This window comes from Plodia interpunctella, chromosome 1 (assembly GCF_027563975.2).
Source record: "Plodia interpunctella isolate USDA-ARS_2022_Savannah chromosome 1, ilPloInte3.2, whole genome shotgun sequence".
Classification (NCBI taxonomy): Eukaryota; Metazoa; Arthropoda; class Insecta; order Lepidoptera; family Pyralidae; genus Plodia; species Plodia interpunctella.
The window spans coordinates 3,066,458-3,138,546 of record NC_071294.1 but is presented as its reverse complement, the minus strand read 5'-3'; the positions used below and the strand labels follow the sequence as shown (position 1 = coordinate 3,138,546).

The following is a 72,089-nucleotide window of genomic DNA, read 5'->3' as shown; positions in this document are numbered from 1 at the left end:
AAGGAAATAGTATTATTTCCTTCTAACTTAGAAACTAACATGCTATTCGTATGGACAGAATGTTAGTTTATGTTTTAATTATTTAAACTTATGATTTATCTAATTCTTCATGATAAAAATAAATAAATAAATATATTTGGACAAATCACACAGATTGAGCTAGCCCCAAAGTAAGTTCGAGACTTGTGTTATGGGATACTGACTCAACGATACTATATTTTATTACAAATACACATATAGATAAACATCCAAGACCCGGGCCAATCAGAAAAAGATCATTTTCCATCATGACCCGAACGGGGATCGAACACGGGACCTCTCGGTTCAGTGGCAAGCACTTTACCACTGCGCCACCGAGGTCGTCAAAAAGACTTTATACAACATGTATAAGTAATATTTATTTTCATAATTTTATCAAATCAATTGGAAAAATTCATCCATCTCATATTTTAAATGGAAAGTATCTTACATTCGATGAAATTCGACATATGAATGAAATAAAATCTGGATTTTATTTCATTCGTATGTCGCTTTGTGCCATTCCAGAATAGCACATAGGGGCCTTTTTATCCCAAAATTCTTCGAGAGCAAGTGGTTAACCTATACCTATGATAGGACTATTATAGATCTATAATAATAGAACTAACATATTAATTAACAGGGAAGCTTTAGAGTGATGATCTGAAATTGTTGGATTTGGCATCAGATAGAACGGCTAGGAATTTTGTAAGTTCCTTTGCCCAGCATTGGTAATATACTTTTTCCAATCGGAGGCTTCAATCAATATCGTCACATTACCACTAAAACTTGGTAATGAAGTCACCAGTCGGCCTGACAAATGTCCGTTCACATAAATATGTAGTCGTAAAACGTCGGTGGCCACCGTGGAACTAACGGGCCGCGTTGTTTGTCCACAAATTAATGATAATCTTCACTTTTTAAGGGGCAGCTATTATAAATATTGTATTTTATTATCATATATAAAATGGGATGTAGAAGCAAGAAAATTTATCATATTGTTACAATATACATTTTTTTTGCATTACAAATTTAAATGTGAAATTTGAAACAATAATTTTCGATTGTAATCATAAAGAAAAATAATAGGTATATATGATCTAATTGCCTATTAAACTATTCTGGCCCTTTTCACTATAATCACTTGCACATATTGCAAAAAAGTGAAAGACAACTGAATACGTTTTATTTAGGCCACCGTACAGATTCATTTCTAAATAGCATGGCCTTAAATATGTACAAGTCAGATATGTGAATGCACGTTAATAACCTTAAAATAGTGACAATTAGTCACTTTTGTAGTTTTTAATTAAACGGACTTCGCTTTGTAGATTTGAAAGTAAATAAAATTTATATTCTGTACTACCTCTTCACTCCTTAGTATATGTGTATTTCATAGATACAGGAACATGTAAAATTTTACTATGTTTCTATATAGAAACTAAAAAACTAAATTTTTGTAAAATTTATTCAACGGTAGCGACACGCCTTCACGTGGCAATATTATACGTATCTTGTGTACACTTCCAACTAGCGATTTATTACTAATACTTCATATCGTCATATCTTCCATTTTGCTCATACATAAACAATGAGAAACGCGTTTTAGAAACACACGACGAGAAGCGAGACAGAGGCCAGACAGAATCTTTTATGTGATGTTTTAATATACCCAACCCAGTCTAACACGTTGTAATTATTGTATTAGGCGTATCATGACATAGAAATAGTTCATACAATTATGAAATATTTGTATCTCATGTGGCTACGTTCACCATTTGTTTATAGTCTTTTCAGTCTACGCTTGAGGTCCATACCATTTCTACGTCTTTTTAGATCTTTGCCACGTTAAAATTACGCGTAGAATACCAGTAATAATATTGCTAAAGAGGTCACTGTGATTTACCTCAAGTTGGCAATTTTCATGTATTTAATAATATATGAGGTGGCGGCTCGATTGTCGGCGAATTGACGACCATCGCCTGTCATTAAGACGTAAACACAAGTGTTTAAATAAATATCCGAGAAGATTATAGGTGGATAGGTTACCACATTTAATAGAAGTGTTGCTAGCTCTACTTTATTACCCTAGAATATCGAAATATCATGTTGTTATATAGAATGCTTACATTCTCAAAATTTGACATAGAAATTGATTACATATTGACAACTATTATACCCTCATAATGAACAGAATGAAATCAGAATGAACATCAAAATACAGTAATACTTCATTGCACAAATGAGTTACATAGTTTAAATAAGTACAAAATATGTTTACACGTAGCTAAGATAATGATTTTTATATGCTATTTAATAAAAATCACAATCACAGGTTAGCAGTTTCTTCCAGACAACCTTTTACAACCAAATTACAGTAATTATTAATTATATGTTTTTGTATTTACCCTAATTTATGACAAAATTCGAAAGCTGGCAACACCACCAACCACACAAATAGCTTTCACGAGTACATAGCATCCAGCACCTCGCTCGCAGCTACTGTCACGCATCATTTTGTGTTATTATCAATTACTTGGCGATACTCGCAGTGGGCTGGAGGCATTCTGCGCCGGTGTTGCCAGTATTGAGAAATTATCGAGTATAGATTTAATCGGTACTCAAAGGTTGTGGTCAGACGTCTTTTTTGCATTTATTTATTTTTTCGTATTGGTTATTATTTAACTATACCCAATAGTAAGTAGAGGCTTACGTGGCACTATACTTTTCCACCAAATAATGAATATAGAACTAATTTTTTAATTCGTTTTACTAATTTTGCCAGTAAATAACATCTAAATCATAGTAAGAAAACTCAGAAGAAAATATTAGAAAGTAACATTCTTATAGTCAATTATTATTCCAAATTCAGAAGTGGGATAATTATCCTCATACTAATTATTATTAAAGCACATCAAGTTTTAAACCAAATTGAGTGTGGTTCTCCCAATACGAAATTTTTATTATTATAATTTGATGTGGCCACAAACAATGTTACCATAAAGTTACGCTTAGTTCGGACACTCATAAACGCGTGTTAATTGTCCCAACGTTTGTTACTGCGCATGGGCACAATTAGAAAACTTTAGGGGACCATATAAAAGGGCTATAAATCAGCGGAGGGTCGAACGCGATATTTTCAGCCGGCTGCGCGCGCGCGTCTTGGTTGCGATTCTCCGGTTTAATATTCGACGATATAATTGGTTGACTTTTATGACATTATCCAAATTTGTAAATTTGGTCGACTTTCGAAGTACATAAAAACTAAAGACTGACGAATTTACAGCGAATTATTGATAGAATTGCTGTTGCCCGCAGGTCCGGCCTAGTTCATATTTGGCCTCATATTCCAAATTTAATCAAAATCGGTCCAGTGATTCAGCTATCAGCGTGAGAGACAGAGAGAAATCTGTTTTTGATTTGTCGTGCAAATACATAATATATAGTATTCTATGTCGTACTCATGTGGCTTTATGCTACATTTACCTAGGTAGGTGTCGGAGTATGATTTTAATAATTATTTGCCTAATAATTATCTAAGCTAAGAAGAATAAACTCGCCGCTTGAATAATCAGAAAAAAAATCCATCAAACATTTAAGATAATATAAAATGGTTCATAAATGGTTCATAAAATGGTTCATAAAATGATTCATAAAATGGTTCATAAAATGATTCATAAAATGGTTCATAAAATCGTCAATGTTTGGTCGGCCTAACGTCCATAGATAACCGTGGACGTGCGGTGTGCGGGCTGGCTTAGGGCCTCAAGCCCGAAGCTCGGGGCGATCTCGTTAGCATGCGCATGCGACATTTCACATCGGCTAATTGCGAGCATTTAGCCATCGCGATAAACTGCCTTTGCTTACACGCATCCTTGTAGATTAACATTGATTTGAGCAGAAGATTCCTTTGCGTAGAAAAGAAATGAGATTTTTATGATCGGTTGTCGTATAAAAAAGAAAACTAGACACTCCCATGTACAGGGACTAAGATTATCTGGCCGGGTGACGGTGTCACAAATGTTGGCAACAATGGCTTTTGAAAGTGTCAAAATTATCGGCGGCTGGGTCAAGTATCCTTATGATAGGGTGCTTCCAGTATCTTGTGTCTTGTCTCCTTTTGTGCGACATCCCTTGTACAGATAGAGAAGAAACATATTTCAACATGAACGGAAAATGTTATACATATGACAAAGGATGGACTAAAATATGTAGCTACTTAAATATCACAAATAGATTAATCTATTAGCAACTCTATGCAAAGGTAATCACGTATTCTTAGATTTCATTAGCATACTAAACACTCTCCAAGCGAAGCCGGGTAATTGAAACATAGCTATAAATATAAACTTCGCATCGAATAGGCCACCATATTTTATGTAGATATTTTTATCACTGTGTCCGTATATTGATTATTTGATAATTTAGTTGAGCTCCCATTGGAGTTTTTATTTGGACTTTGCAAAAATCATTATTTAGTAGACCCGTGTGTCTGTTAACGCTACGAAGAAGAAGAAGTAGTATTCCATTTAACTTTTACTTTAAACATCAATTTGTATGTACTCATGTATTTTTGCAAATAAATTTCTCTTTATTTTCAAACTTCATCAAAATCAATGGTTTAGTCGTAAAAAAGTGAAAAACATACTTTCGCAATTATAATATTAAGTACGATTAACAGAGTTAATTTGTACCATCTTTTTTGAAATGATTTATAGTTACTGAATCAGAAGACTAAACCTAATACTAATTGTCTTGAATAAATTAGAGATACTCTTAATGGACATTATATTGATATTACATTATAGAGATATTACATTGTTCACTTGGGATCGGACACTTGTACCAGAAAATGTAAAATTTACTGATATTTATAGATCTGTTGACCTGAACACAAACCTGTAACAATGTTGATATTTATAACAATATTTTAAAGTTGAAATTTGAGCGAATGTTACCTTTTATAGAAAGTTGATTACTGGTGCAAGTTCTTAGGTGTAATAAAATACTCCTAATGAAATCATTTTCACGTCTACATTTTTCTACAGCTCTCAACTTAATCATCCTTTTCAATCTGCAATACAATTGTTACTTACTTTCAAAATATCTCACGAATTTATCTCCCATAATATAAAACATTATCTTGGCATCGTCCAATAAGTTTTTCCAGTCAATTAGACGGAGTTATTCTCGAAGTCAGCGAGTGTCCACGATTCCCAGTCTACTGATTTATAGTCTGTGGACGCATGCCAGGCGTGCTCGCAGGCACAAAATATAATAGAGGACAGAAAAGGATATCTACACGAAAAAGGCGAGTGTTTCTGCATAAGAATTGGACCACTTCATCTATTAGTGGATGTCATTGCTTGGTACTACTGGACAGTAGCATATAGTCTCAGCAGTTAAAAGGCAACAATAGCATTCCCGAAGAGGGTTGTTGTTGTGAAATCACAGTCGAATCTTCAACGTTTTTTTTATTTAACCCGGGCTGCCTGGATTGGCTGGATCAATTGCAAACAGGAACACGCATAGAAGAAATATGATTCTGAGGTTCCGCTATAGTGCGCGCAAACCACTGCGCCTTTGAGCCCCTCTCCTCTCCCCCCATTAAATGAAATCTATGAAGAATATTACCCATGGGCAATATTTATTTCATTTAATGCCAAAATACCGTAGCTAAATATCGACTAAGTGGTGCTTTTCCGCAATCTTCTATAGTTTATTTATTCGTAGGTATTTAATTAAATACACTCTGATGCTTACGTTATTTGATCTATGATCTTTATATGTCAAAAATAATATATTGTTATGGTCGCTAATTGCATTTTAATTGGGTTTTAGGTTTAGTAAATCGATGTTTATGAATACGAATATAGTCATTAACTATGTCTAGGGTATTAAGGTATTTTATTAAAACTTTTATGTTTTTATTCAGAAAGAACAGCATACATTTTGGTATAATGTGTATAACTCAATTAATTTTGAATATATTATCATTTTAATGACAAAAATGTTCTTATTATTTAAGATACTGGAAACATTATATAAGCTGTGTAATTGACTTAATAGCGAATCTTAATTATGAAGCTAATGTTAATTAACCTATTATTAACAAAAAGAGCATTATAACAACGTAATTGATTAATGGAAAACATTACCAATTCATAATATAGTTTCATCATTCCAGAAATCAATCTTTCAGTCAGCATAAAAGAGTACTCACTCAATTGCGACTCATTTAACTTTGAATCAATCTTCAACCACAAATCTAGATCAAATCGATTGAGTGTAGACGGGACAGTCGGCGAGAGCCCGTAATTTGTCAGTGGTATCGATTCATCGATACAATCGATAGATTTATCATGTTAATCGATCTAATTTCATCAGTTCTCGGTGAGCGACGTGGATGCTGTGGGAACGCCACCGCGGGTGCGCTGTCATGCCACAGATTAAATATACAGAGGGCACGATCATATATCCGCTAAAATAAACTATAGTTTGAATTAATTACAAATTTAGAACACCATGCTTATTTTTTTTTTAATTCTATAAAAATGTATTTATATTTCAATTAAAATATGTAGCTGTACAAAACAAAAGGGACCTTATGTCGCCCGGCACTTACGCTATTATTGCGGTTTTTTGTATTCGAACAACGGCTATAAAGTGCCAGCTATCATGAGGTCCCTTTTGATTTGGACTACCACATATAAGTAGTTATTACATTAAAAGAATATTGTATTTATATTTAACTATTATAACACGAACGCATGCATTTAAGGATAATCTGAAAGGGGTTCACTTGTGATAAAGTTACTCTAAATATGTATTCAAGGGCTCAATTTAGTTTAACGATTCGCTTAAAATTAGTTATCAACATTTTTTTATTTAAATAATTAGGTTACAAAAAATAAAAAAGAGCATGAAAAATTATTGCTATCTTATGGTAACTGTATCTGCTTACGAACAAGAATGAGATAACTAAAAAAGTATTCAGCTTAAAAAGTCATGATGAAAATATAAATTTGTCTCTGAGAGTAATTCAAGGCGTAGGTATTAAACTCAATATAACATAAAATAATAATCTTTGCCAAGATTTTACTATTGCGACCACCGGGAAGATATCCGCCTAGACATAGAGTATTTGGTTTGTACTTTAATTACCTCTATTGTCCAGTGATTCGCCTATTGTACGATTAACAATCATTTGTCAAAACCGCACACTCAATTTTAAGTTCAATACGACTAATTATAAGAAGCAAATTAGCTTGTACGTTTTCATAGATGAAGTTGCTTTGTCTAAATAACTTTATGCCTAATGGTTTAGCCTTGATTAGGTGAATGACACGTGAAGTCTTTTTGTGGTCAATAGTTTCGATGTGATTCAATTATGAAAATCTTTTGAGAAGTTTTTTTAAATTTAATAATCACTGTAATAAGGTTTTGCGAAGTTGAATCAGACATTTTACTGTATGCTAACAGAGTTGAATTAGATGTTTGTAATATTTAGAAATAGGATGAAGTAAGTACTATCCAAAATTATTACAAATTCGCCGGTATACGTTTACTGATAGTTGATATGATATTGGCTGTATTTACATGTCTATTGGACGATTTAGATTAATGTAAATAAAATACACAACGTGAAATATAAATCTTCATTGTATATGATTGGCCACATACTAGTATCACATAATGGGTATATACAGCCGTAATAACTCGAAAAAAAGACCAAGATTTTTCAGTAAAAAAAATTAAAAGAAAGAAGAAATAATAACAATTTAAAAAAATATTAATTTAAAAAAATAATTTAAGAAAGAAGAAATATTAATTTAAAAGAAGAATAATTGTAAGAATTAATTGTAATTAAATTGCTAAGCAAAATACTTGAAGTGTACCTATTTACATTAAATATTATACAACAATAATCGCATAACTTCATACCAAGCATTCTTTATTTTCTGTTGTTACCTTTTGGAGCATTGTTCATTGGCGAGTTTGAAATTATGGAATTTCAAATTTTGAACTTAGGAATTCGAAATTGAAAAAGCGGGAAATTGGCAGGAGGGTGCGGTTGTGAGTTGCGGGGGCAGGGGCTGTGGGCGGGAGGGGGCGTGTCCTGGAACCCTAGCTGCGCGATACGACTAAAGGTTCTATTGAGTAAGATTAACCTTCTAATTAGGTAAAAGAGAAACATTTGTTGATAATAAAATCTTGGATGCGCCTGTCAAAAAATTGTTCCGTATAAAAGCTCGCTAGTTCAATCCATTTTTTATCGGATGACGGATCGAATGAGACTGATGCGTTTGATAAACGGCCAAAAGATATCTATATTGCACAAAATAAATTATAAACAAAAACCATGCAGTGTGTAGTAGCGTGTAGCGCATCCACCTACGAAGTACCTACGTCGTAGACTATTACTGTTTCTCGTAGACACAAGTTCGTAGACTATGTTGATAAAAATTGCATGCGCCGCTTTCCTAGATTCTAAGAACATAAATTGATCAAAAGGTTTTATTATTATTATTATCATTTATTAGTATAAATTATATATTTTTAAATTAGATACTTAATAATGTCCTTAAAAAAACGTTTATTATTATAAGAAGTTTGTTTGATTTGGAAAGCAACACATATGTGTTGCTTTCCAAATCAAAAGGGTCCTTATGGCGGCTGGCATTTAGGTCTCAATTGCTGTTGTTCGAATACAACGTTCGAATATAACGGCAATAATGATATGTTTATATGTCGTGTAGAATGACAAAGGGAGCCAGGAATATGAGAGACATAGAAATATTCTTTGCTGCGGGCGATGTCACGGGCACTAGTATGTTACGATAAATCTGAATATAAAATTCAGTCACAGAAATTTCAAAACTTTTTAATATGTGCTAATCAAAATATTTTCTCGTCCATTAAACTGGCTGGTTTGTGAAGAATGCGCCTTCGATGATACGCAAATAAATTGATCCGAAGCGTCAAGATCATTTTGTCTCAAACGTCAGAGTAACAAAAAAGGCATAGAGTGGTCTTTCGATAACCATCGGTTTACGCTCGCACAAACTTATACTTTGCACTCTCATTGTACATTAGCTCTATTGTAATAAGATTTAGTTTAGGTTGATTTGGGTTTATGTTTATTTATGTTTGTAGTGTATTAAAGTGTCAATCGCCCCTCCCTCTATAGTGGTTATTAATAATCATGTCAATCTTCTCGTGAGAAATATTTTAAAATGAGACGATAAGTATTAATTTGTGATATTATTAGTATTATTGGGTAATTGTCGGTGTTGGTTCGCTTGTGTTCTTAATTCAATTTTACGTCTGGGTGGGAGAACGCTGTGTCATGGACATTTGTGTGTTGTGTTTGTTAATGATGCTCCAGCTACGTGTAGATGTAGCTCTATTGTTTTTTTGTTCGCAAGTTTTGATTTATTTCATATAGTTACTGTTTTTTCAAATGTTTGTTAGGTACTCGATTATACATATTAAGTATATGTTATTACGCCTGTTAAATACTTTGAGGTCGTAGGTTCGATTTCCGCTCGAATCCTATATTTTTTCATGTCATTATTATTTTCGAGATTAAACTGGTGACGAATCCAGGATATCCCCCGCAAAAATGTGAGTAAAAACTGCTTCCTGCTTAATTAGCAAGTCATTTTCAAGAGTTCCAAGTAACCAGATTTATGTGAATGAATCAATTGCTAAAGGTCAGTAGTCATTCACTGAATGACTAATCCACGACAATCATAGTGTGCGTTGCACCAGTCACCTTTGAAGTTAACATGGACCTGCGCAGAATAAGGCAAAGTACACCAACGACATCAGCGCGCAAGTTAAAGTTAATGTCAAAGTTGACTGGTGCAATCCACCCATAGTCAATGACGGGTGACGGCCAGTGGATAATTTAATTTCACAGCGATGATAAAATGCTGCTTATTGGAAGCTTTTGCTTCAAAAATTTATTTATTTATTTAGTTTAGTGCATATCTTTACAGAATAAAAGGTTAAATTCCCTTCTCCATCCTTTTTTTAGATAACGTGTGTGGTCAAATGTTTGAAGAAGATTTTTTTTTATTCACCGTGAAACCCTTTAGAATTTACACACTAGTTTTGACCTTTCAAACAAGAGACACCTTTCTCTTCTTTTCCGAGTCCCAGTTTCATTCGGGTCAAAAAACTCACGTCGGATTCCGCGCGGATTTAGAAGTGAGTTTTTCTTACAGAATGCAAATTTGTACGTCATCTCATACATATTTGTTGAAATTCCGGAGTGAGTTTGGTTTATCTCGCCGGCGCACCCGCAAGTGTAGCGCTAGCGCTCGAGTGAGTTTTACTGAATACACAGTAACCATATCCGCGCAGAATGCGACATGAGATTTTTGACGTCTCTTACAGAATCGAAACCCTGGTATTGTAGGCGTTAATAGGCTGTGGTCGCCACTTACCACCAGGCGGGCCGCATGCCTGATTACCAGCGTGGTAACAAAAAAAAAATATAATTACTCATTGCGATACTGAATCTTGCTGATTCACAATTTAAACACATGCAAGTTTTCAGCAGTGTTTTAGTGTTCCGTGGGGTTGCCGGTCGGCTAATAGCTCGCATTAGGGCGGGAATTGTATCGATACTCGCTCGCATTCCGATGAAATTGGTAATCGGATAAGGATCTCGATCATTACTGGATGCGGCCGCGATGTTAGAATGGAAGTTTGTTTTTTGGATGTGGTATTTTATGTGACATACATAATATTAAGATTACGTACATAATTTTTATAATAATGGAGAAAAATGAAAGGTTATTTGGAGATTTTTTGCGATTTCACATCATCGGAATATTTCACTGATTTGTTGAAAATATAAAATATCAGAATATTTAATTTGGACAAGGTAACAACGTTAGAGACGTGTATCTAAGAGGATAATATACGTCTTTTTTATTAATCATCCGCAACAGTATATTGTTATTACAAGAACATGTTTATTTAACTTCATTGCTCTGTCTTCAAAATACTGGAGAAAGAGTTATGTAAAGGGGATTTGGTATTAAAGATATCGGTATTTTTGTTAAATGAAAAGATAAAAAAAATAAGAATTTTCCCAGACATGTGACTTAGCTAGATCGTTTTTTTGTGCCTCCGTAAGAATATTTCAAAATTTCAACGATAATAGATAGAAAATTATACCGCATCCATACCGCACGTTCTACATTTATAACTCAGTGTGTTGAGGCAAATCTGCCGGTCGCGTGATTACAGACTCTGGTGTATTTTGCACCCAAAATTAATTTATTTAACACCACTCGGACGGGTCCCACGAAATTAGCCTCATCATCCTCTAATGGAGATCTTATATTGAACAAATATTATGGCGGGCGCTCACTTTCCATTTTAATGATGTATTACAATGTTTCTTCGGTTACAAATAGTAGCTATTTCTGTTTGAAATATACATATAGAAAATAACTGAAAGTGTGTATGTTTGTCCTTCTTTCAAGTCATGGAGCACTGGGTCGACATGATTTTTAATGTGGAGGAGATATGAAAATCTGGAAAGCGACATAAGTATAAGCTAATTTTTGCCGCGGGTATAAATTAGGTACGCAATAAATGCATACAATCCTACTAATATTACAAATGCGAAAGTTTGTGACGATGTATGTGTGTGTAAATCTACTGGACCGATTATTGTAAAATTTGGTACACGGATAGAATATAACCTGGAATAACACATGTACTAATTAATGATTTCAATTTTAAACAACAGATTGGTATCCGAAAGTTTTACAAAGGTACTATTGATTGAATAGTATAAATTGAAATGTTAAATAGAATACAATATTGATAGTACCATTGATATATTATTAAGATAATAAAAACAATAACACCACTGTGGCCAATAATAAAAGCAGAAGAATTTAATTGACATTAACGGATAACCAGAAGAATCCAAACCAAATTAAGGATTCTCAGCACACGGGGTGGATTCTAACAAAAAACTATTTTACAGCCGCTAACCCGATGAAATCTATCCCATTTATTAATTTTATTGTTTGACACCTCGTACAGCAACTACTTATCAGACACTAAACTTCACAATTTACATCGAAAGTCACATAAATGTCAGGCGAAGTTCGACTTCTGCTTTCTGTAAAGTGCATTGATAATAATCGGAGCCATTCTCAGTCGGGGGGGGAGAGAGATGGGTATGTTAATTTTGGTGTGCAAGAAGGAGATGGGTGGTCGTGAATAGAAACATCAAAATTTTACAGCATTTTTATTGCGCGAGCGCCGTTTCTCTCTGTAAACAGAAGCGTCCGGTCCGAATTTCGGCTTGTAAGTGTAGGCGGCGGTTGTGTTCCGTTGATTTTAAAAGCTAATACTCTATGCGAACTATAAATATTGAGTAATAAAAAATAGGTATTTGGTGGAATAAGTTTAAAATTGAATTGAATTACTAATATTATATTCGGACCTAGCCGCCTGAGATTCGCTCGCGTGGAAATATCGGCATAAAAATTACCCAATGTTACTCATGTAATAATAATGTGGCTTTCTACTGGCGAAAGAAATTTGGAAATCGATTGAGAAGCTACAAAAATTTGCGACGTTAAGACGAACTTGTAGATACCTCTTTATAATATTAGGTAGTATACATATATATAAACTTACTTACCTAATTTAAAAATCGATATGGATACTTATCTCAGCAATCCGTTGAAGACAGTGTGCATATACGGATATGTAAAACTATCTTGAGTCCAATAAAATAATGCATAGAACTATAATGCAGGGGGCACGCAGCTCCTAGACGTTTTTATAAAAACTTGTAACTTATAAATCAATAGCAATATAAATATGTGACAGGCAGTTTTTAATTCCCATAAAGATTCCAACCCATGGGAATGCTACAAATTAAGTGGATATGACGGTCCGGCCGCGCTTCTAGTATTAGTCATTGATGGAATGCTAGTGTGGACAACCACCAAATCATTACGACGAGGGAAAAATAATTTATTATTTTTATTATCGTACGGTTCTAATGATTTGATTTGAATTATCACAGAAAAACAAGAATGCGTGGAAAAAATTGAAAAGTCCTTCTAACGACACCCAAATTAGGCCATGTTTTATTAATTTATTCTTCTGTATGAATAAATTTTACTGAATTTGTTGACAACATCAATTGAAGATTAGCAACAGGCTTTTACGATAAGACGCAAATCTCAAATTTCGTTGTTTTTTTTACCCCCAAATTGGTAAAACAACATGGCTTGCATACCGAGCGCGCTAAAATTCTGTGATTGCGGGAGGTTCCATCCTAAATTAGTGTGGGAATGTCCCGTGGGAATCCCGAGGCCTGGGAATCGTATAAATTAGTAGACATTGTGTCACTAACGTGGACTGAGTCACTGTTATATTAACTGATGAAATGTGACTGAAATATTTCGAGGATGACGTTGATGGAAATGACAGATTGAGAGTCTTTGAAAAAAAAGTTAATTCAAAATTGAAAATAACAATATTTTACACAAAGAAAACATAACTTATTAATTAAAATACTTCGATATTACCTATTATAAACATCAACCAAAAATATTACTTCAATATTTCTCAAAATTACGTTCATTAAACACTGTATCTTCTCACAACTCTGAGTCATTCTGAAAAGAAAAAAGTATCAAAATCTTCCCGAGAATCGATGTACGTCAATAGATCTATAAGAAACTCTTATAATAACATGATTCAGAGCCTAATTGTCAGTTTCATGCTGAAGTGAATCAGTTCCGCGCATGATTAATTTGGGAAAATCCCGATTCAAATTATAGATAAGTACAAAACGTTGAGAAAGCGTTACATGCATGCTTATTACGCTTCCCCTTCTTGTTACATACTTCTGTCCCTTTTCATCAAATAATTTTCTTAAATAAAACATTTAAATAATAACTATTACCTTTAGTAAAAATATTAGCTTTATTTGCATGTCAGTTTGAAAAAATTATAACAAAGGAACAAACGTATCTTAAGTTTCACACGGAAATAACTTTTCAGATTGATTTTTGAAATGACTACGAATGAATGAATACGAATTTTGATCACCGCACTTCTTCTTCCTCTCCAACTAGTGAAGGTCAGCGATTAGCATGGTGAAGTCCTTCTTGTCCTCAGCTCGGCGGAACAGCTCAGCTGCGCTCGCTATCCCGGTCCATTCTCGGATGTTCCGCAGCCAAGATTTTTTCCTTCCTCCAACCTTTTTCTTCCCAGCGACTTTAGCCATCATTATTAGTTGTAGGAGTTTGTATTCGAGACTTCACCGCACAAATGCATCATGTTGTTTGACATCCTTATAATACAAAATCCTCTGCCGTGTCTGTCTGGTTATTCCCCATACACTACTGCATGGATTTTCATGCGGTTTTCTTCAATAGATGTTTGGATGGATTATGTGTATAATTTATTATCTTTTTATCTAAGCAAAGCCGGGTCTAATTAACAATAATAATGGTTTTTATTTCTTAAAAACACATGCTTATAAACTCAAAGAAAACAGCTTTACTAAAACGATTTTAGCGTCTCATTACTGTACCTAACGACGTAGGTGAGGTTAATGAGGAAATATTACAAACCATTGTTTAAATACAACTAATTAACTAAGTCATTTGGCCGAGAAGCTGGGCCAATAAAATGTAATGTTATTAAGAAATTACAATAAAAGTTAAACGCTCGCAGCTTCAATGTTGACATTTTGTGGATCGACACCATTTTGGAAGTTAATATTTAATTAAGGAAATAAGTTTTTTTTACAAAAATTTCATATTTTCCATATGTCATTGTCGTCAGAGATCTCTTTTGTTGCATTTAACGCCTGACAAAAACCCGATGTACGTGTTCCAAACTATTGAAGAGTTCCCTCATTGGGAGCAAGGAATATAGGTACACTTACTTACTATAGTAAGTAGATAAAAAAATGCGGGACTGTCATATATCAGTCCAGCACTTTTTGCGTTATCCCCTTCTGCTAGCACCAGTTTACTTTTTCTTACAGTTTAAAAAACGCATCCACACAACTCTTTAGCTCTCGCGCTGAACAATAACTCGTAAATATTTATCACAGGTTGTAAATGAGAAATTTTTCAAGGGGCACTAATTATTTCCAAGTCGGTAAAGCCGACCAACAATGGATTTGACGCTCATGTTTGCCCTGAAAACCCATAATTGTTTAATGGTCATTATAGGTTAGGATAACACTTAATAATGTAAATTATACGATATCATTAATCTTTTATGGGATACATGATTCTTTTAACTTGGTAAATTAGGGATAAAGTTACAGGTACATTGTGTAGGTACAGTCAATTGAATATCAAGTTACTCTTGCGTATGCAATGAATTTGAGCTGTACTAAATTCTAGATTATTCTCATGAATTACATAAGTGTCGATGTAAGTTATTGATTCGTACTTCCATCAATTCGTAACTAATGCACCGTCAAATTTGACGTTAATTTTAACCGGCACTACTAAAATAACTAACAATCAAAATTACAACAAAAGCGATCATTTTACGAGTCCTTTCTGTATGCGTCATTGTAAGTCACAAATCATTAGCATTTTCGTCAAGCCTCACGGCTTCAATAGGGATGTCGATTGACTCCTATTGGCTGACATATCGACATTACGATCTCAGATCAATATCGATTATCGACCATTACTGCAGAGTCACCTGACTGGGGTGGCATCATGTCTCCTCATATAAAAGCCATCTAGCATGATATTAAGCGACTAATGTAAGGAATTTAATTTCTAAAGTCCCTCTTGATATGAAAAGACGGGTTGGCGGACATTCAAAATGGCGGTTACGACGTTTTGTACTGGTTAAAGATTTTGACATTGCTCATAAGTTGAAAGCTAATCAAAATGTTTTAATCGATGACGTGATAAGATTAGTGCTGTGATATGTAAATTAATAAAATATGTCGATGTAATAAATTATTCTTATTCAAAATGAAAAGTTTTTACTATTTACTTGAAATAAACTAATTTCAAATATATTTTTTTAAATATGATAAATAATAGTAATCGTAAAATTACCGGTAAATTGTCAGGTTCCCATGGGATAATTAAAAATTAACTTTCAACTTCAATTGCGCACACGCAATGTTGCGGGTACGGCTGTAAATATATCAATTATTGAAGTAATAACTATATAGTATACAAGCGGTCTGCACGGTTTAAAAAGTAACCTATGTAACTCCTGAAAATTTCGTCTATCATTAAAAACAAATTGTTATTTGATTATTCTTTATTTTTAAAATAAATAAATTATGTAAATACATATCGATAAATTTAGTAATTTATGACAATAATTTCACATGTCCAAAGTACAGATCGAGAAGAATATTTGTACCGATGAGCGAGTCGATTCTGTCGAATAAAATTGATAAGAAAATGACTTTTTTAAATGGCTTTTGATAGTTTACAATTATATTTATTACCACTAAGTGCTGTCCTAGTTCAAACGCACGCGGGTTCCTTCTAAATTTATGGTTCAAATCTAAGGTACCTAGTTATCGTTATAGGTACAATAATACATTTCACATGAAATATTAATAAATATTTACCTCGATATTATATTTTAGCAAATATCATTTATCAATTGAGATTGCCACTAAACGATTTCAACTAATAAAATAAACCAATCAGAAATCAAAACTGAGCTGTGAGCACTCGATGACTTACGGCTACTCGATCAGCTATATCGATTATTTGAACGAGCATTCGAGAGGCAGGGACATCGGAATCGTTTTAACTCGAGGGTCGTCTGTTTGTTTGTAGTTTGAACCAATAATGTTATTCTTTAGCATTCTCAAGTATTGAGTGCACCAGTTTAGTTGACAATACAAAGTTTGGAGTTATTTCTTTTTTATGTTTGAAAGTTTTAGCTTGTCATCAACATATCGAGTGTATTATTGGTAACACTGGTGTCAGATTTTATTCAAGTCGCCTAAAGGCATCTGACATGACTTTTACGACTACTTACCGCCATCTAGTGGCCGGTAGTCGCATACACACTTGTGAATTAAACTGTCCACCGGTGTAAAGGTTTCCTCACGATGTTTTCCTTTTACCTGAAGCAAGTTTTAGCTTGTAAGAAGGGTGACGAACGGATGTAAGGTTTAGCTTGTAAATAAGGGTGACTAAATTTACTTTTTACAATGCTATTTTTCAACTTATGAAAAAACAATTTTTACTTTCAATTTTTTTTTTACAGCGTGTAAAGACAGCAAAGCCTCTGTTTAATTTCCAAATAGGATTGACCCTATAATGAGAGCTGTTCTTGACATTTAGTATTAAAGTAAAACACAAATAACTAGTTCATAAACGCAGTTATGTTTTATTTCATTCCGTTCACTAGACATACTTTGATTGAGAGTACCAATGAGTACCGAACGAAAGATCTCGTAACAAAGCTTCCGTTGCAGGTAAATTGTAAACAAAACGCGCTGAAAGCTCTTGTTTACACGCGCGTCGTGTTAGACGCCATTTGACGTGGAAACATCAGTAATGGAAGAGATTTTCTTAAAATGTGTAAAGTTAATGAGTTTTAAATTTTTTAGCTATTCGACTGGGTAAAAAATAAAATGTATGAAGGTAAATTACACAATCCTTACATAAAATAACACAAAGTCCTCTGCCTCGTCTGTCTGTCTGTCTGTCTGTCTGTCTGTCTGTCTGTTCGTGATAAACACAAAAATTACTGCACGGATTTTAATACGGTTGTCACCAATAGATAGTGTGAGTCCTGAGGAAGGTTAAGGTGTATAATTTATTGTGTTTTTAACCGAGCGAAGCCGGGACGGACCGCTAGTCAAAGATTATTAAGTGTCAGTTTAATTGGTCAGTTTTATTAATTATAAGATGTACTATTAAGCTCCATATATCATTTTATTTGTGTCATTAGAAAAAGGTATCTGATTTGACAAGTTGGACAATAGCCAATTTAGATATCGAACGAGATATGTAAAGGATATGTAGGCACAGCCTAGTACTGCAGATTGGCAACAATGTCATTCCCACATAGTCAGTCATAAAATCGCAACCGGATATTAACAAACATATTTATTATTTGAGCGGATCCTGGGCTTTAAAGTGTCACAGCTAAGAATCAAACCAGGAACATGCGAGGACGAGAAAGTGAGACGGAGATTCTACTCTATCAATATCATACAGATACAAATCACACAGATTGAGCTAGCCCCAAATAAGTTCTAGTATTAGTTCTTGTGTTATGGGATACAAACTCAACGATACTATATTTTATAACAAATACATATGTAGATAAACATCCAAGACCCGGGCCAATCAGAAAAATATCATTTTCCTTCATGACCCGACCGACTCTATTTTTAGCATAAAGTCATTTAATAATCAATTCATAAATTATTAAATTACTTTATGCTAAAAATAGAGCCGGTCGGGTTGATTGGAAATTATTTGTGGGGCAAGGAGATAGTTTAGATTTAAATATGATGACATACGGTCGCTATTTTTACCTACTTTGTATTAGTTCTTAAATTATACCTAACATTTAAAATTCTGAAATATAAAATTATAAAGTGTAAAAAACCTTATAATGAAATTATTAAAAAACCTTATTATAATTTGTCTTATTATGAACAAATAATTGGTCCTCGGACATAATTTGCATCAAGCATCATAAATCACGAATTAATTTACTCCCCTAACCCGTAGTTAGTAATTGACACAGATTATATTCGTAATACAGGTCGCAATTATCAAGTGTTCATAACAATTTGCGCGCGCATACATCAAGTAAAATTGTACGACGTCCGAACTGTCATTTTCTAACAAGTTAATATCTGGAATACAAATCAGCCAATTATGCAAATAAACCTATCAATTACTGAGGTCGATGGTGTTGATAGATCATAAATAGTGCTCATGATAGTGTATACACAGGTTAGCGAGAGAACAGAAGTGACACTTTATTCTATGTTCAAGGATTTGTAACCATTTTCCAGCAATTCAAATGATTTGATTATGATTTGATGGATGACGAAGACTGTGGGTGAGTTGCGCCGTCAACTTTGACGTGCGCGCGTTGATGATTCGATAAAATGTATAATCGCACTTTGAACAACTTTGCGCTGGTTAAAATTGACATTAAAATTTGATGGTGTAATCCACCCCATGTGAAAGAAGAGTCCTATCTACCTTTTGCATCAACTGACGACCAGCATTGTGGTTCACGCATGCCACGACATTATGCTGAGGGGAGACCATTTTGATATAGTCATTATTCAAGTAATAACAATTATGTAATTTACTATGTTAATGGAAAATTCACATGGGAGAAGCCAAGCCAAGGAGAAATTTCATGTGCAGGCCGTAAGTGTGCTTAATAAACGCGCAAATTTTTATGAATATTTTTGTTCCTTTCTTTAATTACTATTTAAGATTTCTATGAGACAATAAAGCGATAAAGATCTTGGTCCACATTACTTGTTTTGTACCATTTTAAGTGGTATACTTCTGTAATTTCGTTATTCTGCAATAGGCTGGTTATTGTGGGTTTAATTAAAGCTGCACAATTTCTCAGCGAAGTCAGAATAACTTTATTGAATTATTTTTAATTATGGACCGGAATTGCTATGTTATTTTTAGACAAGTAATTTATTTATTTAATTAATTATTTTGGTAGATCGTTCTTAAAATGTCACTAAGAATCATTCTAAATCTATACAATAATAAAACTGTAAATGGGCTATGTCTGAACATAGAAGATGATATTAAAGAAAAATAATTATGTGGGTAACTATTTTTTTAAATTTCTGCCTATCTGCCTCTCTGTCTGTCTGTGTTCACGCATCACACACAAAATACTTGACGAAATTTGATGCGGTTTTCATAGTTATATAGCTTATGGTCTAACTTAAAATCTGGCATTGGTTTCATCGCGATACGTGGCTTAAAACCCGAAATATTAACGATAATAATTTATAAGCGGATGCATCAAATAAATGCGGGCGATGCTGCGTGCATATACTAGTTATAAATATAATTGAAAATATGTATATAACATCTGCACCTGCATATGATCAGACTAGTTAAATTAAACAAGCGAGTATCAAAGCTGTTTCTGAGAAAAAAAGGGAAAAATAAACGTAGCAAACGTAATTTTGACGTTAAAATGTTAGACGGATTTTAACAATTGTGCGGAACGTGAAGAAAATATAAGGGTGGGTTGCACCATCAACTTTGAGGTTAACTTTAACATGCGCTGATAAACGCAAAATACGCCTTTTTGTCTAAACGTCAGCGTCAAATTTGACGGTGCAACTCACCCGTAATAAGCAGTCAGTCAAATGTAATGTAAGTAATTGTCAATGACTATTATATGAATAATTATTAGGTAAGTTTACTAAATTTTACTAATAATTTTTTGTACATATAAAAAGTACCTACCCTATGTGTTATTTCAGGTTATATTCTACCCGTGTACCAAATTTCCTAACAATCCGTCCAGTAGATTTTGCGTGAAAGAGTAACAAAAATACATAAACACATACATCCTCACAAACTTTCGCATTTATATTATCAGTAGGATATCAAAATGTTTAAAATCTGTTGACCTGAATCCTTAGTGCGAGCGAAGGCGTTTATATTTTTTCTTTATGGTCTTTCTGATGTGATAAAACTAAGAATAAGAATATTAACATGACTGGTTGTCTGCGAAACGTCAACGCGATCGAGTTCGAATTGGAAACTTGCACTAAACAGTGGCTGTCGTTCTAAGGTTGCCTATCGCTATTACTTTCTGTCGCATACTTTTCGCAAAAGATCATAGCGAGTGAAAGAGATATAAATAATTCGTCCTATACACAACTGACGTGGCCACATAAGTAGTTCCTTATATGACATTTGCGATTTCCACGACGACGTATTCTTATGAATTGTTGTGAGTGCGTCCACAACATTAGACACGGGTGTCAATTCTGCTAACGTTATGACTTAATGATTTTTCAATAGTAGTAGTGGTAGTGCTTATTGCACTGTTAATAAAGACTACTAAATAAACACCATTGGGATATGATTACCGCTTATCATTAGAAGAATTACCGCCCAGTTCAGTCTCATTTGGGTAAGATATAATTAACTCAGTCACTCGATTTTTCATAGTTTTTTTTTCTGACTCGAATCAATAGAGCTCTCTCTCCTTCGTGTACTTTCCTGCTGTCTCTTTATTGTAATTTAAAAACTTATGCTATGTGTGACGCTACGTTGTCATGTATGGAAAGATAGTTAAAAAAAATAAAGATAATTTTTATACCCAAACTAAGGTATTAAATTCGGTATTTTAAATCTTTCAGACGCTCTACAAAATTAATTTAAAAAAAAAGATATCCTAAAACTTTTTGAAGTTAATAAAACATGTCAGAGCATAACTGCTGACATGTTGTCTTTTCTTTTCAACAGTTTTAGATCGATATTTAAAATTGAAATCAAAGATATTAATAGTCAGTGAAATGAATCACGCAATGGTTTAGTAGTTTATCGAAATTTCTCGAGCTTTTGTCATCCAGCTGACTGAAGCGGCAGGTGTAACTAACAGGTAGAACGCTGTTTGTTTAACACAATTAGAGTTTTGCACGTGTAGTCTATTAATAGTCAGTGTTCAACGTCTCACTGTCGATCACTCGTTCTGTAATCAGCCAATGTCTGGTTCGTATTAGTGTTACCATAATGAAAGCTAAACAATCCAGCATTCACCTTAAATATGCAATCATCAACCGAAATACACTTAATTACATATAAAATTGGACTAATTTCATTAATCGTGTTTAAGTGATAATTTATCATCACGCCCACACGCGTCGTTAAAATAACAAATGTCCGTATCCCCACTTTAATATTTCTAATCACGCGAAGGCTAATCCGCTAAAATCTTAGCCAAAATAGCGCGAAAATTGTTTTGCGGTGCGCGTGCGGCGGGGAACGCTCAGGTAAGCGTCAGTCCGCGCCGTGATCTCCCACCGACAGGGATCGACGCACGCGACACGCTCAAATTCCGTTTTGAAAATCGAACGCATTTTTTTATTTTTAAAAACACAGGGATGGCATTCTCGGTATTTTCCTAGTTGAGTTTGAGGTGCCTTCAGGTTATGTTTGGGCAGTGATGTCCGACAAGAGATGCGGCCGGTTGTCATCGCCGCGTGCTTGCTGCTGCTCGCGCCCATCACCGACTCCTGGTGGTGAGTCTTCATAAAAAAAATCACTCATATTTTTGTTTTATTGAAATGGGAATGACGGTTTATTTCGAATACATAGAGCCTTGGAAAACTTTCGTTTGAGTTTTTTTACCGATTATTTTAAGGTATATTTCCGTAATATTGACAAATAATTACTTAAGGTATATCTACTTAAACGACTTCATATTTTTTGTATGAATTAACTCCGTAAGTAGTAAGTAGAGTAATGAAACCACAACATTAATTTTTACGCTCAATCAAAAATCAATTTTCAACGAGCAACAAAAACAAGGGTTAAAAACTCGTCTAAAAAGAGTAATTCATAGGAAAATGTTTTAGTACATAGTATTGTAAACATTAAAAATCGTTTGGCCGTCAGCTGGCGCGGCGCTGCCGACGGCCAATAAGTAGCTGTCAAATTGTTTGACATTACACTAGTAAGAGCATGATTAAGAGAAAAACCGTTAACACCTCGACTATTTGTGGTTATTACTAAGAATATGTTAAAACAACGGGTTTTTAGGCGAAAAGCTAAGTATTTAATATTGGTTTTACAGGCTTATATTTCCAATATTACCTATTTATCAATATTATAGTCAATGTAAACATTTGAAGTTACATGTTAAAATTTTTACTGTAACATGTAAAATTGGGAAGGAACGGGAAAAGTGATTTTTGAAGAAATAATTTTTATGTTTTTCATAGTTTACAGTTTTTTTTATAGTTACTTGCACTTTCATACTTAAAAAGGTAAGTATATAACACAGGATAATCATGCTAACATTTTTATGGGTCAAAGAAATGATGGCGTTTTCATACTACAATTTATTTACCAAAAAGGTTTCCATCGTAATCGTCATCATGTATTTGTGAAAAAAACTCTTTTACACTAAAACTTCGTATTTTGAAGTACTTTTTGTACTCCCTGACATTTTCATGGAGATATTAATATATTTACCTTTGCCTTTTAATTATTATATACTAGAAAAATTAAGTAAAACACTTATCTGCTAATATTATGTTAACAAATAAAAAGGAAAGTATTTTCGTAACGAATAAACTCCAAAACTATTGGATCGATTAAGGTAAAATATAACACTAAGATAGACTAAACCTTCTGAAAAACATGGACGAAACCACGGGCGACAGCTATATATTTATAAACAGTTGAAAAGAAGATTGGTTTCCAATAAAATTTGAATCTCATACGAACGGCAGCCTCCATTAGACGGAATGTTAAAACAGCTGACCATTGATTAGTAGGGCTTAATTAATTAAAACTGTCCCTTTCACTGGCATCCAGTTCTCGAACTTATTAATGTAAAGCTCTTATCACATTTATCTGCTCGTTTTTCTATATTAAAAGGAAGGCTAACAGGCTGGCGGTACTCTAGGAAAATGGTCACCGCAGCGTGTAGAGCACTGCAACTCCAGAGGTGTCATACGCCTTTATGATCATGATCATAAAGGCGTATGACACCTCTGGAGTGTCATTTTGTCATAGACTTTGTGGCCTAGACTTTATGTTTATACTAAAGACTTTGAGGCCTAGGGTATTTTGCCATAATATCCTGTAATTACACCGCCTCTAACATCCTTCGAACCTACACCGAACTCACTACACTAGTGGATAAAATAAGAGTTATTTTTCCATCGTTAAATATTTCTGCTCATTATTACTTTACGAGTATATACATGTGAATAACCGATAAATACTAAATTACTTAAAAAAAACCTCGTGTACAGCCAACGTTATCAAGTTCACAATGCATCTGCGGTAATAGCGACGAATTTGCAATAAATTTGAATTTGTATTTTGCAATTAGTTTGATATGCTGTTGACTGTACATATTCAATGACTATTTTCATTGCGCGAAAAAATAAAAAAAATGGTATATAACATTTACAGATCTGCAATATTTCATAAGTAATTTTAAAAGACCATTGGACCATCCTCAGAGCGTTTCGCTGCGGCCGCGCTGTCATTACGATCCGTCAATTTTCTGAAGGAAGGAATCATTTCCAAAATTAATCATACATAAAATTGACGTTACAATAGTCCAAATTAATAATTTTAAACTCAGATAGTAAAACTAATTCTTGTCTTAACGACAGCGCTACGAATGCTACGTTGGTCTACATTATAGCTATAAATTAAAAAAAAAAATAATTATTATCTGGAAGTTATAGTTTGCCGCGGGCAAAAGTTCGTATTATTATATTTTAAATGAATACAGATACAGTATGTATCACGTCTTTATACCTTATGGGGGAAACCACGTTAAACAGTATCATGGATTTATTTGTAAAATTCTGATTGAATAGTAAATTTAAAAAAGTTGTGAATTGTTTTAATAACTTAAAATGTCGAACCCTAAGAAGACAAAAGTGACTATATACTATGACCAAGATTTTGTCGAATAGCATTGAAGGGGTACAGACTCGTGCATTGATTTGTATACAACTGCACTCAATTTTAAACTTAGTCACATTGGAATAAGAACCGTTCATACGAGTTTATGCACGTGACTATATCGTCTCCACGAATCTACAACGCAATCCTGAAAAATGATACACGAATGACTCCATCACGAACTCACGCCACCACGAATTAAGTACACACGAAATAAACTTTATCAAAACATCACGAAATCACTTCACCCATAAATTACAATATGCTAACATTTATTGAATGAGAAAATGAGAGAAAAGGCTCATTTATAGAAATAGTCGGAAATCGGATCCTAGGCTCTGACGCCTCGTGATCGCAGAAGTAACCAGGGATCTTGACGCTTCAATTATAAACCAGAAAAGGAATGCGTTTGAATTAAGAGAAATAAAGAAGAAGAAGAGACATTAACAGAAAAAGAGATGAAGAATCTATCAGCGCAGATTTTTTATATAGGTACAGTCAACAGCACATCAAGCTACCCTGCATGCACTTCTATGGTGCGGTAATAGCGGCGATTTTGCAACGAATTTGGGCAGGTTGATGTGCTGTTGACTGTACTGCCCTATTTTTTATGCTAGTAGGTACTATATTTGTATGTCCATCCACGGGCATTTTGACGAAATGGGAAGATATCTATTCACAGTCAATATATCAAAGTACAATGCAAAAGCTCCACTATCACATCGGGATAGAGATCATTTCACAATAACTTGATTGATATTCAGTAGACTGTACTTTTGAGTTTGCTTACGTCTTGTAGTAAATAGTATAATTGCAGTATCAAATCAAATTTATTACAAGGAAGAGCTTCAAACATTTGTGTCTCAGCTAATAGTTTAAATCAAGCTTGGCTTACTCTCGTTTGACAAACTGATGTGTTACAATGTTAACGATAGGTTTATGATTTTAACCTTCAAAGCAAAAAGAAGTTTGATTTGTGTATGTTTCATCATCAGAATTTAAGAGCTTAGGCTCTTGTGGGTGGATTTTCTTCGATTTATATGTTATTAAATAAATGATGCGTTTTATTTAAAAACAGAAAGAAGTAATTTTTAATGATTGTCATGAACTGAACTTCTGTACAAGTACTAAATCATATACAAGAGTGTTTGTTTGTCCTTATATAAAAGGAATAATGATATGTGAAAGAATGGAGAGTTATATAGGCTATTATTTGGCTTCAAGCGAAGCCACTGGCAACAGCTAGTTTTATAACATGACTAGTTTTATAACATGTGAGTATATATTAACCCAACTAATATTATAAAAGTGAAAGTATGTTTGTCTGTTACCTCTTCACGCTTCATCTACTCAACCAATCTTCTTTAAATTTCTCATATGCAGAAGGACATAGGCTACTAAGCTCGCACGTTTACGGTGACAGTTACAATTAGTTATAGTAACTCTGAACTGAATAGACAATTTTTCTTAAGGTGAGTTGTACCGTAAATTTTGACGTTGATTTTAACCGGCACGCCGCTGACATTTAGGCAAAATGATGTACTTTGCGGTTTTCTACGCACGTTAAAGTTAACGTCAAATTTTAAACTGTTTTCAGTCGTGGATCATTGACATACATTTTTAACATAGCTATAAATACTGAATGACATAGCTTTTCATCCTGGTGTGGTCCACCTGTTAAGTTCACCTGGGTGGACCATGGCATTTTTTCGTATGTCGCGTTTATTGACAATAGGGAAAATTGCAGAAAGGGCCAGTTAATATTAATGTGCAACTGTTCAATACATTATTAAAGGTAAATGTACTCACTACACGAAAAATATTAATTTCAGAAACGACGAGAAAGCGTCCGTAATCGGCGCGCCCTTTACCGACAATAAATTCATAATACAGCTCATAAATCACAAGGCATGAAATTCAATAAAGTCATATCGAAGGAACCACCTCGGTGGGACCTTAATTTGCAATTAATCAAGTGGGCCCTTAAATTAGGAGCTATACACGAGTAAAAAATACGGTCATGTTAAGCTGTGTGCGCACTGTTAACGTTACTTTGATTTGACTTTCAAAAAAAGTGGGTTTGGTTAATGCAGGAATATAGTCGTTCCTTATACTAATATTCCTCATAGCTGAGGGTCGTCGTCTTCACGTGGAATAAAATACACATAACGACTTTCTTGGCAATATGAATAGAGAGAAGAAAAAATATGATTTGATATAAACCGTCTGCAGTTCACTTTTAACTGTCCAATCTTTTCGCAGTGAGACGCGACCAACCAATCACATTGCGGTAGGGTTACCAAATTGCAGTTGTTTTTCTTGGCCTTTCATTCTAATATGGAAAGAAAAGTACATATTTTCCTAGACATATTCAATGTATTATACCATCAAGGATTTGGATAGTCTCGACTCAACTACTGAGTTGATTTTGATGGAATTACACAAGTACACGAAAGTGAAACACAGATAATAACATAGGGTACTCTCTGTCCCGAAATTGGACACCTATATTTGTATCAAAATAGTTTTCAATATATGAGTAAATTTGATGTAATTACTGTTATTAATATTTTTCGGAGTGTTTACTTAGCTTTACATAAAATCACGTCATCCATACTAATATTATAAAGAGGGAATATTTAGAAACTAAAAAAAAACTCGCCGATTTTGATGAAATTAGCCCAGGGATAGGCGACACCTTCAGGAGTGACATAGGCTACTTTTTATTTCGGGTTTTACCCGAGCGAAGCCGGGGCGAGGCGCTAGTATTATAATAAATCCATTACGCATCCAGTCACGAGCGGGTTGGCAGTTTAATTTGCGATTAATAAGTAATCTTAAATTAAGTATCCGCAAGCTACTTATTACGGTCACAGCTTACGAAGCGTTTTACGTCAATGGACATCAAAATTACTGTAATAAAGATAATCAGGCGAGATTAGTGTTTTTTGTATGAAAGTTATTACATAATTGCAGTTTGTCAAATCTCGATCAATTAATTTAGTTTTGTCTATGACACCGGTGCGTGGTGGAGTCTATTTTGGGGGTTATGAAACCCCCAAAATAGACTCCACCTCCTTTTTAAAGAATGAGACCCAAAAATGTTCGTTCTATATTTTATTGTGGCAAATTTTGTTACTGCATTGTATGCTGTAATTTATTAATAAAAATATCTTGACGCATTTTCTATGTTGTGACCAATATGGACTGAAATTATTTGAAATAAATAATATGCATTGGCCACATAGAAATCTAACAAAATATTTGAAAAAATTGGAAATAATCTTTTTTTAAATTTGCTCAAAAATGTTATATAGACCAGTGTTAAAACCTACACCTTTTGAATAGGGAGTAGTAATTTTTCAAAGTAGTTTATCGATTACCATTTTATCTATATTTAAAAAATACTAATTTGTTGTGGTTGGCCAATGTTACCGCTGTGATGCTGTAAAGGGTTATCTTTCACGTCTATTTATCACTAATTCAAAATAGTTCCACAGACTGTATCAATGAAATTCCTGTTAGGCTGCGGCCTTAAATATGGCGGAAAGTAGTCTACAGCGAGTCAACGCTTGTTAGCAACGCAATAGAGCGTCGGAGCCCCGGGACCGCTTTTCTACCTTTTCTTCTCCTCTTCTTCTATAATGAGAATAAATTCATTAATTTATTCAAAAAGATAATTAAGAGCACAACATGTTACGCTTGAATATTATATGAAAACAATATATTTTATTATATAAATAAATGTTAGCAGTTTAAAAAATACACAAACACAATAACACAAAAGAACATGAGCTGTATAATTTTCAGATTCTAAAAATGTAAAATACTGTAAAAGTTTCAAGTTCAAGTCTTCCAGTTTGTGTAAAAGAATAGAACCTCAGTGGTGTAGAAAAAAAACTGAAATACCTAATCGGAAAGTTTATTATTACAAGCCGCGGTCACTAAGGCCTCGGCCTTACAATCATAATTTAAAATTCCACCGCTTTTACATTCTAAATAAACGATGTATGTAAACGCAGCTTTAAAGTGTTTTTGAATAACATCAATGCCCTTTGATGGGACAGCGGGTGTCTCGGGCGATTGCCGCAATAACCGGTGATTGTGAAGAATGACTCAATTTCTGGCAGATTTCAAAACTGTTTTGACGTTTTGATTGATTTTCGGACCGATTTTTATGAGTTCATAATGGTCTTGATTGTTGACATTTACGACATATTTTATAAGTTTGGAAAGATTTTTAAAATGTTTAAATTATAAAGGAGTGCGTTATAAGTTTTGACTGTGTCTGTGGTAGAAGTTGCTATCTTTTCTTATTGTTCTTTGAAAGGTGAGTTGATTTAGCTGAGATTTAGTGAATATTCTTGCCAAGGCAGAAAAATAACTACTTAAATATTATACCTAACTTTGGCCCCAGCTCCACTGACGTGAATCTCCCACGGGAATATCATATGAATACCCTATATCCTTCTCAGTACTTTTAACTACATTTATATGCTAAGTATTAAAAAGATTGATCGATTTGATAAAGCATGAAGATATTTTCAAATATACAAACAAACTTTACCATTTACAATATTAGTCAGAATTCGGATTTATTTATCTTGTCTCACACAACACAAACAACTGCAAGCAACCAAATTGACTCTAATTTCTTTTTATTGAGATTCTTTTTATTTTAACCATAGATAACAAACAGAGACGCAATGAACAGTAAAAACTGAACAAATTTGTCATAGACAAATTTAATTTCCACTGCATCGCTAATACTTTCCTCATACAAACATTAGCATAGTTATCGGAGGTATTATTTTATAGAAGCAGACATTACCAAATCTGACAGGTGTTTGCATATTCGAAGCTACATGTTAAATGATTCGAATGATTTACTAATGAAGGCTTTCGTTTTTACCATCTATAAAACTTAATGTTATAGACAACGATCCCCAAACTTCTCTTTATAAATCCATATTACCTTTCCTTTGATTAGAATTAGTCTCTTTTTTAGTTGGTTATAAGTTTGTATATATCCTTGAGTAATTATAATATCAGCCAGGGATACCCCACTTCTGTGTCTTTACACAGAAGTGGGAAGTCTTCTATTTACTTCGCTATCCATCCCTAGTCATAACTCGGTCCTTGCGAAACGTCTCCAATTCTCATCCGTCGAATTTAGACCATCCAACAATATTGTTAATTGATAATAAAAAAATACTGTAATATACATTAACACGTGTTTAATCCTAACGGGGTAAATAGAGCAAAGGGTTATTAAACTCGAGGGCCATTCCAATGATATTCGAATGAAATCAAACCATATTGTGTTGCATAAAGTTCATAAATCATAATGATCAAAATGAATAGCTTAAAAACAAATATTTATCTGTTTTGAAGACTACATTAATAGTGGAGAAAAATCCTATCTTTCACTCTACAGGTGAAATTACTGTCTTGTTAATGGATAGAAATATTATTAGGACTGTATATAATAGCGCTGATGCAATAAAAGGTCTGGAGGTGATGAAATGCGTGTATTCGTCCAGAAAAAAGGCAAAGAGAGAGTGAGAGAGCATGCGGTAACATAACTAATATGTCATAGACAATAACGATATGTTTCTATTTCCAACACGCATATTACACACAGTTTGAGAAGCACAGTTTTTATGTGGGTGTAGTTGAATACACGATATCAAATCGCCCACGGTTTGGTATAAAAATAAAATATCTATTTGTTAATTAATAATGCTGTCTAATATAGTCAACACTAAAATTTTCAATCTTGATAAATATGATTTGTTGGCGTTCACAAACGGTAGTCTGAATCAAATTTATTGTTTTATTGCATATTTTAAAATTTTATATTTTATAACAATTTATCTTATTATGAAATAGTAGTCAAAACAGTTAGCATCAGTTGCACACAGTCAACTTTGACGTTAAATTTAAACGTACTTTGCGTTTTTCTTTCTTCACAGGTTAAAATTAAAGTCAAAGTAACTGATGCAATCGAACCTATTATTTAATGTTAAACCCACCATATTCATTGGTTTTTTGGGTACATAGGTAAAATATTATAATTTTTAATAGCTGTTGCCCACAGCGCCGCCCTGGGAGTATAGTACTGTATTTCACCCTTCACGCTTCTAAGTATCTCCGCATAAAAATCAGATTAATTCATTCCTACGTTAGAACGAGAAAGAAGAACAAACAAACATACATCTCACATTCATAATATTGGTATAGAATATCGGAATATGGATATGGAGTATAACGTTAACATTTGCTAGTAACGTTCAATTCAATTATACATTGATAACGATATTAAACTTGTGTGTTGGAACTGCGGCTTAAGTATTGTATTTAAAATAGCCAGCAAAAAATCTAATAAAATGCTAATATTATAATTTAAAATGACACTGCTTCCTTATCAGGAAACTCTATTAGCGACTATTAGATTATATCTTTTATTGTTTTATTATAATTTACGAACTGTACCATAATAGGAGATATCAATCCTACATCAAGAATTAACGGTGTAATTTATTAATTACGGCAATCATATAGTTGCTATACGAATGTTTATTAACAATATTAATGGCGTTATTTTGCGGTTTATTTGTGGAAAGATTATTAAGGGAACGCTAAGAGCGACTTACATTTTAACAAAGTTACTTAAATCATGGTCTCAGTAAGATGTTACAGTAGAGACATTTGTGATTGTGAATTACTTAATAAAAAATAATTACATAGTATATGCTTCCCGCTGTCTGTCTGTCCCTATGTATGTTTATATATTAAAAATACGCAAAGGATTTTGATGAGGTTTTTCTTAAATAGATAGTTTGATTCCTGTGGTAGTAATACCAAAGTATAAATAAAAGTATACACGGACATAAATTACTGATTTTTATTTTAGGTACTTAATTCTTCTGGACTACAATAATCCGTGCACACAAAATGTTTGTATAACCAAACCTAACATGTAATAATTCATTTTCGTTTCATATTTCTGCACTCAATAGTAATAACTCGAAAATCTTGCAAATAAGACAAGAGCGTAGCGGATAAACAAATTTTAAAATTTCAAAAGCTTCGCGGCCATGATCATCGTGCATCGAGAGCCCAACGGTTGAACCCGCTTAAGCACCAGTCTCCTATAAGAAGAAGCGTTTTTTTACTAATCAACGCCCAGCCTAAACCATAAAAGTTATAAACGCGAAATTTGGGCATTAGCTTTAAGTTATTACGTAGTGCTCATATAAGAAAGGAATTTTCAAATTTCAAAAATTGGGGGTAAAGTATGTATGAAAAATAACGAAAATCTTTATTGATCTACTTAAAAATGGGCACAAATGCTATGCAACAAAAATAATGAAACCCGTGTTTCAGGATTTTAAAAAATTTTAGCTTTAGGGTTGTTAAATGAGGATGAAAGGAAATAACGAATAATCCCATTAAAGATTTCTTCAACTAAAGATATGAGTAGACAGCTCAGCGGTAAACACTAATATCTTGATGGAAATTAATAATTCAATCTGATTATCTATATAGGGTGATTTCTGAGAAAGTTTTATTATGGTTTTACCTGAGCGCAGCTGGGACGGGCTGCTATTTAATAACAAATTCTTACCTACTTACTATTTGTCCATATGGACAGGTAAGAATTTGTTATTTAATGAAATGGTATATATATACCATTTAATTAAATTATTATTAATTAATGAAAAGCAGCGCATGTAGCAGCTTCCTCGAAGGCATCACAAAGTTCAATGGTAATAAGGCGTGCTTCATCCATTTATACGAAAGAACCAGCGACAGTTATTGCGATTACAGCTATGTATTCTAGTAGGTTAATAAATATTTAGTTAATTTAACCATACTGGAACAGAGCGCATTTATGTGACTCTTTGTTGTGTAAATACAAAATAATAATATATAATAATTTAATATGAATAGGCTGTTTCGCCTCCAACATAGTATATTACCAAGTATAGCCAATTTGTGGTTAGTACTGTTCGAAACGAAATGTATAAATTCATGGAAGTTAACAACAGTTTATTATCATTTGTTTTGTGAATTATTAATTTTATTTGCCGATTTTTAGTTAGTTGACTGTTCGTAAATGAACCTTTATTTTTATTTAAGTGAGCTTTCGAAAGATAATTTTAATGTCTAATTTTTAACCCCCGACGCAAAAAGAGGGGTGCTATTAGAATTATTACCACAAAATAATTAATTATTTAAATTAGGTATTTATATTGACATCAATGTTTTAGTTCGGAATCGAGTTCAAACACCGACTAGATTAATTACACGACAATCATAATTTGAAACATAGCTCATTTTTCTGTTTAAATCTTAAAAAACAAACCTTAAATTCTTAAAGACGATGGCTGTGGTTTTGCGACATACCTCAACCTTCCGTGGGAATGCTGTTGTTGTCCATTAGCTCTCAAAGCGTTTTATTCGTTAGTCGCCTCATATCTTCTATCGGAAGATTATAGAGTGGTATTATCCTATTCTAGCTCGAGGAAGGATTAATTCGTAATTTTTGAAAATATTTTATTTGAATATTGCTAATATTCAACTTATTATTACAAAGAGGTAAGAGTTAGTGAGTTTGTATGTTTGAGGCGGGTAATCTCCGAAATTACGAAACCGATTTCAAAAATTCTTTCATGATTGGGAAGGTACATTATCCAAGATTGCTATAGGCTATATTTTCTCTCAAAATTCCCACGGGAGCGAAGCTCCGGGTATACATCTAGTAATTTATAATTAAGAATCGACAATAGGCTATTTGACTAAGACTTTTTAATAATGGATATTGTAGAATCACACATATTATACGCACTTTTAAAATGACCTGGCTGAAATGTACAATACATAAATTGTCAAAATTATTTTTAATACATTACAATACAATTGTACATGGAATTATAAATATTTTTTAAATTTCTTGACCTCGGCAAACAGCCTATTAAGTATTACAGTTGAGTAATCCAAGCTAGTGCGCTACTATTCAATTCTGTGTGTTTCTTCGTTCAATATTTGTTTGTGATGAAATGTTTGTGAGTGGTCATGTCACAGTATGTACCTTACTCATTCATTTTTGAAGATTCTTCTATAATTTTACAGTGTACAGAACAGAGTTTCTAAAGAGGGATGACGTCAAGAGTGACCGGCTAAGAAGAAGACTAGGAGGATCTTGGCGACTTATAATATATATTACTATATATATAATATATATTACTAGCTTTTGCATGCGGCTTCGCCCGCGTGAGTTTCTCTGCGATAGCTGAACACACATCATTTTCATACAATGTTTAATGTATGTAATTTTATTATGATCATTTGGGGGTCGATTTCTGAAAATAAGTTCTGAAAATATTAGTTATTTTTGAAAGGGGGGCTTTCAAATTTTCAGAACTTTTTTTTCAGATGTTTTTTTTTCTGTAGGTAATTATATACATACCAAATGTCATTAAAATCGCTACAAGAGTTTAGCCGTGAAAGCGGAACAAGCAGACAGACCTTCGCATTTATAATATTAGTAATTGGGATTGATACCCCGTTTAGTAATTAGTACTCGTATAGTATATACCTAGATAGATCACTTGATCTGAATGTATGACATTGTCATTTTTGTGGTGGTCTTTTCTGTTCTACATAAATACAGAATAAAAAGAGTACCGAACAGAAATGACGAAGGTCTTCGTATACGTGAAAATCGTCAAACAACTCGCGTTGGAACTAGTTCATTTAACACGGAGCGATGCCCTGTCGCCGGCGACCGCCCGCGCATGTTTGCTCGACGCTTAGCGATGCTCTGCTAACAGTATGTCAGCTTGGCAAAGATAAATGGTGCAGAATGAACAATTCGTTCTATATGAAAATGCACCTAAACTTATACTATTGTGGGCAGTTTGGATATTTTTTTGTCGATTCTGTTGTACCGTATAATTATTAAATTATATCGTTATGGACTAGCTAGCATTTTTGGATATTATACTATTATGATCGATTTGTTTACGTAACGTGCGTCACAAGAGTCTCCGCGACCACAGAAGTCGGCAATATGTAGGACTAACCAGATCGGCCACGTTGTTTTTGTTAGCACTTTGAATTTTGTTTGTGGCGTAGTACTAATAATAATAGTTATTCATATAATAATAATAAATATTATTCATATAATATAATATAATAAATAGTTCAACCAACCCGGTTTTCTCCGTTTCGTTCTACTATAATAGAACTAGAACTGAACGGACAGAATGGCTTTTTTAGATAGGTATTTTATATAGACTTTGTTTTCAATAGTTTAGAAATATTTAAAAAATAACATAAATTACACTAAATTGTAGTAAGTAAACAATTTTTGAAACTGATTAACGAAAATACTAAACATAAATGAGTTAGAACAAATGTTGGCTACTTCGCTACTTTGTAATTTATGGTACTAAAAAGTTTATGCTTTTTATGGTATCACATTACCTACTTACCGGCAAACGCAATACATTCACTAATTAAGAGGTCCAACGACTTTATTAAAGTCGTATGAAGGGATTACTTAATGGCCATATTCAATCGGTCATTGTGGAAAAGTATCTTCTAGAAACTAAGTATCGACTTGAGAGTCACTAATGTTTCATATGAGGCATATGCCTCATAAAATATTATATAATACCTATATAGGTATTATATAATATTTTATTATCATGTGTATAGTATTATCTATAATAACATAAGACTAATATACTATATAAAGTAAAATAACATAAAGGAAAGTTACTAAAGGAAGTCTTCATATAGAATCTGTTATTATGAACATTATCAGTGTCTGTGCCCACACTGGCACTACAAACACAAATAAAAATTTTCATTTAATCAAGTTCTGTTTCAACTGGAATACAATGACCAATGAAAGCACTGGCTGATTTCTATTAACACTTTTTGTCCATTCTATAACTTCTCTCATCTTTGCCCACATAGCACGCCGAGGACAGTGCGCGTCATTGTGCGTAGAACCTTACAAATTAACGCACCTCGCGCCCATTATGGACGCAAACTGCGGTGGCGCTAAATCTTGTGACAACGGACCACTTACCTCTTGCTCTGATGTCCTCTCAGCTCTTTCAACAATGAATCTTTTTAAAAAAGGAAACTTCTTTTCAGCCAGTGAATTAAAAATAATTATTCATTTCAACTAAATTCAAACTGTAATTATTTTTTCTTTTTTCTATCTTACGCCCTCTGCCAGTCTGAATAAAGAAATTGATTTCCTATTGAGGAATTTAATTTTGAAGTATGCAGTAATGACCATCCTTATGTAGTCTGAGTTCTTTTAACAAAATCTCTTATTAATCAGAAGGAAAATTATTTCTTTCTGTCAGTATTACACACCGAAAAATATTACTGAAGCTTTTCAACAGTTCCAACATCGTTTAAAAGCAAAATCGGCTAATATCAACGTCAAATTTTAATTCGATAAATGTAGAACTTACAGCCATCAAATAAAGAATATATCGATATAAGAAAATAATACTTAAAATCTGATTGTTTCTTGTCTCTATTAACTTCTTAAGTATCGTTGAGAACTGTATATACGCACACTATTTAGATAGATAAACTACTAAATCTACACTCTTGTTTATTATACTATTGTTATTTATATTGCATCTCAAAAATGCCTGGACCGAATTTCCTCAAAACACAAAATATAAAAAATATTTTTCACTTGAAATAGGTAACTTAAATGTATGCAAGCTATAATGGATGCGTTGCACCAGTCAACTTTGATGTTAACTTTAACCTGTAAAACGGTACACGTCAAAGTTGACTGCTGCACATATTCTAAAATAGCATTCAAAGTACGCCATTTTATTTAAACGAAGACGGCGGCGCGCAGTTTAAAGTTAACGTCAAAGTTCACTAGTTGCAATCCACTCTTATAGTATTTATTCATTGATTCAAAGTTAGATCAGCTTTTAAAATGAATTTCGAAAGTTGAAAAGGTAACAATGCGACGGTTTCAGACCCAATTTTAACGACACGTCAAACACGCCACAGACAACATGAGCGGACATGATGCGACCGCTAAAACCTTGCGACAACATTGCTCATAGCCACATAAAATTTTAAAAGTGTTTGCTTACATACACTGTGACAGAACTATCTAGTCTGACGATTGCCTGTTGACATATGACGTCAACTTTAAATTTTACATTTCGAACGATTTTTAAGCTTATAGTTTTAGAGCTCAAATTTGGAATGCCAGTTTCCCACCAGCCAGTGAATAGATGACGTTGACAATTTTAAATTTACATATAGAATAAGTTTTACACATATAGTATTAAAGTCCAAATTTGGGATGTGAGTTTCTTTTTCTTGGTTGTGAATGGGTAATGGTAATGATGTTTACGGTTAAGTCGTCATGTTGTCGCTAATCGCGCCGCTGTCGCGAGTTAGCGCCTCGCCCTGTGTTCGCAAACATCGTCATTCATTGTCACCCTAGTGGTAGTAAAGATGTCTTCCCTTCCGTATGGAAATATTACATTGTTTACTTGTGTTACTTTAGTTGTAACACATATTGTTGGTGTATTGGTTTGGTAATGATAAAACTTAACTTATCGTAATTAAACTTATTCTACCCAACATGATTTAATAAAAAATAAATAATAAACTGCTGATGGCATAGAAGTTTTTCTTTTTTTCGCCTTAGTCTAGATGACTAGTAAAGATAAACGTAGGTACATAATATTGATTGAATAGAAATTAAAATATATGGAAATACTTAACGGTGTTTAAATAGCATAATGAATTTATTCAAATCCAAGACCAACTTACAAGAAACACTTGCGCAAGCAGCGCAACGGATTTTCATTGCACGCAGAAAATCTCCATTTCCTTTGTTTGCGCCGCAAAATTTAAACTTCGAACAGAAGGCAATAAGAATTAATTTACAAATGACCGTTAACTACTAATAAATATCTGCGTGGTTTAATCTACGAGCTAATAAACAGATTGTTCGTGTGCCAATTCAATTGTTGACGTAGGTCACGGTAAAACCCACGCCCCACCAAAGTGAGGAGACGACGCAGGATATAAATTATTTTCTTATTCTAATATCTTTTGTTTTTTGGAAATTAATTTTTTACAAAAAAAAATATGTAGAAATGATGGACTTAACGCCATATGACATAACATTTTTTACCAGTGAAACGTTCATACGTTTACGTATACGTAATACGTTCAAATGTCATATCTCTGCTTGAGTGAAAAAATTTAATGTTGATATATATATATATATTAGAATAAGTTAGAAGCACACACACACATATTTAGAAGCTTAAAAAATCAATAGGTACCTGTACCTGTTCACTGAGATTTTCTTTTAAGATAACACTCAAAATGTTTTTGTTAAATAATCTATTACAAATTATAGAGTAGGCACCTAGGGATGCCGACGACCTTGCGAAGTGGAGACGCCCTTAAGCCCTTTTGGCATGATAGGGACCATCACAGTTTGAATGAGTTTCTTTCGGCATTTCTTCTTAGCAGTGGTCATTCCGAAATGCTATTAGTTTGCAGCTTTGGTAAATATCATTTAATTTAGAATAGAACGTGAAAAAGGGCCTGTCTTCACCGGCCCTTTTAGGCCTTCGCCTAATTTTCGAAAAAGTAGGCAAGCCAACGCTGAGACACTCAACTGAGATAGCAATCGGGAAAACGCTCAGATATCGGAGAGAGAGAGAGAGAAAGACAGGTTATAGACGAGTAATGGCGTCCATTGCAAGCAGCAACGTAAATATTGTTTTCTAATGCACTTTACATTGCTATTATATTTTATACAGCTATGGTCTATCAGCCTAAAGTGATGCTGACACGAGATAAACGGTATACGTTTTGGTATAGTAATCAATTAGAAGATAGTAAATTCGTTTTGATAGATGAATTGTAACGGCTCGATAAACTGACCAGTGTGTTGTAACCTCATGATTAGTCGAAGAGTCAGCTTGTCAATATACCTATTTATTTTTTAAATAAAAACCGGATCAAGATTTTTAATACCCATTAGTAAGTAAGTTTCACTTAGGTACTGCGCCTTTGAGATGGTCCACTTGGAATAATAATTAATAAGTACGTTTTCTTGTGGCGTGTGGTTCCGCCCCAGAATAGGACCACACCATATCTTCCCAAGGCGACTTTGGAGCACATAGCCAACACAGCTTATAGGCAACAATATAATTCCCAAGGAGGCTGTAAAATCACAGCTTGAATCATCAACATATTATGGTTGTTTTTTAAGCTGACTCCAGGTTTCATAGCATCACAGCCCCGAATGCAACCGGGGACATGCGATTACAAGACAGAATAAATATTTTAACTTATATTTTTAGTATGAAATGCTAGGCTCCTAATTATTTTCTAAGCCAATTCACATTTCGATGTATTCGAAACTGGTGCTGTCTAACTTTAGCCACAATTATAAGTGTGAAAGTTTAGAATGGACGCTTAAATCCACAGCTCATAGTTAATGCATTTCCTCTCGGTCGAACCCGTTTCGCGCCAGTTGGTGCTTTGAAGAAATAATTAATTGACATACAACTTATCACTGCTAATTTATTCGTCTGGATAGACAGAGGTGTGTCACCATATTGGCAGTAGTCCACTACGCAAATGTCCAAGCGAAAACCAACACTAGCTCCTTGACTATAAAGTCTTCTTCGTGCTGCGTTGGCAACGCCACTGTTTTCTTAGTTAACTAAAACGCACCTACCTCTAAGAATCACCTAAATTGAAGCCAAAATAAATTGAAACAACCAATGACGTATTTCGTAACAGTAAAATTGTATTTGACGAATATTGTATGGCAAATGTTTGTACCAAGTTTATTATATGTGGGTCATTGTGTAGATGTGTGAATTAGATATTTACTTTTGCTATTATGTACAGAATACGCCCACGTTAAAAACATCTATTTTTAGTTATAGTAACGTGATGTTTCTTGAATCGTGGTAATTAGAATAGTTTTATTTCAGAAATACAGAATTACACAAACTATTAGTAAACACATTAATCACAAAAAATATTATCATACAGTCAGAAGTAACTGTTCTTAATAAAGTCGCGGGAAAACAACTAGTTGCATAAATTAATCTTTCATACATACCTTGCGATTGTTAACATGAACAACAGAACTGGCCATATAACTAATCGCTTTTCAGAATATTTCCAACTACAAACACGATCGGAAGCCCGCAATTAGGGTTGCCACCTACACTGTCATTATCTCAAAAGTTGAACTCATTCATCAATCAAAATTAGCATCGGTAGAGCAGTTTGGATTCAAAGTCATTATGTGAAATGTCAAGGTCGGGTTGGTACACTAGAAAAAAATTAGGTTAAAGAAGTTAACATTGATTTAAAATTGAAAAATTTACGAAATATTGTTCTATTAAGGCTTATTATAAAAGCGAAAGTTTATACAGTCTAAGTTTACATCGAGATTTTTTTTTTTTAAATTAGGAACCAATGAAAGAAGACTAAAATGCACTCGTTAGAAATTAGGAAAAAGGCTTTAGCTTTTATACAGAATTTCCCCTGTGAGCGTAGTCTATAAATTTCTCAGGATTGCAAAAACTTATAGATAAAATGAAAACTTAAATTTTTATACCAACCAATTCTATCTCTCTTATCTCCGCATGTCGTGGTGCCCGGGAACAACGTAAAATCTTGAAATTTTGATGATTCGGCTGATGATGATGTAAAATCATTACAACCAGCCACCTGCCTCCCAATCCTCACTGAGAATGCTATTATAGCGTATCGGCTGCCTAGACTTTGTGTCCCTTAGACGCCTCGTACGACATCCACGATATATTGGTACTATTCTAGGGCGGAACCACATGCCTAAATATTCTCGCTTTTATAATTAACAACTATATTTGGATAATTTATTAATATAGCTTTTCAACCCTATGAACACTTTAGGGAGATTATGAAACGTCAGACGTGGCTATCGAGTAAACATTACTCGATTCTTTGGGGTTAATAAAATCATTTCTTACAGTAAACTACTAACTCACAGCGTGTTGTGGTCATAACTTACCATCCGCTGACTTTTACCGTTGTATACTTCTTATTACTGAAGTAGTAAAATTCTAGGCCACTACTAGACACTTGATGAAAAATATTCCTGTAACAACCAAACTGCGTACTCATGGCATCTGCTTTTCGATTTATAGGAGTTTTACAATTTCGTGAAATTCCTATAATAAATTGTTGATTTTAATCATGAAGCTATTCGCTTTTCTATCCACGAAGTTACGATTGATCAAAAAGTAATCTCAAGTAATAATGGAGGCCTATGAATGTCGTTTCTAGAAGGAATTCTCTTTGGAGGTTATGTAAAAATATAGTCGGAATTACAGCTCCATAGTTATAACAAACTAAAAATGAACAAACTTATCTGGCCAAGTGATGGTGTCGCCACTGTGTAACTAATTTGACTTTTCTAATTAACTTTTAAAAGTTTTCAATTTTGATTTTGATCGCCGACTCAAGTATTTTGTAACCCGAAGATTACTAGCTCCTATAAACGTGCAAGTTGGTCTTAGTTTTTAATGACATGTTAAAAGTAAAATATTTATTTATTAAATTTTGTTTTTTAACGTTTCAATAGCACACATTTATTAATATGATAGATTTTTTTTTGTATAAAATATATAGGTGTCCTTTATTTATGTAAATACAGCATAATTAACAATTGAGCACAAACAAATCACACAAATTCATACTAATATTATAAATGCGAAAGTCTGTCTATCTGTTTGCCTGTTTGTTACGCTTATTTACGGCTAAACCGCTAGTTAAAGGCCCTAGGGCTTATACTTACTACATACTATATTATACTTTTTGATTCTAAAAATCAACACCCATATGACTATAACGGGGCTTGAAAGTTTGCTTGAAAATTATATCCGTTCCGCTTTCACAGATAAACTTACGTGGGTGAAGCCGCGGGCTAGTTTATAATATTATAGAACATCGAGGTTTTAGTATTTCGATATCATGAATTTAATTAATTTTGTACAAGTAACTAAACTCGACTGCAAAACGATATTTCTACATTTTACGATTGCGTTTATTATTTTTCCTTTCGTTACACGGTTGCTGCAGTCAATTAGTCAGTAGATAAACTAAGAAACAAACAATCCAATAAACATACAAATAAATGTTTAATGTAATAAATTTTGCAAAATTAATGTTGCAAATGACAATATGAAATACAAGGCACATAAATTCAACTTCGTTGCGAAGCAGCGTTTATGGAACTTGATTCTAGTCGTTCAAAAAACTAATAACTATCGACTAAAATTAATCGCCTAATTATACAATTATACATATCTATGAATTAGACTAAACATTCGTAGAAATTGCTCTCAATCGATCGGCAAGATGTTCAGGGAAGTCTAATTTTATTTCGACTATCTGCACTCTATGTTCCGTTCTGACAATGAACTTTTATCGAGTAAACAAATGCGGATCAGTCGACGCGACCTGGCGATCGGCTGTCGTCGCTCAGTCGGTTCAATCGTAAATCGATACGTACTTACCGCACAACACTAGTCGAAGTGATTCGAATTTTACGACGGTAATTTGGGAACTTTCTGATTTAGAAATTGCTCGTAATTACTGTACGATTTGTTCTTGTTTCGTTTATTTTAATTAGGTATCGGTTTGATCATCGTAAAATCGAAAATTGAACGGAAAGTTGTTATTTATCTGATATAAATTACAATCAAACAACTTTTTATTGTCTGTCAATCTCCATAACTACAAACTTCACAGTAAAATCAAATAAGTATTCAACTATTTAGTTCCATGTTTAATTTATTACAAGTGTTACAACTTTTGCAATAAATGCACCTTTAAATTATCCATCTATTGATAATTCAGCCCTTGACTGTGGACAGTAGACAAGACTGTAGACAATAGATGTAGACTGTAGACAAACTGTAGCTATCTGGAGATAGCTTGGTCACTTATATTCTGCTTCTTTTGCTTTCTAGGGCGTCTGGCAGTGCTGTGATCTTGGATCCACGAATGGTGTGCAAGAAGAACCGTCGGACAAGGAGCAAGCTGTCCCAGATCTGCCGCAACGAGACGGGTCTACTGAAAGAGATCTCAAGAGGCGTGACCCTGGGGGCCACGGAGTGCGCCCACCAGTTCCGAGGGCGACGGTGGAACTGCACCACACAGAGGCGAAGTATGAGGAAGATACTCATGAGAGGTAAGAACTTGGAATATAAAACTTCAGCAACTAGATCAACCAGTTGAAGATGATCTCATGTAGGAAGATCTCGATGATCTTGGAAGCCATTGCAATTCCCCTATTAGGTACGGGTTATGGTGGAACTGCACCACACGGAGGCAAAGCATGTGGAAAATAATTATGAGGTGAACTCTTATCTCATGATTATATTCCTCATGCTTTGCCTTTATTGTTTTAATTAGTCATGTGGGCGCAGAGAAGTAAGGTCAATCTAGCAGTAAACGCTAGTGTCAACATTTGAAGTACTGTTGACTGATTTTGATGTGGTTTATTTTGACAGCTTATTGGACAGGGATTTAAATAAGATTTACAATAGCCATAACACAAAAAAAACATGATTTACAAATGTGAGAAATGTTATAAGCTTTAATTTTAGATACCTGCCAATTGTTATCGATCTATTTATGTCTTGCAAATAAACAGAAATAGAAATTCTGAACAGATACATTAAAAGAAGTAACAGAAATATCAATTTATAAGACTTAATTTGAATAAAATGGTAATCTGTAACAAAATAATTCGCACACGAAGCATCAAGAACAAAAAATAGAAATCATTGAGGCAGGTCGTGGAACCACAGAATAAAAAATGTTATCGTTCTGTTCAAAAATAGAAAATAAATAAAACAAAGAATGAATCGGAAACGATTATTTAATTGAGTCGACCCACAATATTTTATCTATACCTGTTTTTATAATAAGCTCAATTTATTTTTCTTTATTTTTAATATGAAATATAATAAGTTTGGATTGGGTCTCCAATTCATGTTTTAATTATATTTATAGTTATGACATCTTCTGAGATAACCATAGAAATATAAAAGTTTTGAAGCGGTCATCATTGTGTAAAAAAACTATTTTAATGAAAAAAAATATTCTGGTGATAAAAAATCTACATAGTAATTTACATATAAATATGAACTAAATGTACAATTACATCTGATATTAATTAAATTTATTTAGTAAAAAATTAATAAATCTATATTGGTAACTTAGAATAAAATATCAAACATACTAAAAAAGAAAAAAGTTTAGAGTTGACAAAAGTCATCGAACATCGATAAATCAGAGTCGATGGCGTCGATTAAACGCAGACAATAGGTTTTTCGATCGAGTGATCTCATCACTTCGATATCAAAAGCTGTGGGCAGTGGGTCGCTACCTGCTGCCTTTATTAGTCGAATAAAAGAATGCAAAACGTGTTAAATCGCACTGATGAATATCGATGCCTAATTCGATTAGAGTAAAAGAGTTGATTTTTATGTGGCTGGTCGTTTATCTAAATGCGTACCAGTGATGTGACTTAATATGGACTGTATTTTTGTCGAGTTGATTTTTTGTATAATTGAACACGGTATATTTATCAAAGAAGCATACTAATAGATATTACCTTCCTACTTAACCTACCTACTATTAACAAAACTTCATAAAATAAATCCAAACATTTTGTTATGCTGATAGTTAGATAAATATCTGTACATTAAATTTAAAACAATGTTCAATCTTAAACAACTTTTTAACTGGGCTTTTTAGTTTGCTTATAATTTAGTTTCTTTGCTGTCTTTTATAAACACACAATATTGTTTATCCCTCATTGTTTGATCGAACTGGGAAAATAGATATGATTAATTTAAAAATATGTAATTTTAAGGAATTCGATGAAATGTAAAATATTAATTCACCGATATTATCGACAAAGTGACATCACTATCGACCCGAACATTGGTTGTCGTCGTGCATTCATTTCGGATTCATTAAGGTAAATTAAGTGGTATTTGTCAAAATTTATCCCGAATACAAAATATTTATAAACTGACCCAGCGCCGTTTTTAAGACGTTTACAATAAATTGTCAAGAGATGAGCTGTGCCCGCACTTGTCTTATAGTTGAAAACATTTTTTTTTTCACTTTTTCAACAGAACAAAATTAAATGAGGTTTTGCAATTCTCAAATACTTAATTTGTATTCCATTGATCTTGTCTTGTTTAGCATTATGAATATTATACATTTAAATAAATAAATAAATAATACATGATATAAGAAAGGGCTGAAGGCGTGAAATAGTATTGGCCGATAGTATAAGCTAGTATAATCTATTTATAAAATGTGAAAGTGGGTTTTTGTTCTTCTGTCATGTCAAAACCAAGCAATTAATTAATTCAATTTTTTCGTTTGCAAATATTTTGCCGCTGTCAAAGCCACGGGCATCGGTTAGTGTTAAATTATATAAATACTCTTCATTGATAACTTGTCATTACGTTTTAGCGAAGCTTTGTCAGTTAATGAATTCTTAAGCTTCTAAATCCTGGCAACATTTTGGAGATAAGATTCTATAAATTAATTATCAAAAAACGAAGTAAGGTTGGTAGTCGCGTGGGTGTGAGTCTCAACAGTGGGGGGCGGAGGGGGGCAACAAATTAGGTTAAAAGCCTATAAATTGATGCGAACAGCGCTGGGTGGCGCGGGCGCAACGGACACCAAACTGAATTAGCTCTGGATTCTTTATCACTTGGTGACAAGAAAAAATAATGACTACAGCGTGTTCTTTTTAAAAAACTATAACATAATAATAATAGATTCTATTAGCATTATAAACGTAGAACTTAGTGTGTTTAAAAATGTATCTTTTGATGATAATTAGACTAAATCTGGTTATATCATAGGGATATTTTTGCTTAATTATTGTAATCAAATAAAAAAACTCTAATTTGAACTCGAATTACCTACACATTTTATGAAAGAGAAATTTCGAAATTCTACTTTTTAGGTAGTGTTCCAAATATTTTATGAACTTTGTAGACGGAATACTAGAAACTGCCGTTATAGATTCTCTTCTCCATAACTAATTACGATGTTAAACAATATTAGTTTTCTATTTATTAAAATTCCGCTCACTTCACAGTAATAAACATGTGAGAAATGTTTATTGTTGTCATAAATAAAGAAAAGCAATTATACAATTATAAAAATTCATACATTTCTAATGATATCTAAACCTAATAACATAGGTATGACTTTTATATTAACTACTGGTTGATAACAATATAAGTTATGTTATTAGGTGTCATTTACTATATTTTTACTTATAATAACATCCTGTATATACGGCAGTACACATGAGAAAAAATAATGATCGTTAATTGGACCCTTTCATTAGTAAGTCGCATTCTTCGGGTTGTCTTTTTTCGGTGTCAGAGCTTTATCAATGAAAAGGATTTCATTTCTATTTAAATTTCTTTATCTGTAACGTACTGTCCAATGACTGGCGAGTGTTTAAATAATGTTTCACTCAGTTGGTACTTTATTTTAAGGTATTCAACAAACTTGCAAAGTTTCAAGTATTTTTACTTGCTTTTGTATTTTTCTTTCGTATTACAAATACCTAATTGCATTAAGCAACCACCCCACCTGTAAACTGGACATAAAAGATATAAAAAGAAAAAATATCACTGATAATTTCATATTTAAAGTCAATTCAAAAAGGGTATATAAAGATTATCACTGACATTATACTTTTCCGATAGAAATGTATAAATTTGTGTTTTAATTAAATAATATAAAACAACAAAATTATCAGTTGTATCAGAATAACTATTATTAATACTCTGTATCGATAGGGAAGTGACATAAAACCTGATGAAAACAAAACTCGATTGAAGCGCGGGATACCGAATCGTAAATACCTCGACACCTTATCTGGCTAGACTCGACGCCAAAGATTTCCATTTAAACAAAACAGCCTAATTAAGCTATAAACAAAGCCACAAACACGGACTCCCAAAATATTGGAGATCTCAGGCGTATACTAATCATGGAAGGCCATTAAGTGACGACAGGTCACAGAGTCCACGGAGGCTCATAAAGATTACCACAAGATAACCTGACTACCGAGACCTCACACATGCCCAGAGACCCAACATAAATACTCAAGGATGGCTTCATATCGACAAAAAACTCGGCGATAAATTTGGCGCCCTTAACACGTAAATGTTCTTAATTATAGTGTAATATCCGGAGCGCATTTCTTAATCTAATCTGTAACCCTTATGGTCGATCTCCATCCAACCTTGCATTCGGACGAGCGTCAGTCGTTACTTTATCGATATCGATTATTGACTCGGACGCAACACTTATGATAATTGTAAAAGTTTATTTATTTTGTTTTAAGAATTAATTATACGTTGCAGGATAAATTCAAATTTGATTTACTTATTGCTGTAATGTAATGTTACACAATTATATTTTTCTATGTTATTTCTAGTCACATAGAAAAAGATCAGCACTATTTGTGGCTTTTAATCATTTCCGGCAATATTACTTAGATTTTAGGTCAATATTTCTACGATATCTAAGTAAAAAAAATAATTGAAAGTATTTGAAAGAAGAAGTGTTTGTAAACATGTGTGTAGGTGGGAAATTTTCGAAATCACTCATTAGTACGAAGCGTACATTGTTCTCGAAGAACATAGAGCATTTGTAAAGCCCCGGGACGCGGCCAGTACATAAATATTTCTCATAAGCAGCTCAGGATTTATTTGGTTTTATTAGAAACACAGCTGACAAACTGGGATCGCCAAATAAAGGTGCAACTACATATTTATAAGTCGCCGTCGTATCCATGCTCATGTGAAATAAACAAAGCTTTCCATTTGAAATTCAAAGATCAGATTCAGGTAATCGACGTCTCAAATACAAAGTCGAAACATACATATATTGATACCAGAAGATATAAAGATATAGAAGACGTAATACAAGATTTCCTTATCAACCTTTTTTGGCAATTTTCTTCAATTGTTTTCGATCTTCGGTCGTAAAATCACAACATCTTCAAATTCAAAATTTCCTGACGTCCCTTGGGAATGCTATTGTTGCCTACCACCACTATCTAACTAAAAACTGAAGTTTGTTAAAAAAATATAAGTTGTTGACGTAAATCATATTATTACGGCTTCGTTCGTTGAGTTCCAAATGACAAGTATTAGGTTACTATTAGCCCGACAATGACCAAAATTGGCAACTTTCAAAAGTAATTTCGAAATGTTCAAATTTATGTTACAGCAGCGATGCCCTCGCCCGGCCAGTTAAGTTTTTCCAAACTCCCCATCAACTGTGCAGTGACAGACATGCGCGCGATCTCGACACCACACACTTGTCACAGTTTCTTACTTGCCAAATTAAATGGCCGCAAAATAGGCACTGGATACGACCGCGATAACTTACTTTTTTATATAAAATTGTGACTTTAAAAGAATTATAATGCGATGGAGACTGGGCCGAATTTAGGGTAACGATAGAGGGGCTATATTGCCTTGGGTAAGAGTGGGCCCTCACAGTAAATATTATAATAATAGGTACAAATATAGCATAGCAATGTTTCCATTTATTATTGTCTAGTATAGTCTTGAATACGATCTGAGTAACAATAACACAATCGAAAAAAGAAGATAGTCGTTGCTTACACACAACCATATGTTCCTATTACTCGGGAAATAATTAGGAGATTCTGCTCATTTATAGCCCAGACATCGAAATCCGGCCCTGAACAAAGAACTTTGTGTTAAAAACTTCTTTTGCTCTTTAATGAGGGAAAATAAGGGAAGTCGTTTGTCGTGGTATTCAGGTTCGTCGATGTCCGTCCGTCACTGTGAGAAATGCGTTTACTGGACACTATGACAGTTAGCGACGTGACTGATTGCGAATGTCACCGTCTCCGGTGCCCTCTGTCCTCATTTAGCAGCTGAGCGCTGTACGAGATGATGCGACGCTATGCGTGTATGAAAGGCTAGTTGTTGCCTTTTGAAATAAAATGTATAAATGTAAAATAAAATGTTCTATAGCAATCTTGGATACCTTGGTACCTTTCTAATAGTGAAAATTTTTGAAATCGGTTCGTTAGTTTCGGAGATTACCCGCCTCAAACATACAAACTTACAAACGCTTACCTCTTTATAATAATAGTGGATCGTGCAGAGCTACACCCACGGCTTCTGCTGCGGTAAATTCAAGGCTGTATTTTTCCGGATGGTTTAGTGTTTGGCTGTTCCTAATTCAATCAAAAGGGCGGGACCCTTTTGAGTTGGTTCGTTGCAAACAAAAAATCATTTTCGAACGAACCGAACGGAATACCCACGCTCCGTGACAAAGCACGCGCCGCGTCGCACTTTCCAACCGCACTTGTATCTCAACTAGAACGCTTGGTTTTATTCGTTACAGATTTGAGTTTATTCATTACAAACAAAAAATATTTTTTTCCGAACGAAAAACCCACGCTCCAGGATAATGCACGCGCCGCGTCGTGCTTCCCAGCCGCACTTGTAGCTCAGCTAGGACGCATGGTTATGTGGCGAGGCGAAGGTTCCGTACGTGCGAGAGCATATCTGCGATATTAATGACATTATGCAATGCGCCATGAATGCTCTCAGTTAATTACGGAGTTAAGGAAAGAAAGGTTAACTGCACACGGTTTGACAGAGAAATTAGTCGCCTGTTTAATTGATTATTAACTCGATATGCGTACAAAAGGCATAGATTTAAGGTTCGGACTGACGTGTTCAGTCAACAGCACATCAACCTACCCAAAGTCACTGCAAATTCGCCCCTATTTCTATTTTCATGATAATTTGATATGCAGTCTATTATACAGTCAACTGCACGTCAAGACCTCTTAGAATATCTCCATTGAACTTTTAAATTTCTATGAGTTTGCTACTCTGTATTAATCTTAATCATGTATGTTCTTCATCGAGCATATCGTGGTAACGATTTTTATAATATAACCAGAAAACAAGAAATAGTGTATAATGTGGCTGCCATCGCTAGATGTTCGTGACGTGTAATATCAAGTGCAACGAAAAATAATAACACCTCTGTTACTTAAAACACAGGCGAAATGAAAGCTCTTGCAATAACGAAGCTAATTATTCCCTAGAATAAACCATTCAAATTGGCTATCGTCTGAATAAAGTATTCGCGTTTTGTGCGACTGAATGACGCTCCTTCCGGTGGGTGGCTGCTGTCACAACACCGAAAGCGCGTCGCGAACGCTCCACAACGCATAATGAGATGCTTATTCGCATTAGCTAAAGAAATTGACAAGTGAACAATAGCGGCTCCATGGAAAAAACGACAGAGAAAACTGCAGAAAGAGCCGGACAGTGTCGTATCGTATTACTCGACGTAAAATATCTGAGGGAAGGAATGAGAAACGAGCGATTTAAATACGGGGAGCGTTCGCGTGCGTAGGTAGCGTGAGAATGCTCTTTATTCGGACGGCGACAGGTCTGCTTGGATGTCGATAAATCAGGAGGCGGGGATGCAAGACGGTCGTATATCGGCCAGGAGTCCACAATGGGCGAGGGTTGACATTCGACTGACGCAATTGCTCGATGCGCGCGCGCCGTCACGCGGGACAGCAAGCGGGACAGCCGTGACAACGTTACGTACTGTCCCGTCGTCCCGCTGACCCCTCGCAGTATTTATGCGCTAAATATTTGAATTAATCAGATGAGATAAAATGGCCGCGTCCATTTGAGAATTCCGGTGCGGCTGCGGTGACAGCCGATGTATTGTTGCATTATGGTGCTGCGTTTAAAGAAGTCATCTCATTGTCTTTAAATCCAAGTAGTTAATTTACTGAATTGTAAGCTAGGACCTGGTTAACGAGTTAAGGAATATCCTGATTATATTTTTTTTTTCTTTTGTAGTTTTTGCAAAATGACATGGACATTGCATTTATAGATTTATCATTAATGTTAGTAAATAAAATGCGAACTTGTCCCACTCTGATCTGATCCCATGGATCCCCCTTCCTCTCTTGTGTATCTTCTCAAGTCTTCAGACCAACAAAATCAGAGACTTAATCCATAGTAAAAACTCAGTGATCGTTGATGTACTATAAAATTTGTTGCACAAATGCAAATTTCATCACCATTGTGACACTAGAAACTCCAAGTTCTTTATTAACTAGTACAGCAAACAGTACATCAACTATACCAATTTTCGCCTTTATCACCACCGCACAGAGATGTGGTCGACTGTACACGGATATGATAGTTTTACGAGCCGAGGACGGTGGGCCGTATGACGTGCATGTTTACGACACCTGACTCGCGACATACGATCCGGCAGGAGTGCGCCACATTTTACTCAAGCTAAGAAATGGGATGAACATGTTACGTGGAGGAATCCGCTTGATATTCGCATTAATCGTTCCAAATGTGTACGTATTTATTTGCTACTGTCATCTGCTGTGTTGCGCGGGAGTAGTATTACTTTTAGAGACAAGCAACTTATTTTGGCATCAAACTAGGAACTTATGGCAGTTCTCCACAAGAGCTGAGATTTGTTTTAATGACCTATTGAATAGAATTGAAATTCGAATGAAAATATGTCCAAATCAACAAAAAAATATCTTCTTTTGGTTATTAAATGTCCTTTTCTAAACCGGCTGTGATTGTATGGCCCTCCGTTGTATTTTTTTTTATATGTTCGGAAGCTTCTTCTTTCACATATAATCAAAACTGACATGTCGCCACGTGAGAAATAAAAATCATAGAAACAACAAATGTTCTTAATAAGCGCTGTTTTCGTGGGTCCAGGTAAAATATTAGGAATGTCCATAACCTATGACGAGCGCAGGTTGAAAATCAAGCAATGAGTTTAGTTCATGCTTCGTTCAAACGTACTGCTTATTAAGTAAGCAATGGCGCAAGCGAACAAGTGCCGTGACGTCAATCTTGGATCTAAAATTCCAGTGAATGCATGATGCTTAATTTAAGGCTCGACGAGCGATGCGACGCGATCCGTATCGGGGCGGGTTTCAGTTATCTTCTAGCTGAACGTCCGGCGGATTGTGTGTGGTGCAAAACGCTAGCGGCGGCGATCGGCATAGGGTAGTCAAGACGGATACTTTTTTTAAAACTAGTGCATAAATTACGCTGAGTATCGACCATTATGACTGCTGCAGTACAGGAATGTTTTGCAATGTAATTATAAATATGCGTTTCTTTTTGTTCGACAGCAGCAATAGTCGCAATTATCTGTCTATAGAAATGACAAACACAAAAGTTCATATGGAACTTGCTTTGAACTAGTAAATTCTTAATTCATTAGAGTTAATTATATACTCTAAAGGGTTAAGAATTTACCATTTCAACAACATTTTTATAAGTTCTCTTTGGGGCTTATAAGTTAATGAGAACAGGTGACGTCACATTTCCGTAGCACGCGTCGTAGCAAATAGGTTTACCACGCATATTTCACAAATAAAAAAATCTTAGCATAATTTGATTCCACTAGAGCTGTGCTATGTAAATCCATAAGTTTGATTGGTGGATTCAAAAAATATCTGTAGCAACGTAGCTTAATTTATCTCTAGGCTAAAGCAGGCTATCAAAATTAAGACGGAGTAGTGGACGAGACAGAAGCATGGTGGTTGGTAGGCCACCAGCCCCCTGGTCAGATAATATGGATAAACCCAACAATGTTATGTGACAGGAAAACGACAGATGGATTGGCACAAACCTATACCCAGCAGTACGGTGATGTAGGCTGAAAATGATGATGATAAACATATAGTATTTTTTAAATCATTACTAAACAAGAGAGCACATCACTCATCAACATTATCGAAATAATTGTTAAAGAGAAAATGTTGTATCTATTCTCTAAATAACGAAATTATTTTTATGAAACGCCATGGAACTTCGACTACTTCCTCTGAAATCCTATGCCTTGCACCGCCTCGTTATAAATAAAATTAAAATTGCAAACTTCCCAACAATTTCACATATGGTTTATTGAGATGATCTTACCGACGCGTCCTCTTATCTCCCATTGACAACTGGCACTCGGTCGCATACAATTTATGAGCTGATCACTAGTGATTAATGTTGTAATTGGCTCTTTATTACACGCTTATTTATATGTTAGTTCATTATAATCGTCGTGGTGAATTATTGTTTAAATAAATAGTCGGGTTAATTTTTATTCTACGTTCTACGTGTCATTTTTGCTAGTTTAGGTCGAACGGAAACTAATTTCCTAGAATTAGTGGACCTTAAGGTGTGTTGTATACTTTTTGTGGTTATGTTGAGAAAATAAAGAATTATTATTATTATTTATTATTGTATCTATTCTACCCGTGTAGCACCAAAACCGGTTCAATCACATCTGCACTGTGCATGCACATACATCCTTTTCGAATTTATAATATTAGTAAAACATAAATATAATAGAGAAGATATATAGTAGTTCTTCTTTTTAGCCATGGAATTAGGAGATACTGTTGTACGAAATACTTAGTAAATCCATGTTTTTAGCTTCTTGTCCAACACGACGCCTAACACAACATTATATATAGGCGTTAAACAAATCTTTTGGTGTGCTGTTTTTGTTGACTTGGTGAGTTAGTATCGTGTTACTTAAGAAAACTAACTTTTGACCCAGTTCAGTCTTCATGTTTGCATTTGTTTATACATTTCAATCATGATATGCCATTTTATTTATTTTATTATATTTTAGGTATGTACATAATATCTTAGGTATCTAAGATATGTACATGAACTATAATTGTGATATACCGATGACGTATACAAATTAAAATTTATTAGTACCATTACTGGTACATCAATGGTCTAATACTACAATACAAAAATATATTTTACTTACACTTTCGTTTAATAACAATACAATTTCATTAATTCCAGCAGTTGGTACAATTCAAAACCAAATATTATCCCTGCTACTTATATTGTCAATCTCAGTTTTCTTGGCTAACTCTTCATCTTGTTCATAATACATATTATAAATAATCATTGTGAACATTAAGTAGTGAAAGGCAATAGTCATATCCATTTTTAAAGTGGTGAAATTAGAATTATATCAGTGTGCCGGCTTGTTAGTATGATTTTTCGTTTAATTATTTAGCATGAGTTTATTGTCTACTTTCTAATATTCATAGTTCTGTAGTTTCCATGTTTGCTTTGTCTAGTTTCAGTGTGTTTTATGATGACTTTAATGATAAATTACGTCGTGTATTGTCAGTCGCAGTAAACGTCAAAAGATCTATGGCATTGGCATCCTCTTTGATTCTGGCACAGAAACAATGAGTTTCTGTATATTTTCTAGTTGTAAATATAATTTATGTTACATTAAATTTTGTTGTTAATTTAAGTTTTATGTGATACATTGTATCAAATTGTTTAAATATGTGGTAAAAAAATCAGCAGCGTAAAGTGGAAAATAAGTCAGACTATTCGAAAAAGAAATTGTAATTCGAAGGAAATTGGGCCATTTTTGAAAAGGCCAGAAAATATATGTTACTCTGTGTGTGAGTATTGAAAAACATTTTTGAAACAAGAAGACGCGTTTCGATTTCGATCTTGCGCTGTCCGCACGCGCACAATCGCACATGACTTTCATGATTGACTGAACCAGATGCGCAGAACGACTCCCAAGCATTTTGATGCTGCAAAAACAGTATCGGCGCGTCACGGAATCAATACCTATACGTGTGAATCAATTTCATTCAATCATTTTATTGATCGATCGAAAATTTCGCTGAATTATTCAGAGGACACGAATACCGACATTCCACAAACTCGTGGGTCCACAAAAAGTCACCGTAGCGTCGCCGAAAGTAAGCTTCGTGGGAGTAGTTCGTCGGGGGACATACTTCCAAGCTGAAGACGGTCAAAAAAAGCGTTTGGTGATGAGAATGTCATGTCGCTCGTTTCGACGACATATTTGCGAGTCGAGGTCGCGTTTTGTTATAATTACATTGGGAGGAATGACTGGTATTTGAGGCTGTGAGTTTGCCGCAGGTTATAATGACGAGGAGTGTGGCAGTGGTAGGGTTTATACGGAAAAAGCGGCGTCTGAGGCATGCGCGGGGCGGACCTGTTCCCATGCACCTTCCCCCTTTTTTCCCGTCGGCTAAACGACTGATGAAATATTTCGAAATTGACATTCCTTTCATAATTCCAGCCGGGGACGTATCCTTGGCATGGTTGCTTCGACAGCGTCCGGTTGTATTTTTCGGCTCGTTCACTCTTGCTTTTTGCAAGATATACCCCCACTAACTTTTACGACTTGTCCTGTCTCAGTTGTGCACCGATCTTGATAACCGTGCCTATTTTTAAAGCTGCTTGGTTACTAAGCCCTACTATTAGAAACACGAGTAAAAACTGTGATAATGATAGCTGCTTTCAAGCTTGCAAAGAGAGCTTGAGAAAAGCAAGCAATGATTTCAAAGATATACGAAAAGTAAATTTGCACATTTTTAGATTCGTCCAAACGTCGAATGAATGACACAAAAACGTGACGACTCGTGTTACAATCGATTGTTAGAGTGGAGACCATGGGCGAGAAAGCGTTCAGCAGGAAGAATACAAACATTAAAAATATGGCGAGCAACAACTGGATCTTAACTGTGGATGGGAAAAAGTGGCGGGAACTGAAAGAGGCTTACACTACATATTTGGTAGAGCACGGCTGAAAAAGACATAAGAAGAAGTTAAAGAGCAGTGTGACATGACGAAACTATTTAAATTAAGAGAATATTCATCTGAATCATAATTAAAGGATATTATGACATATTATAATGGTACGGATGATATCGAAAAGTTTTTGTCGCTTGTTAATTATTTATATTGTTCGTGCAATAAATTTCGCTGTATCTCGCGAGCAGAATGCGGTCGATACGGCCCCGCCAATTAGCATGGGATCGATAGACGCGACGATGATAAAACAAGAAAGGTACAGAAATTACTTATTTACCTTCATTTCAAAAAATACATAGGTACTACTTCATATTTATTTATTTCGTTTTATACATACACATCAGGATGAAAAATATAACAAATGCATTTTATATATTGTCAGTGTATTGTGATAATATAGCGAATAGTTATTCCAGAAATAATCATTTGCACGACGGGCGTACGAATATACTCGAAATAAATGACATTTGGATTCAGAGCAGTTTTTTTGATGCAGTTTTTCTATGTGTTATGTATTTTTCACCGCCAGCATCGGTCGTCACTTCTGCAATGCGTCGTTTATCTAATCTGAACTTAATGAACGAAATGCTTCTATTACCGAGCAACGGTTTTATAGGGTGGAACTGGACGAACGGCGGATTATTATTGAATTTTAAAATACCTACGGAAACCTATACTATTATTATAAAGAGTTAAGCGTTTGTGACTTTGTGAATTTGTATGTTTAAGGCGAGCAATCTCCGAAACTACCGAACCGATTTCAAAATTATTTTACCATTACATAGGTACATTATTCAAGATTGCTATAGGCTATATTTTATCTCAAAATTCCCATGAACACCAACCAGGTTCAGAATTCAGTCCTATTCTATACAATTATGGAATAGGGCTGAATTCTGACACCAGCAATAACACACTATGAATTACTCGTATTATTAACTAATTGGGGCTTTGCTCCCGTGGGAATTTTGAGACAAAATATAGCCTATAGTAATCTTGGATAATGTACCTTTGTAATGATAAAATACTTTTTGAAATCGGTTCTGTAGTTCACAAATTCACAAAGTCACAAACGCTTACCTCTTTATAATAACTTCATAGGTTTTTAAAATTCAATAATTTCCGACATCTAGTTTAGTACAAATGCAGGAAACTAGTAATAATTCTCTTATTATGCAAACAAACTTATTATGCGAACGGGATATTATAATTACATGGGAATGATGAATTTCAATCACTCAAGTATATTGCGTTTGGTATAATGGAGCCATAGGTTTACGATAATTCACACAAATACAGAAACTGTTTAAGCATAAATCCTATTTGTAATGAACTAACTAACAAAATCGCAGTGCACTGAACCCATTTTGAGGAGATTTGACCTTAGAGCGGTTGTACATACACACCGATATACCAAATACTATTGTATATTACACTCTTTATTCCCATCGCATAAAAGTCTTTGCAGTGCAAATTTGACTTGCAGTTAATTTTACCATAATTTCAGCACAAAAATCCAAGCTTCATTATTCTAATCCAAACAAAAATCCCGTTCGGGACAGTGGTCCAACTGTTAGTCCAACTGGTTGAACCATGGGTCTACCATGTCAATAAGTGGGCCAAGACCATCCGCTTGTTACTCCTCATACGAACAAAAAAAAACCAGCAATTCCGTTCAGAATCCATCATATTTTTTACCACCATATTATTTACATTGAAACAATTGACCAAACTCTTCACGTCATGATGGCTATATACCATCTGAAGATACCAATGCAGGTACATTGCGTATAGTTTCTATGTAAGCTTTTTTGCTGTAAGGAAAAACCAGCAATGTATATTGGAACCGAAGTTCGTCAAATTACGGACTATTACGGACCAATACCGATCGCGCGGGACCGCGGTATGAAAGAAGACCCGTAGACGATGACAACAACAACGTGGTCGATCTATTACAGCTAGTTCCGCAGATTACCTCAGCACAGAGGACGTCGTTGCATGGACGCAAGAAAGCCTATAAATCCACACCGCCACGATATAGTCGGTATTGAATGCCGTATCGTATAAAGTCATTGACCCGCACAAAAACCCAGTGCAGTTGATGTCCGCCGCATATTCAGTAGATGCAATTTTCACATTATTCATGAGGCTGAATATTCATTCACCATCGGTTGACCTGCCATTAATTGTTATAGCCAAGACTCTTGTGATGTGACATACGGCTCTGGAGTTTTATAAACATTAATTTGTTACAAAATATTGCAAAGTTCGATACATGACCGCATCGTGTGAAGTTTCTAATATAATGCAGAAATGATATTGATGTGATGAATTGATGTTGTAGAAAATCTATTCTGGTTCCCTTGGGGGAAACAGAATAGATTTTCTTAGTCCCGAAATCAAGGGACACTGGTCTCTAGTGTCCCTTGATATCGGGACTAAGAAAATCTTGCTATAATGTTGAGTACTCATAAACCCCCTGTCATATTCCAGCAGCTTATATACACGTGAACTCAACTATCCATCAGTGATCAGGTTTCCTGATGTTACATTACATTAGCAGACAATTTATGCTGAAAATGACTTAAATATATTAAACTAAGCCTGAGATTCAGATTTTTAAAGATAGATAGATAATGTTGCAAGTTCATTGCAGCCGTATGTTTGCTAAGAATGTTTTATGGATGGGACCTTCGATTCGTGAAGCCTATCGGTATTTATTGCAAGGCTCGTGTGAATATTCGTGAATATTGATTTTTGGGTCAACTCCTCACTACCATACAAACTGCGCTGTAGGCCCATTTCAGACAACGATAACATTATGAGCTGTAAAACCATAAAGGATTGTGTGTGATTCGTAATTTCATTTCAAATATAATTAATTGCCGATTACAGTAATTAATTGCTTAGTATATGGACTATAAGCTGTGGGAAAGACTTTCATTTCTTACTGAGTACAAAAGAAAGAACACGTGGTGACCACAATGAGTATTAATATATTACCATTAAGTTCGTTTACAACCGTTAAGTTTGTTTACAAGTAGGTACTTATGTTTTACTTTAAACGTTTTTTAAATAAATAAGTAAATGTCAAAATAATATTAGTATGTACAGCCATCGATTTCAATGTTGAAACAACTAATTTTGAAAAGTCAATATGAAGAAAAATTTTGTAATGAGGTCATTTTCCGTTTCTCCCGCATTTACCGGACACGTCTTGTATCAGAAATGTTTGGCCAATTTTCATGCCATCTATTCCAAATGTTTTATAGATATTTTGTTCACAGACACTAGAGAGACTGGCTTCGTGAACGCCATCACGGCAGCCGGTGTCACGTACGCAATCACCAGGGCTTGCACGGCGGGTTCGCTGCTCGAGTGCTCTTGCGAAAAGGTAATTAACTTTAAATTATTGCTAGTACCTATACATCATAACACTTATGAACTTTATGAACATCATAATATATAAGTCTGTAAAGAACATAAGGTTTATGGACACCCAGAGCATCAAGCAGCGCATCAGCGCCGCCAAAAGCAATGTGACGTGATTTGTACATGCGTGTTCTTAAAAAAGGGTGACCGACTCTTTGTCACACCATTTTGTCACCCTAATGTGACAAAGAAGATGTTTTTAAATACAATCACATGAGAGGCCTAATGTACTAACTACAGGTATGGTTTTTTCTTATATATGCTCCTTAAAATGAGATCGTGTCACGACTTTGTTTTATTCAGGTTTTTATTCGACCAGAGATGGTTCTGGAATAAATTATAGTCCTATTCATATCCTATCCCACTTTAGCATTTGTTTAATTTAGACTTTTTTCAGGATGCTCCGAAACCCCGTCGCGGGCGCAGCAGTCAGGTCACAGTGCCGTCCGTGGTTTCCACATCTAGGTGGCAATGGGGTGGCTGCAGCGACAACGTTCGCTTTGGACTCAAGAAGTCCAGGGAGTTTATGGACAGCCGCTACAGGAAAAGAAGCGACGTTAAGACCTTAATAAAACTCCACAACCATAACGCTGGGAGGTTGGTTAGTAAGATTTTCTTTCAAATCAAAATTCAAATTAGTTGTATTATGAAAGATCAGAGAAGATCAGAAAATTAATGGTTACTAGGGTACTATTGTAAAAGTAAAACATTATCTTATAGGCAATGAACTCAATTTATTCTATCCTTCAAAAAGTTATATCACAAAACTATTTTAAATTTGTTTTTTAAACAAATGCAACTCAAATTAGGCACAATGATATTTAAAAAGAAAACTTTAAATGCGATGGATTTTCAAATAATATTATGTGTAATGTTTTAGGCCATTCGCAATAACATGAGGGTCGAATGCAAATGCCACGGTGTATCTGGATCCTGTACCCTGAAGACGTGCTGGTGGCGGATGCCCACCTTCAGAGAAGTCGGCGACAAACTCAGAGATAGATTCGAAGGTGCTGCTAAGGTAATAATTAATTAGTAGTTTGGTAATAATTAATTACTAAAATTGTGACCACCGTGATTTGTTGTGATTATCAACATTTAATCGTCGAACCAAATTCTTATTCTATATAATATATATTATATAGTACATATTATAGCGCCGGTTTTCCACAGGAGAAGGCAGAAAAGTTGTTCAGTGGTTTTCTACATATTTTATAATAGTCAAAGAGCGTAATCAATTTGGAAAATAATGTAGTCGAACTAAATTTAAAATGACAAAAAGAATCTGATATATTTGAAGGTCAAACTAAAGCTAAAATCACTCATCATCTGAAATATTTAAAGGTCGAACAAAACATAAAATCACTCACCATTTCAAATATTTGAAGTCATATGCTTCGTGACTAAAATCACTATTTCACTTAGGTGATCTCCAGCAATGACGGCGAAAGTTTCATGCCGGAGAGTCCAACCCTGAAGAGGCCCGGAAAGAAAGACATTATCTACTCGGAAGAATCGCCAGATTTCTGTTTGCCGAACATTAAGTCTGGATCTCTCGGAACCCAGGGTCGTAGGTGCAACACCAGTTCTGTGGGAACTGACAGCTGCGACCAGCTCTGCTGCAGACGGGGTTACAAGAAGACGACTATAAAAGAGACTGCTAACTGCAACTGCCAATTCAAATGGTGTTGCGAAGTAAGGTGTGACACATGTCTTGTGAAACGTGATATAAAAACGTGCCTGTAATGTGATAGATAATGTCTTAAATGTTAATTAAACGACGTACTTTAATGATCCATCTATTTATTTCTCGATTAAAATCTAACCTTGAAAAACTTTTGCATGTGACATTTCAATGCATTGAAGAATTTTCACTAGCTACCAGCCAATTTTAGGTGCGATTTCTTCCTGATCACTACAACTTTTGTGACTGTGTTTCTTGTCGAGATGTTATCGTACTAATGTTATAAGTGCGAAAGTTTGTGAGGATGAGTGTATGTATGTTTGTTACTCTTTCACGAAAATCTACTTGCCCGATTATTATGAAATTTTGTACAAGGGTAGAATATAATCTGGAATAACACATAGGGTTACTTTTTATCTCGACATACCCACGGGAGCAAAGCCCTGGGCGCAGCTAGGATGACATAAATTTTTCAAGGAAGTTTGTGGAACTCTAAATGATTACTGGAATTTCACAATCCATATTTAATAATCCATATTATTGAAAATTATAATTTAACTTTTCTTTTCTTAAACTTTTTCCTTTTTACTGGTCTTGATTTTGTCGTTTTTGATCTCAAACTATCGTCTTTACTTTTTTTCTCACCATTATCATCATTAACAATTAAATATTTTTGTTGTTTACGTAGCGGAAGTCTTGCAGACAGTGCTTTCGGTTGGAAACTATTGAATTTAGGTCCTGGTTTAAACATTTTTTTGCAGTTTTCCTGTTTCATTACATTGGCATTTTGCGATATAAAATAATACAGTATATGTATTTTTATAAAGTCATTAAAAGTTAATCCAATGCCGTCTCCTATATCTTCTCTCAAATGAACTGACTGAAAAAGAACATTAATATATATTACATTTATAAAGTTTAGATTCTGCAACCGTCCTCAGAAGACAGATTTGGTTAAATATATTTTGATTTCTGGTTTTATGTTTATGTTGTAATTTTAAAATATATTTGTCGACCTTTCTTGAGCCACACCGTGAAAAACAATGTCGAAAAAAAAATTTAAAAAAATTTTGCTTCAGGCAACCCTAGTCCAAATTATCTAATGCTTATTATTATTCAGTGGGTTTATTAGTTATAATTATGAAAAACGACACAAATTTACCTTTCAGTTCGTACAGTTACTGGTCCCACAGGCAACACCTAGCAGTTATGTAATATCTCAACAAACCTTAGGTACTATGGTTGCTTTCCCATTGCGAGTATATTTGTGCAAACTGTAGTGACCTGCGCTAAAGTAGTCGTATTCCAAGCCGTCGAAAAGCCATTCGTCTTTTTTAAGTTTCTCGAACATATGAACTTTGTCTAAAATATTAACAAAAATTTTATTATTTTCACATTTACACAGATATCAAGGGTCTTATGATCTTGCAGAGGTGAATGTAGAAGATATTTAGCATATTAATAATGCTAACAATACAAGCTAATGAATTATCAGTAAGTACTTAAATAAATCGAAATATAATTTAACACCCAATAGAGAGCGTTGTACATTTGCCATCGACACGCAAATAACAAGAAGGAACATGTTTAATGATACCTGGCAAGATATTATCGTAGTTGACGGTAATATAATCGTCACGATCAGGAGCATTATGTTGTGGAGGAATCCCGAGCAAAGCCAGAACAGCTTCATACAACTCGCCATTAAACGGACTATTGTGACCGATTACTACTCTCTGGAAAAAGTAAAAATTTTCACATAAAACAATCAAAGGTTTTAACTTATATTTACTATTCCATGATCAAATCATTTATTCAGAAATTAGACTTTCACAGTAACTTTTTCACGTCATATTCTAAATGAAATAAAATTCTCTATCATGCTTACCAGAAGGGCTTACCATATTTTAAATATAAAGCATTATCGGTGCGTCTGTTGCTTGACAATGGATAAAGTAGAAATTCGTATCAAGTAAATTTGGATTTTTACAACTATATAGGTTAATTACTCGTATTATTACGAGTAATTAACTCAATGGCGAAGTTATAACACGCTCGGCCTATAATAGAGACAGTTAAGACACTCTTAAATGGTTGGTCATTGGATAAGTGACCAAAAGTATTTTCAGTCGTTAAAACCCGCCAATCCACAATGGGCCCGCGAGGTGGGTCATGGTCCATACTCCTTATACATTCATAAAGAAGGCAAGTGCCCCATCAGGGACTTTTAACTGGTTGTTGATGATGATAATCAATAATTAAATATTATAATGTAAAGTACTAGTAGACTTAAAATTCTTTATGCCTGTGAATATAATGTACATATCAAGGTAAAAAACGGTAAACCTGAACGCCTTCATAAGTGAAGTTTTTAGTTGTACAGCCACCAGAATTTGCGACACTTCGTCTATTGAGAAAGTAAACCCAACGGTACGACTCATCGGTAGGAGGCGCAGATAGCTTCAGAAATTGCACTGCGGTACTCCGAGAAGTGGTCTCCAAGAATATATCTAACTTTTTGCAAAATACCGGATCTGTAAATAAATTTAACGGTATGGGATATTTATTTAAAAAAAACATTTCGTTTAACGAAATAATCTTTTTCACTGTGCTTAAATCCTTATTGTGTACATATTACAAAACAAGGTCCTTTGCCGCCTCTATCTGTCTATTCGCTATAAAGTAAAAAACTACTGCACGGATTTTCATGAGGTTTTGACCAATAGAAAAGTGTGATTCCTGTGGAAGGTTTAGGTGAACATCTTAAACGCTCGACCACTACTTGAAACGTATGTTATGGTTCAAAAGGTTGAAGTGAAGCTTAACAATGAGAAAAAATACATACCATATGAAAACCTGTCGATATAATAGGGAACGATACCATTTGGCCAGATCTTATACTTGGCCATTTCTGCTTCAGTGTAAGAAAGACCTTTTAATTTTGCTTGTAAATCTGTTATTTTACATAGAGTATCGGTCGTATTTGTCGGATTTAAAACGTCTGTAATTAGTAAATAGTAATTATTCGTTTTTTTTACAAGAAACATAAAAGAAACGATAATAAATACTTTTCATTTATTTGGTGTCGCCAAAAATATAGTCACCATTTTCATCATCACAATTTATATTCATTATCAACAACAAAATTTTGAGACATTTTAGCCACTTGAATTTCCACATGTTTTGATCGAAATACAGCGTAAAAACTTATTTATTTCAACATCACATTTACAATATACCTAACCATAAAAAGTTTTTTATTGGATCACATTTTTTTTTCAATGCATATATATATATATTATATTTAATATGTTTTATCAATCATTGAATCAAGTTTCTCAACTAAAATCAATATCAGCAGAATAATAAATGTTGATTTATTAATACATACTTATCTAAAAATATTATTGCGTTTCAGATTTTAGAAGAATTAGGGTAAATAAAAAATACCGATATTCAAATCTCAAATGACCTTAAGGTTGACTGTTAAATAATGCTGTCAACTTATTGTGTTTTAAAAATATATATTTTGTCGTGGTCATTATGTGAAATGCTCGTACTGTGTAAATTGGTGAAGGCAATGACATACTAGTCATTGTCTTCAGCTGATAGACTATTCCACAGATTTTCACGATATTATCTTTTATATCGATGAAACCACCAATTGTACAGCTAGGTAACAAAATATTATATAATTTTTAAATATTTGGAGTTCATAAGCATTTCTAATATATAATGATATCGAAAAAATAGTAAATCTCGTAATTAATAAAACTGATCAATTAAAAATTGATTTTATTTGATAATATAAATACCTATATGCGTTTTATGTCAAGTAGCCAATTATTATGGTGTACAGAGTTCATTCATTCTCCTTCATCGGAAGCTAATAGTGGTGGTCGTGGTATAATACAAGTATAGTATGATGTGTATACAACTGACTTTGAAAGAAAAAATAATACACGTAATTCGTTCTTGGTCAATTTATTTTAAACATTTTTAAAAGTAGACCTGTACATGAATATGATAATTCAGTACATTTTTTATTGTTCCGTGTGCTGACATCGTTGTATCAAATATATTTTTATTTTTATTTTGTGTGTACCGTAAAAAAGTGTTCCACATTTTTTTATGGCATAGATTCATCATCATCATCCAGTGGAATTTTCTCAGGGTGCATCTCGTCTCCTTTTTTTACATCGGAAGATTTATCAATAGAACTTTCTTCGTTTTTATCATTATCTTCTTTTACGCCATTTTCTTCACGTTCTGTAAATGAAGGTTTCTCATCGGGTAATCCTAAATATCTATTAGGCTTAACACGTGGTGATCTTTTCAACTTCCCTTTTGATGGTGCAAAACTGTTGAATTTAGATCCAGGTTTAAACATTCTATTGCAATCTAATTGTCTGACCGGCGCTTCAGTATTTCCTATATAATTGTAAAGATATCGCATTTTTAAAATATCCTTAGGACTGAACTCATTTTTAGTATGCGGAATAAGCTCAGCATCCTTAACCTGAAACGGAAAATAGTTTTTCTTGTTATAACAAAATGAATCACACCGATATTAAAATTATTTTTAGGCTATAAAATTATTAGGACAAAAGCATTTATCATAATTCATACTACGTAGAAAATTAGATCCCCAGCTAAAGGCGTAAAGGCTCAGTGCGTAATCGGATCGGTCGCGAATTTATACAAGTAATTAGTTTGACTCTCAGCTAAGAGATATTTTCTTTATATAAAGAAGTAAGTCAACCAACCTTAGCTTCTACAGTCGCTAGACCGTTTTTGGTATACTTATGGGAATCAAAATGACCAGCACTCATAAAGTCGTACATAATATCATGAAATAGCCATTCGTCATCGTTAATTTTTTTGAATGCAGACAGTTTTTCTGAAACAGAAGTTTAAGATAAGATCCGTTATTTCAATAGGTTTTATGACATGAAAAATCAAAATGTTGTTTTCTTAAAAGTAAAATGTATGCAATGCATTCTTCAGTTTCATGGAAATACAAGTACATTTTACACATTTCCTCTCGCGAAGATTTTATTTTACTAGCCATTACCCACTTGTTTTGTTAGCTAAAACTACTTAGTCATCCGAAGCAAACTCCTTGAGAGGATTTGGAATGATAGGCGAGTGGATTCCTTCCTAAAATAGTAATTATACGATGGAATCCACTCGCATCTCGTTCAAGTATCAGTAATAAAAGTTATAATAATTAGAATATCAAGAGTAACTGTACCCGGCAGAATATTTTCTTCCTTGATTTGGATATGATTATCACGGTTGGGGGCACAGTGTTGAGGAGGGACACCGACCACAGCCAATATAGCTGCATATATGTCGCCATTTGTGAAGCAGTCGTATTGCAGTCTCACTCTCTGTGATGTGTGAAAAATATTACGAATGTTCAAAAGATACTAACTTATGTTTAAGTGGACAAGGCCCAATGGCTAACAGTAATCACTAAGCTCGTATTGTGAGTCCGATGGACACAAACACACAAACGGGAACGACACATCTAGAACCTCAGACAAATATCTGAGATCATAAGTACAAATATTTGCCCGCGCTGGGAATTGAACCCAGGACCTCCAGATAAAGGACGGGCGTGGTGAACATTACGCTACAGTCGTCAAAACTATTTGCGTCAACAATAGTACGAGGTGTGTATGTATGTAATAGTACATGTAATTGATCAAACATAATGATTCGAAAGCGAAATCTCGTTGGAATAAATTGATTTTATGAAACTTTATTGTGTCTTTATAAATGACTAGAAATTTTTATAAAATTTCCACTTTAAATGCTTAATACATAAGAAATATCATCAAAAAAGCGTGTACGGCATACGACACTTATATAAAGTATCAGAAATGAAAGGAATCTACCGACGTGCTCATTTAGAATGACAATTCATACCTGAGGTCCTCTAGTGCTGAAATACGATGGTGAGTAATCTAGTGCGTCGTTTCTTTCTGCTCTATTCATGAACATTATAAATCGAGTTTCATCATCAGCCGGTGGGCTATGCAGTTCCAAGAATTGCAAACTTGCCAAACCATTGACTTTCTCTAAGAAAACTCTGATTTTATCACGGAATACTTTATCTGCAACATAACGACAACACACCTTGGAACAAAAATCAATCGGCAATACTGGCACGATTGATTCGTGGCGATTATGGCGGTAAACTCGTGAGCCAAGTCCAAATATATTGATTTCTCTTTCTAGGCTTTCACAAGGAATAGTGGATCAAATAATACTAATTTGATAAAATGTAAGGCGCTGTTCAGTGATAGTGAACGTGGCGTGTGGTTCCGCCCTAAAGTAAAACCACTCCATACTCTGCTCCTCCTTCATATTCCGTGGGTATCATCACAAATTCTCACCGTATGAAACTGTATCAATATAGAAAGGAATTATTCCTCTTGGCCACAGTTTCAGTTTTTCTATTTCTTGATCAGTAAAATCGTAGCCAGTCACATCTTTGTCCAGGTGAGACTCGGTCTCTATTTTGGGTGCTGAAAAATATAAAATGTTACTAAGTTTGTGAAGTTAGATGAAAATCAATGTTTGTTGCTTGAGAAAATCCACACAGCGGTGCTACTTACTTGCACCGCTGTGACAAATGGACACAATCTCAATCATGTAAACATTTATGTCTATTCTTATTTAACCTGTGAATGTATGGCTTATGTGTTATAAATATAAATAAATACATTTATATATTTATGTGATATGTGGCTTTTAATACAACCAAGCAAGCACACAACCCTGCTGTCTATCTGATGGAATGTGGTCATCACAGCTTATGTTCGCCTGCAACCCAGGGTTGCCACACACGCCACAAAGACGACTTTGTGTCCCAAGGTCTTTTACCACAGTACACTGTGTGTGCACTACCTCTCTCACCCTTCAAACCGGAATACAACAATGCAAGCACTGCTGTTATATATTTCAAAAATACTTACTATCGTACATAGAGCCCAATATAATTGCATTATGAGGTTTAAGTCTAATAACTCTATCTCCTGTAAAATTAGAATAATTTATGATTGAAATCATATATATGATAGACCTGTTTGCTGCAATATTATATATTCATATAGGAATACCATCATACCTGTCTCATAAGGGTAGGAAGAGTCTAAGGGATTTCAACTAAGCATGATCCTGACGAATCTCACTTGCTTTTTCTATACGCTTCGCTTCTATTCATGTATGTTCTCTGGTTATTGATACTCCTAATATCTCCCTTACAAAAGAGATCCGCTATGTGGTCGCATTACGCTCGTCGAGGCCAACCCTGATCTACTATTTAATTTACCTCCGCTTCGTTCCTTTTGTTAGTCTAATTTAATGCAACACCTAACACGCAGAAAATATCTTTAAAAAATTACAAGAATATTCAGATAATTGTGCTATAATACTCTCATCATGTTCCCATGCATTAGTTTTAATTTTTATTTGAGCCCTGTCTTTATAATATGATAACATAGTTAGGGTGGAGCTTCTTTTTGACATCACGTTCTATGGTTTCTTACTAGTAGCTACGCCACTATATTAGGGCCTCTATTTTGATACTCTTTGCGTGCCTGTAGACCGAGCACGAAAAATTCTCGTAATCGTTACAGTAACCGTATTTGCTTACGAACTAGAACGTTATTGGGTGGGTCTCAGAGCGTTCAAATTCAAATTAACAAAGAATTAGTTTTACTATCTGTCTTTGAAATAATCAATCTGTACTGTGCTAATGTAAATTTTAAAAATGATTGATTTTGAAAATGATTTCTTCCTCAAGAAAATTGACGGATCGTAATGACAGCGCGGCCGCAGCGGTCGAAACGCTCTGAGAACTATCCTATTAGTATATCATGATGATTACTGAATAAGAACACGTCTCTCTCTTCCCTTTTCTCTCTCTATTAACAGATGATATAATTAAAGAGGCACATCTGCATCCATAATAGGACTAAATCCTCCTATGGACGTCGTAAGAGGCGTCTAACAGCTTGTATCTCATGAATTAATTAATTTGCCCTTTTTCTCTGAAGAAGTAATACATCAGCTTAAATATTATTCGTAGTAAACATGGTTACCGTAACTATAACAAGAACTGAAGAAGCACGTCCACTTACTCATTTGGATAAATCGTCGTCCTTTTAATTTAAAATATTGCCAATCTGAAGCTATAAAAATTTAAATTATTTTTGTTAATTTAAAGAATACGATTTGGAATAACTAAAATCTACTTCCCTTGCTGGTCTAGATGCAGGAAAAAAAACACACATAATGATTACATGACTACATAAATTATATTAACGGGACTTGGCACGAAGCTTTTTTATGTTTAAATGACCTTGTAGTCGCCGTCAGCAACATTAAATAAAAAATGTTCGTGCTGAGTCCCGTTAATATACTTTATGTAGTCATGTGTTCAAAGCGCGAAAGTTTAAAAAACACAAAATGTAAATTCAAACTCTATAGGGTAAAGAACCAAAGACTGCTGGAATGGAGACGCCAAAGTTAGCTTAACCTGTCCCCCGCAAAAAATGCTTGAAAGATTTAAACAGAAAATAATGTCAACGCCCAATCCTTCGGGCATTTTTTTTTCATTTTGTTGAACTATGGGAGCAAACTCCAACCCCAAAAAATTAAATGTGTGCTGTATTCATAACTTAAGTGACAAACATATCTCACACAATGAACAAAATAAATCTTACGAGTACATACATCTCAACTCTCAGCCATAAGCAATATTATTAGAGCCAATCGATATCACACACTTCCGTTGCAAGGATTTTTTAAATATTATTCATGTATTTTTCTATATTGTATTTTGTATCAAGATACAAGTTTTTTAATATTGTTGTTGTTTATTTTATTTTTTTTTCAGATTAACCGTCGTGTTAGACATACATTTGCTGATTGTAAAGTAGTCTAATGGCAGTCTATTTACATACTAATAATAACTCACCTTCATTAGCTGCGATTGCTGTAAAAAATAATGCCATCAAAAACATGCTGTAAAAAATCCAAGTATTGCAGCTTAGTTTTTCTACCGTAAAAAGTTGTGAGATCCATGTAATACCAAGTCGATTAATTTATTTAATCCCTACTTAAGGCACCTTCTGTCTTCAGTTATTACGTTAGTCATTATCATATAAATATTAAAAATCTTTTAGGTTTTAAATAAATAGATCGACTTGGCCATCGCATGATTAGATTATTTAGTATGTTTCACACTATACAACACTACGGAATTATGTCATCCGATGAGCCGCTTGGAAAAATTACACATTCGTTTTGGAGACGAGAGTTTCCATCAAGTGAGGCGCCATAGACTAAACAATCTTATTTAATCCGAAATTCTTGAAAAATATACATAGGTAGACATAAATTTGTTTGATACAGTAAACACACATATATTATTGCAAAAAAAAAAACAAACTGAATACATATAAATAGTATAAAAAATCAACACAATATAGGCCAAATCATGCAATAATATGTGTGCAATGCAGCAAGTCATAAAAGCCGAAACACAGTGATTTTTTTTGTCAGATATTCAATTGTTTACTCAAAAACTTTGTGAAAACATTGATTTTCTTAATAAAGAAAGTTCGGGTTAGGTTAAATTATATTTACTTGTTATTTCGAAGTGAATCAGTATGATTAAACATCTTGACACAGCACTTATCCACATAGCTCCAAACCCGAGCGATTTCAAGACAAAATCGAAATGGTCCCAGAGTTTGATAACGCGAGGGAAAAACTATAAAAATGTTTTAAACAATAAAATATTATTATATTGTATATATGTACACATAATTCGTTCACTCTTTTACATCAAGGTAAAAAAAAAATAGCAAAATACTTATTGTTAAAAACTCTTCAATGATTGTCACTTGACGAATTGATAAATCTGTCAATTTTTGCTAAGAAACAGAATTCATAAATCATTCCATAAATAATGATGGGAAGGTTTTTTTTTTAATCTTATATAAACATGTAGTTTTTTATAGATTTTATTTGACTTTATCGGCGTGATTAATGTATACATTGAGGGTAGGTTAAAGGGTATATACCCTTACTGAATTATATCATTCTAGTACCTAATAGTTGTTGAGCTAGGCCGCGGATGAACAAACAGACAGACATGGCAAAACTATAAGGGTTTCTTGTCTGTAGGACTACGGAACCCTAAAAAAGAGAGAAAAAACAATAGTTGTTATTTTATGCCATGTATCAACGTAATCAAGGCTGTATAAAATGTTACCTGTACTTATGCCATACATTTTACATCAATCGAAACCTGCAAGTACAGTCGACACTGTCAACTTGTCCTGCAAGAATCTGTATGCCGCGGTAATACCAGCGAATTCGCAATGAATTTCTGTGCTGTGATTTGTTGTTGACTGAACTTGATCGGACAAGTAATATGCAAAAATATTCGCGTGAAAAATTATTCACGCCATTTCAGGCACCGGCACGCCATTCGTATAGCTTATGACAGATTTCTCAGTTCATAAACTTCATAAACATAAATTTTCCAGCATGAACGATACCGTGGGAATGCCCGCGGCCGCGCGACCACCAACACTGGTCGACTTTTCACTTTCAACATGCCTGCCAACCGAAATCAAACCTTAAAACAAACTATTAAACATCACTTTTAAACGGCAAATTGTTCGTAGAAAATAAAGCTGTTTCAGAAAATTGCGAACTATCAAAACGACCTCAACGGTTGCGCAACAAAACAAAATGGCAGAAAGAGAGTTATGACAGCGTTTAATAAATTAAGTGCAGAAGGTGTGTCGACTGAACAAAGAGGGATCCATTGCTTTTATATTTTTTAAGTTTAAAAAAATGTCATGTGTTTGATTTGGTTTTATATTTTTTAATTAAAACAAAACATGACTATATTTTGTAATTGAAAAGGAGTTGGAATTAAATATACATTTTCATTTCTTATCAACAAAAACAGAACAAGAAACAAATATTCTTAGATTTATTAATATTTGTCATTGTACATATTATTGTAATAATAATGTATAATTGTAATAATATTGTCCATAAAAATAGTATTATTTATATTACTAATTAAACTTGTTTTATCAAAACTAATATTTTACGAGATTTTAGATTATGACAGTCGCTGTAAAGCCCTAAATAGACTCGCGCCACGGCATGGCATTCCAACGATTTATACAATTTCCCTCCTAAAAAGGTCTGCGATTAATACAGAAATACTAAGATTTTACTACGCGCAATCATCCATCCACACTCGCGTTTTGCTGTGACCGCGGATATTCGCGGCGGGAGTCTGCATTGGGCCTTAGACATGTGCACATAAATAACAAAATGAAAACATCATCATATATCGAAAAGAGGACATCTCTTGGTTGTTACTTG

At 34.2% G+C, this 72,089-nt stretch overlaps 3 protein-coding genes across 6 annotated transcripts; 1 reads left to right on the top strand and 2 right to left on the bottom strand.

Annotated features, from left to right (window-relative positions):
* Positions 1-22,018: 22,018 nt before the first annotated feature.
* Wnt6 (Wnt oncogene analog 6) lies at positions 22,019-60,771 on the top strand. Its single transcript, XM_053749852.2, has 6 exons — positions 22,019-22,297; positions 42,782-43,002; positions 58,831-58,937; positions 59,373-59,576; positions 59,856-59,996; positions 60,401-60,771. Exons 1-6 carry the CDS (start codon positions 22,236-22,238, stop codon positions 60,719-60,721), a joined length of 1,056 nt encoding a protein of 351 aa, XP_053605827.1. The 5' UTR covers positions 22,019-22,235; the 3' UTR covers positions 60,722-60,771.
* A 397-nt stretch (positions 60,772-61,168) lies between these two features.
* Positions 61,169-63,919, bottom strand: LOC128672608 (zinc metalloproteinase nas-6-like). Of its 2 annotated transcripts, none has more exons than XM_053749872.2 (6): positions 63,728-63,919; positions 63,505-63,660; positions 63,006-63,193; positions 62,257-62,395; positions 61,888-62,021; positions 61,169-61,539 (listed from the first exon to the last, which is right to left on the bottom strand). In XM_053749872.2, the coding sequence occupies exons 1-6, from the start codon at positions 63,732-63,734 to the stop codon at positions 61,207-61,209; spliced, it is 957 nt and encodes a 318-aa protein (XP_053605847.1). In that variant the 5' UTR covers positions 63,735-63,919; the 3' UTR covers positions 61,169-61,206. The 2 variants fall into 2 exon arrangements, with proteins under 2 accessions (XP_053605847.1, XP_053605838.1); XM_053749863.2 differs by having other exon boundaries at positions 63,764-63,917.
* Positions 63,920-64,627: 708 nt separating this feature from the next.
* LOC128673077 (zinc metalloproteinase nas-6-like) lies at positions 64,628-70,458 on the bottom strand. 3 transcript variants are annotated; one of them, XM_053750681.2, is made up of 9 exons: positions 70,323-70,458; positions 69,652-69,669; positions 68,813-68,863; positions 67,646-67,705; positions 67,064-67,195; positions 66,594-66,781; positions 65,914-66,052; positions 65,426-65,559; positions 64,628-65,178 (listed from the first exon to the last, which is right to left on the bottom strand). In XM_053750681.2, exons 1-9 carry the CDS (start codon positions 70,378-70,380, stop codon positions 64,789-64,791), a joined length of 1,170 nt encoding a protein of 389 aa, XP_053606656.1. In that variant the 5' UTR covers positions 70,381-70,458; the 3' UTR covers positions 64,628-64,788. The 3 variants fall into 3 exon arrangements, with proteins under 3 accessions (XP_053606656.1, XP_053606664.1, XP_053606672.1); XM_053750689.2 differs by lacking the exon at positions 68,813-68,863; XM_053750697.2 differs by lacking the exons at positions 67,646-67,705; positions 68,813-68,863.
* Between the last annotated feature and the right edge of the window lie 1,631 nt (positions 70,459-72,089).

Coding starts and splice junctions, on each gene's coding strand:
- Wnt6 (XM_053749852.2), top strand. CDS start 22,236: ATGCGGCCGGTTGTCATCGCCGCGTGCTTGCTGCTGCTCGCGCCCATC. Junction 22,298..42,781: donor CCCATCACCGACTCCTGGTG/GTGAGTCTTCAT, acceptor TTTGCTTTCTAG/GGCGTCTGGCAGTGCTGTGA. Junction 59,997..60,400: donor GATTCGAAGGTGCTGCTAAG/GTAATAATTAAT, acceptor TATTTCACTTAG/GTGATCTCCAGCAATGACGG.
- LOC128672608 (XM_053749863.2), bottom strand. CDS start 63,839: ATGTGGAAATTCAAGTGGCTAAAATGTCTCAAAATTTTGTTGTTGATA. Junction 63,194..63,504: donor TATCGACAGGTTTTCATATG/GTATGTATTTTT, acceptor ATTTATTTACAG/ATCCGGTATTTTGCAAAAAG. Junction 62,022..62,256: donor CTACGATAATATCTTGCCAG/GTATCATTAAAC, acceptor TTAATATTTTAG/ACAAAGTTCATATGTTCGAG.
- LOC128673077 (XM_053750681.2), bottom strand. CDS start 70,380: ATGTGGATAAGTGCTGTGTCAAGATGTTTAATCATACTGATTCACTTC. Junction 66,053..66,593: donor TCAGCACTAGAGGACCTCAG/GTATGAATTGTC, acceptor CACACATCACAG/AGAGTGAGACTGCAATACGA. Junction 65,179..65,425: donor TAGCGACTGTAGAAGCTAAG/GTTGGTTGACTT, acceptor TTTCCGTTTCAG/GTTAAGGATGCTGAGCTTAT.